Below are 63,269 nucleotides of genomic sequence, written 5' to 3'. Positions count from 1 at the left end.
AAGTTTTACTATGCAGAAGAAAGATGTACCGGATTGTTAGGAGTTTGCATATAGTGGTTCTCTGTGTATTTTGCTACAGTCATTACTCCATTACAACTATCACTGGATTTCCCTGACACAGAGTCACCACTGTTTTAAAGTTGGAAGTGAAAGACTGTCGGGTCATCAGAGGTGATTCATTTCACTATACTTGAGACAAATGAGTCAAAATATATTGACTTTTAAGGAGTCTTATTGACATTAAGTTTAACCATTTGATTATATTCGAACATTTGTTGCTCATTTTATATATTTTAGGTAAATGACTGTTGATTTTAGTTTGTTTGTTGTTTGAAAAGCTGGAATGCTCTTGGAGCCAGTCCGACAACTCTGTACAACTCTGTGTCATCATAGTAGGAAGCTTTGTGAGACACACCTCTGTGTCTACTCTGTTACATGAGAGTGGGAGAGGGGGGGGGGGGCTGTGTGAGAGACAAAAGCTGCTTTCACACATTCAATGCAACCCTGAACTTTTTTTTGTCTTTACCAAGAGGAGCTGTATGTCTACATATCCCCAAAATATGGCACAGCTTTATTTGCCTTCACGTGAGAACTTTTAAATATAACAAACCAATGCTTTTTTATGCAAATAATCAATTCATTTCGCACTACATCTGCCCTCCCTTGAACTTACTTAGAGCAAAGTTTTACTATGCAGAAGAAAGATGTGCCGGATTGTTAGGAGTTTGCATATAATGGTTCTCTGTGTATTTTGCTACAGTCATTACTCCATTACAACTATCACTGGATTTCACTGGCACAGAGTCACCACTGTTTTAAAGTTTCCCTCTTGCCGTACTTCTCAGCTGTGGGCACACAGGGGAAGCTGCAGACCAGTGCCATGGGAGCACCAATCAGCGTGAAGCACACAGGCCACTGTTTACATGGGAGAGTGGTGATTATGCAGATGGGCCCCACGACGTTTCCCAGAGAGCTACTCGACTCCAGCGTCACCCGGAAACAGGCTGACACTCCGGTCCGACGTCACCGGAGCTAACAGGCTAGCTCCTCAGTGAACACCACCCGGGTCTGTGGAGAGAGGTTCACTCACATCGGATGAATAATACGTTTTGAAGTTCAGCTTGGGATCCTGGCAGAGAGGCTGAAGACGTGTGAGCTCCCGTTTCTGAGGTTAGTCAAGTTTAGTATTGTATTAATCTGTAATCGCACACACATGTGTTTAATGTCAATACACCTGAGACAAATGTTTGGTCACTTGTTTGCACAGGTATAGAAGATAAAGAAAAAGAGGAACACTCTCTTCGGGACTTTCCATGTGGCTCACAGCTCCTCCCTGGATGACGTGGACCACAAGATACTGTCAGCAAAGTGAGTCTGTGCAAACACTGACCTGACTGAGCAACTTAGAAGCTGCTCACTTTTGTCCCATTTTGATTTAACATCTCTTGATGCAGGTATATTGAAAAAGTTAGTTCTCCTCCTCACTTATTTTAACCTGCACCACTTTCTCCTCTTGTTTCTCAGACAAGCCCTGGGTGAGGTGACGTCTGCGTTGCGGGAGCGGCTTCATCGCTGGCAGCAGATAGAGATGCTCACCGGCTTCACCATCGTCAACAACCCAGGCCTCCCTTCCCTGGCCTCCGCCCTCAACCTCCTCTCCTTATCGAGCAGCACTTCATCATGTCCGACGACATGGTGCCCGGAACTCTGCAATGTAAGGGTTCATCCGAATCTCTCGTGCTACAATTACACAAATTTATTCTCATGTTCGTCCTGGTGATGGAGGTAGTGGGGTCACTTGTGTCCATTATTTTCCTTCACACTTCAAAACTTCTCTCTCGACAACACCCCCTTCAAAACATATAAATGTATCTAAAATATAAAATAAAGCTTTAAATTAACTTTTAGTTTATTCTGCAATTAATTCACCTTGTATACGTGAAACATGTGTGGGACGGGGACTTGCAGGAATAATTTCTCTGCACAAGAGAGCACCCTATTACTACGACTGCAGAAGACATTTTCAGCTCCGTGGACTTGTATTTTAGTTCAGTGGGACATGTGCGTCAGTATCACAACTGAAAGCACTGCCTGCTCGACAGAAAAAAACCCTCAGGGGTTGTGAGGATAATACTTGAGAAGTCGCAGAATGCAACTTGTAACCATTGTTTTTTTGCATGAAATTAAATCAAAACACAATAACTCAAAGAAACAAACTGATAATAAAATCAAAAACGGAAAACATGTGACGTGTCACGACGTTTCAACCCTCTTGGGTCTTCCTCAGGTCTTATTAGGCATGTTAAAAAGCTAAATATTTCTATCTTGAGCTGCGAGGTCTTTCCACTTCAACGTTCGGAGCAAGAGTGAGTGAGGAGACTGAGGGCTCCTCTATTTATAGGCTGCCTCTCACAGACTCCTCCCCCTTGTTTATTCCACTGTGATCCTTTAATTCTATAACTGAATTAAAATAAACTTATTTATATATATTAACATTCATGATACCGTGTTTCTATGAATATATTATATTTTATTGGATGTAGTGATATATTTATGTATTTATATTCTATTTAAAATAAAATTGTGACTTTGAAGAATTTCGTATATCGATAAACTGTGATTGTTTTAACCCACATATCAAATGACATGTTTTTAATTTGAGTTTTCTATATCCATGTATTGTTTTTGTAATAAATCATGTTATTACTACTTAACATCCACAAATTGTCTTTTTTTCAATAGTCTTTGTGATTTGTGGGTTTCTTTCTTTAACTTTCTTTCTTAAACTCCTTTATGATGCACCCCCCCCCCCCCGAGAAAAAAACGTTTGTTTCTGCCAGTTTAACATTTTATTAAAACGAAAAAGGAAAATCTACTTTGTAAACACAGTACAGCCAAAACATACATACACACAAGTATTGGGATGTGCAAAATCTTCGTAGAAATTAAATAGTCATCCATAAATACAAACTTAAAAGCAGAAGTATACAAGTTAGCAATCTTCTTCAATAAAGAAAAGATTTAGAAGCAGAAAATTCACACAATTTTACTTAACTTTGTAAACACACTATGTAGAACAACTCAAACACACACATTCAAGTAAAGTCCAAAATCTAAATATTCAAACAAAGAATCTTATCCCGAAAAAAATAATAAACATTTAATACTGTAAGCATGCAGCCAAGGTGCTCTCCCCCTTTGTTTATCAACTGTTTGATGAATCTAATCTAATATAAAAGCATAATAGAATGTAAAGTAAAGGAACATCTAGCTGGCGTCAGTTAGGCCTACTTGTAAAATGCATAATGTTTAACAGTAAAATCTCAATTTAGCTTGCACCTAAGTTATAACATATTTGAGTGTGCTAACATTAGCAATAACGTCAGCTAGTTCGAGGTGTATGCATAGGCTAACCATTAACGAACCATCGTAACTTTTTATGAGCAATTAAATATACCTCTTGTTCTGCCTGTTTTGTGATATACATGCCTGAAAGGTGCCTGATATTTCTATACTGAAATAATATCAGCATTATAATTGTAAGCTATTTTATTTAATGACTTTATTGTCGAGGGTTGATTTGTATTTCCTGTTCTAAGCAGGTTGTTGGTAGTGACTCTTATGTTGAAAGTAGTTTTTTAAAAGGAAGTGGGTTCTGTGATGAGTGAAGTTGCAAAGTGAGCAGAGAATAACGTGTGTGCTGTGCCGAGCGCATGACCTGCTCTCGTGTCCTTTGTCGGCTGAGGCCGGACCTATGATACAACTAAACGCTCGGCTACATAATTATTATAACTATGATGTTTTTTCATTTGCCTATTTTTTGGTGCCCCAGTCATGCATGTGGTTTTTTAGGGAGGATTTAAAGGTTTTTCTCAAACCAAATCCCGCGATTGTGCCTAAAGTTTTTAACTCGGCATTAGCATATCGCCCTATTGAACTGTCGGCGTTCCATCCTCCACCGTTCTCCACGCTGGAGCAGGGACGGCTGAATGCGCTCTGCCCGGTGCGCGCATTGCGCACTTATGTGAACCGGACATCTGGCTTCAGGAAGTCAGACCAGCTGTTCGTGTCTTGGGCTACGCCGCACTTGGGGAAGCCTCTTACGAAGCAGCGTTTGTCATGCTGGATCGTGGAGGCAATTGCCACAGCCTATCATTGCAGGGGATTACAAGCCCCCATAGGCCTGCGCGCTCATTCCACTCGGGGGATCGCGGCGTCATGGGCACTGTTCCAGGGCGTGCCTGTGGAAGAGATATGTGATGCAGCCAGCTGGGCAACGCCTCATACCTTCACCAGATTTTATAATCTGGATGTCACTGTACCCCCATGGTCTCATACAGTTCTGAGCGTGGGGTCAGTCACAAATGTCCCTGTCTGACTGACGGATTTAATCGTTCCTCAGTGGTCTTTGGATAAGCTTATCTGGCAATACGGGAGTCGCTATATCCCATAGTGAGATACCGAACGAATGTTGAAAGAGAACTTAAGGTTAAGGAGTTAACCCCAGTTCTTTGAAACATGAGTGAGGTATCTCACCAGATCACCCTCCTTGCCTGGAGCGAGGAAGAGGTGTGCTTATTTTTTAGACCAGTGGTGTCCAAACTTTTTGTCCCGAGGGCCACATACAGAAAAAAATACCAAGGACTGGGCCACTTGCGCCGCCACGCCCCCCTGCCCTGGAGTGGACTGTTGACAGTCGCGTCGCTCAGGGCGGGGGGGCGTGGCGTGGTGGCGTTCTGAGGGACAGCTAGCAAGTCAGCAAAGCAATTCACCGCCAGACCACTAGGTGGAGTAACGTTTTTTGTCAAAGACAACCTTAGAGACACCTTCTTTGTGTGTGGCAGTCTTTGTCGACTTTTTATTACTTTTTCTGGAGGACAAATTTGTCCCTGATCTTTCTACACAGCTTCGTACACTCCGCGACCCGCAAACCGACGTCAGCCGAGATCTCCTTCCAGGAATTGCAGGTCATCTGCGTGTCCGTGTATTTAGTCAGTGACGGGTTATACAAGTGGTCATACTTTCAGATCTCTTCTGCCAAGTGCTCTTCTATTTGGTCCATATCCGTTCTTCTAAATCTTCCTTGGTTTCTGCCAGTATTATGGGGCATGAAACCGGAAATATGACTCTGGAAAGGATGTATTTAGTGGACCAATCACAGCCTTGCGGGCTGCGTGAGGCTTGCGTAGCTTTGTCGTATAGTTACAAACATTGGTGAATGCACGCAAGCACGAAAGAAGGGGCACGCAAGGGCTCTTGCGTGCCCCTTCTTGCGTGTCTCTGAAAACGCAGAAGCATGCACTGACCTCTCCCCTGTCGAAAAAGCCTGGCCCCATAAAGCAAAACAAAGTGCTTTAAGTAAGTGCCATTTGAGCGCTACTACATTTTTTTTTTTTTTATAAATTATATTTTTGGACATTGATGCGGGCCAATTAAAAATGGATGGCGGGCCGCAGTTGGCCCGCGGGCCGTAGTTTGGACACCCCTGAATTAAATCAACTGATAAATAATCCAAAATAAATGTATTGATCTGCTGTCAGGCTGTTTATATTGAGACATATTGATCAGATGTAGAATTTCATTATGAGCACAAACTTTTCCTTATAAGTAAGTTAGTATGAAACGTCCTCGGGTCAGTTTTCTATTAAATATGGTAAAATGTTTATGAAACAGTTTCCTCAGAGACTTAAAGATGCTCTGCTCTTCATCGACTCTTCTTCATACTGTAAATGTCTCATTCACTTTTCTTCTGCTTGTTTCCATTATGTCAAACTGGTGATTTTGTTCTTTTACCTGCACCAAGGACGAGCTGTTTCCACCTGTTTGTTTGAAGAGGAAAGAAAAACTGAGTCATGATTCCAGTGAAGTCGGTGGAAGGATGTTTATTGAGCATTAAAGCAGAGACAAGTAGAAACAGAACTTTTCTCTCTGAGATGTTTTTCTTCTCGTTACATCTGGTTTGTCAAAGAGGAAATGATCCATGTGTTTGACTCATAGACTGAATATAAAGGCTTTGACCCATTTTTAAGTCCAGAGTTTTGATCTTTTGTGTCAAAGACAAAACTCTGATTTTAAACTCAAAGTGATTTGATTGTGTTTAACTTTGTGTTGAACTAAATCAATTTGTGACGTGAATCCAGGAACTGTAAGATCATAAACAAACATATACACAGAATGTGGTTCTACACACATGGAGACATACTGAGGGACAAAGGTGGAAAATAATAAAGACAAACTTAAACACACTGTATGTGACTCTTTATAGAGGGTTTATATATTCTGCTTGTGTTGTGTCATTTCAATAAACACATTCTTCATGTGAATAAACACAATCTGGGCAGGAAGGTTGCTGGTATGAATCCGGTTCAGATGGGTCTTCCTGTGTGGAGTCTGCATGTTCTCCACGTGTTTTCTCCAGGTGCTCCGGCTTCATCTCACAAACACATGCAGATTAGGGGTTGTGTAGATTGGAGACTACACACAAGCTGCTGCTGCTTCAGCCTCTGGATCTTCAGGACACAGCTCAGCCTCCGTCCACACACATTGTCCTCTTCAAACTCCCCTCCACAAAGGTGTCCCCCCCCACCTGTTGAGAGAAGAAGACATCAGTGTCACAGAGACTCACTTCCTCAGCTGTGAGTCAGTGATGCAGCACATCCAGTAGAAAGAGCAGCAGGGACTTCAGTCCTGTTCAGAGGTGGAGCAGCTTCCTCTCTGCTTCATGTTCACGTGTTGGAATGAACACACTAAGAGCTCAGTGTGTGTCCTCTGCATGTCAAAGTGCAGAGTGGACACCTGAGAGGTGGATTTACTGCTGTTACAGGTGAAGACATGTTTCACTGTGTGTTGATGAACATCTGCTTCTGACAAACTGGGACCAGATGAGACAGATGGACCTCAGCAGAGGTTCTGATCTGTATAAAGAGTTCCTGGTTACCATGGTGATGAGAAGAGGCTTCAGTCCCACTGATCTCAGAGCTGTGACAAAGATCCACCTGATCAGTTCTTCACTGATGAAGTGAGAGGACAAACTGTCTCAGATCAGATGAAGACGACACCGTCTCTGTCCCTCGTGTGAGGCTGTCAGCTGTGGTCCAGCTTGTGTAAGTTACTGCACCCCCTGGTGGCATCTGGTCAAAATACATGTGACCACTGTTGGGACTGAGGCCCCAGTGATCTGAGTTTTCAACAAAGAGCCATAAAGGAGGCCTTCACGCAATGCTGAGACCAGCCTAGAGTTTCCCCTCTAATAAAATTCCAGCATGGAGATCTTATCTCCATGTGGGACCAAATCACTTCCTGGGTCTGTGAAGGACCCTGCCACTCCCTGAGATGTGACTTCTGACCGTCAATTGGCTGATAGCCAGCTGACCCCTGACCCCCCCTCTCGAGGAGGCAGGAACTCCTCACATGAGATAAAAGGGATGAGCCCCCACAGAACTTGCTCTTTGTCCTCTTTTACTCCAGCGCTGACGTTGCCACTAGACCTCCCGAGGTCTTACTAGATAACCCAGTAAGCTAATGGAGGCGATAAGACGTTTGTTTTATTCATTTCATTTCATTTCCTTTATTCTGTTATCTCAGTCGACGTTTTATTTTGATAGGACTTTTTGCTGTTTTAACTTAAAGGACCGAAACAGGAAATTGCTCGCGGGATGAGCTCAGACATTTCCCACACAGACTTTCTTTTATTCTTTTTCCACACGATCTACAACGGCTACAAGCAGCCGCACGTTCCTGTAAGGCAGCATGATCTCCGCTGCTATCGAAGAAGACGAAGCTTCATCCCGTCACGGAGCACGACGGATCCGCTCCTGTTCGGTCCTGCGGAGCTCACGTTTCGCCACTTCCGGGTTCCGGTTTAACGGGAGTGTTTGTGTTACAGTATTGCGTGCCGTGAGAAGCGCCTCCGGCCGTGCTGTTAACGTCCGTGTAAGTCTGCAGTGATTTTACCAATCAAAACCTCAGCCCACAACGTTCGCTTGAGGGCTGAGTGGTGAAACCACTGTTAACTTATCTCTGACGGTGTTTTAAGAGTTCTGTTCTCTCCTTGCATGCTCTCGCTCTCGCTCCCTCTTATCCTAAACCTACGTATATACACGTTCCGATCTGTATTTATAATACAGTTGAGGTCACATAGTTAAATCTATATTTAGAGGGCCTGAACGCATCTTGCTGCCATTTTGACTCCAAAGCTAAGCTAGAACAAAGAATCCTTTTGTTCTGCCTCCTCCTTTGTGTCCCACACGTGGTCTGGCGGCCATAGGAGATTATTCATCACTAGACCCGCCCTCTATTCTGGCTCTAAAAATTCATAAACGAATACGCCATTTTGTTTTGTAGTCAGACCACCATTTTGAGAGTTTTTAGACCTAATGATTCCTTGAATCATTGTCTGCCTCCATCTTAGATGTGACGTCACCACGTGACTGCGTCATCGCCACGCCCCCCTTCTCTCTGTCTCTCTCTCTCTCACACACACACACACACACCTACACACACAGACACAATGATAGACACATACACAGATACACACATGCACAGATACACATAGATGAATACATGTGTGTTCTAAATTGTGATAAGCTGCTGCTGTTGTTATCTTTGAAATATTGGAGTTTGTTAAAATGATGAATCATTAAATAACATTAACTATATTTCACACATATACACACACACACACACATACACATAGAGAGACACATTGACACACACACACACACAGACAGACATACATAGGTAGAACGCAGGTTTTACATCTTTGTTGAAATGATGAATCATTGAATAACATTAACTATATTTCCCCTTTCTTTAATAAATGCTTTTGTAATTAAAGTATCTGTAGTCTGTGATTATTTGTGCATATGTATGTGAATGCAGCTGGATTATAATAGCCTGTGCTTGAACTCGAAAACCCTTCATTGTTTAATAAATAATCATTAATATTAACTATTGAGATTATTAATTTAACATTTATCATATGAGACTGATATTTATAGTTTGATTCGTTGGTCCCTGTAACCAGGGTGGTGCCCCTCTACGATAAGCAGGTATTACAGATTGTATCATTCTTAATTGATAATTTTATTGTTTTCATTAATTATTTAACTATTCTTAATGGATAACCTTTTCATTTCTAATTGATTATTTTACTATTCTTAAGTGATAGCCTTATCATTCTTAATTATTTTTAATAAATAATTTTTATTATTTTAATAATCATATTTCATGAATATTAATAATTAGCCAACGTCAAGTCTACTCCTATTGCACAACACCACGGCATAATAACGTTTGAACGAGACAAATAACTCGAGGCCACGAGATCTGAAACTGTTTTTTTCTTGCACACTGACTATGAGGACACACACACTGCTTCTGAGGACACACACTGTCTCACTGACTATGAGGACACACACACTGCTTCTGAGGACACAAATTGTCTCACTGTCTCTGAGGACACACACTGTCTCACTGACGCTGAGGACACACACTGTCTCTGAGGACACACACTGTCTCACTAACTCTGAGGACACACACTGTCTCGCTGACGCTGAGGACACACACTGTCTCTCTGTCTCTGAGGACACAAACTAACTCAATGTCTCTAAGGATGCACACTGTCTCACTGTCTCTGAGGACACACACATGGACCTGTCTCCAGGAAGCTGACTGAGGTAATCTGGTGTTTTGGGGACAGGATGAGTCTGGAGACATTGAGATGTTCTGGGTGAGTTAGAGATCAACTGAACCAACCAGACGTTGATTTAAACTTCCCTTATCCGTCCCTTTAAGGAGAGTGTGTACCACACAACAGCGTAGAGTCAATGTGGTCAGTGGGCGCAGCTTTTATACGGGTCGATCTCAAACTTAACCTGGAGCAGGTTAGCCGTTCATCAGAAGTTACCATGGTGATTTACCTCGTTAAGAAGTGGACAAGCTTCGTAGGACTGAAAAAACTAAACCTGAAGTTAACCTGATAACCACAAATCCTGCTGGTAGCACAGACCCTGGATCTGTGATACTGACTGTGTTTAGTAAAATACTGATGAAAGCAGCGTAGACTGACTCCAACCATCTACTGACCTCAGAGTCTCCAGTCGACAGGTTGGACTCTGCTGTAGATCAAGCAGCTCTTTCACTCCTGAGTCCTGCAGGCCGTTGTCTCTCAGATCCAGTTCTCTCAGATGAGAGGGGTTTGACCTCAGAGCTGAAGCCAGAGAAGAACAACTGATCTCTGTCAGTCTGCAGTGATGCAACCTGAATAAAGAATAAAACTTAACTGTAAATTAAACTGAGTTCATGTCTGAAAATAACAGACAAATATTCATGTCAGCAGAGACTCATAACATGGCAGATAAATATGAAATCAGACATGTTGGACTAAAAACGAGTCCTGATTCAGTACAAATAGATTCTTTGGACCCGGCCTCTGTCCTGCAGATCAGTTTAGCAAATCCAGAACTAAAGTGTTTTAACAAGTAGATAAATATTTAAAATGTCACAAATTAATTTATGAATGGATTCAAGTTATGTATGAAGAGGAATTATGTTAAATTATAATTAAATGAGATCAATTGTGAATAAATGCTGTTCATAGATATGAGATCTACAAAAGTCAGTCAGTGAACTGACCCCAGAGTCTCCAGTCGACAGGTTTTACTCTGTAGAAAATCACACAGCTCCTTCACTCCTGTGTCCAGCAGGATGTTACTACTCAGATCCAGTTCTCTCAGATGAGAGGGGTTTGACCTCAGAGCTGAAGCCAGAGAAGAACAGCTGATCTCTGACAGACTGCAGTACCACAACCTGGATAAAGAAATATGAATATTAGAATGTGTCCTCCTGTTGTTGTGGATCGTCATCATGTCAACACAGACTCTCAACATGCTGCTGACATCAGTCCAGTCTGTTACCTGAAGATAAATATCAGATCAGACATGTTGGACCATTGTTTCATTCATCAGTATCTTCTCTGTGTGTTGGTCACTGAGCAGGTTTGCGTAATTAAACACTGTTTAAAGTAGGGATGGCTCCTGATGTCACTTCCTGTTTGTTTCTACACTTATCAACTGTCCAACGTGTTTCAACAAGAATGTGTCTTATTTTGAAAACCTGAGGAGGACGAGTGGTCGGCCTCAGTCCACATGTTATTTACTGACACTTTCTTAGTGATCAGGAGCAGGTGAGTGCAGGTGAATGGAGTTGATGAGGTGGACGTGACTGACAGGCTGGGTGAGGGACAGATGACTGAGGGACAGTGAGCAGAGCAGAACTGAGACACTTCAAATGTCATGTAATGTAATGACCCAATAAGAAAGAAAGTCTGAAAAGTGAAGAAGGATTTAAGGACCTCAGAGTCTCCAGTCGACAGTTTGGACTCTCCAGTCCAGAACACAGCAGCTTCACTCCTGAGTCCTGCAGGTCGTTTCTACTCAGATCCAGTTCTCTCAGATGTGAGGGGTCTGACTTCAGAGCTGAGGCCACGACTTCCCAGTGAGTCTCTGAGAGTCCACAACCACCTAGTCTGTAATTAGAGAAAATATCAAATCTGTGAGAAGTAAATCAGAAAACAAAACAATCATACAAAACGTGATCATGTGACCCTCACCCTGGTAAATCCCCTTTTTGTTAAAAACTCCTCAAGAGAATCCTTTCAGATTTGGTTCAAACTTTCATTCAGACTAACAGAGGAACTCATTAGATTCAGATGGTCAGAGGTCAAAGGTCAAGGTCACAGAACATGTTCATGGCCTCTTGAACATGATATCTCAAGCCTGTCTTTAGGGGATTTCTTCACATTTTGAATAAAAGACAAACAGATAGATTTCTGTGGTCAAAGGTCAAAGGTCACAGTGACCTCATGTTATTGTGAAGTCAACATGTCAGGAACCTGGAGGGACGGACACTGCACTGGTTGGTGGTGGAGGACAAACGCAGGGTGGGAACTCTAGTTTGACAAGAAAGAAGAAGAAACTATATTTCCTGCTTCTTCAGTTTCAAGGAACCGTCAGTGATTCAGTGATCGTCTCCTCACACTGTGCTAGCTGTTTGAACAGATATATATTGATATATATATATAGATATCGATATCGATATCGATATCTATATCTATATCTATATCTATATCTATATACACAGTATATACAATAATCTCCCTTGGACCCCACATAGTCGTATATCTGAACCCTCAAATTCCAGCACAGTGATCACATTGGATTTCACTCTCCACATCTGATCTAGTTGTTCTCATATGTACATGAGAACAATGAGAATGTATATGTACATAATAATAATAACTTTATCACAAGCACACACACACACACACACACACACACTGAGTGTATTTGAAGAACGACTCATCTCCACTGATTGAATTGATCATGTCTGGACTCACAGAGCCTTCCTGCAGTTTCTCACAGCTGGGATCAGTCTCCGTCGACCCTGGTATGACGTGTTGAACTTCTCTAGGTCCAACTCATCCAGAACCTCCTCTGACATCTGCAGCATGTAGGCCAGAGCTGAGCAGTGGATCTCAGAGAGTTTCTCCATCGATCTGTTCTCTGACGTCAGGAACTGTTTCATCTGCTGATGGACTGAGTGGTCGTTCATCTCAGTCAGACAGTGGAAGATGTTGATGCTTCTGTCAGGAGAAATGTTATCACTCTGCATCTCCTTCAGGTTGTTGATGACTCTCTGGATGATATCTGGATTGTTCTCTGGATTGTTCTCTGGATTGTTCACTGTCCGACCCAGCAGCCATCCTGAGACTCTCTTGATGATCTTTGGATAGTTCCCTGTCCGACTCAGCAGGCCTCCTGAGACTCTCTGGATGATATCTGGATTGTTCTCTGTCCGACCGGGCAGGCCTCCTAAGAATCTCTGGTTGGACTCCAGACTGAGGCCGTGAAGGAAGCGAACAAACAGGTCCAGATGACCATTTGTACTGGTGAGGGATTTCTCCATGGTTCTCTTCAGGAGGTCATCCAGGGAGAAGGTACTGTCTGTGTTCACACCTGTTCCCAAGAAGTTGTTGAGTTCTTCTGTGTTCCTCTCGGTGTAACAGTGGAACATGTAGACTGCAGCCAGAAACTCCTGAACGCGCAGATGAACAAAGCAGTAGACTGATTTCTGGAAGATCACACACTCTCTTCTGAAGATCTCAGTACAAACTCCTGAGTACACCGAGGCCTCTGTGACATTAAGACCACACCACTCCAGGTCTTCTTGGTAGAACATGATGTTTCCTTCCTCCAGATGTTTAAGTGCCAGCCTCCCCAGCTTCAGGAGAACGTCCCTGTCAGCCTCCGTCAGCTGCTGTGGACTCGTCTTACGTCCCTCACCGTACTTGTTGTTCTTCCTCTTTGTCTGAACCAGCAGGAAGTGTGAGTACAGGTCAGTCAGTGTCTTGGGCAGCTCTCCTCTCTGGTCTGTGGTCAACATGTGCCCCAGAACTGTAGCACTGATCCAGCAGAAGACTGGGATTTGACACATGATGTGGAGGCTCCTGGACGTCTTGATGTGTGAGAGGATTCTGCTGCACAGCTCTTCCTCACTGAATCTCTTCCTGAAGTACTCCTCCTTCTGGGCGTCAGTGAAGCCTCGTACTTCTGTGACCCTGTCGACACATGCAGGAGGGATCTGATTGGCCGCCGCAGGTCTGGAGGTTATCCAGACGAGAGCCGAGGGAAGCAGATTCCCCCGGATGAGGTTTGTCAGCAGCACGTTGACTGGTGACCTCTGTGTGACCTCAGACACAAGCTCCCTGTGGTTGAAGTCCAGAGAAGGTCTGCTTTCATCCAGGCCGTCAAAGATGAACAAAGGTTTACAGACAGCAAGCGTCGCTGCCGTGAGCTTCTGTAACGCTGGATGGAAAACACGGAGCAGCGTGAGGAGACTGTGCTGCTGGTCCTTCACCAGGTTCAGCTCCCTGAACGAAAGCACAGTCAGCAGACCCACATCCTGGTTTTCTAAACCCTCTGCCCAGTCCAGAGTGAACTTCTGCACCGAGAAGGTTTTTCCAACGCCAGCGACGCCGTTGGTCAGGACGACTCTGATGCTGCTCTGCTGGTCAGTGGAGGCTTTAAAGATGTCGTGGCACTTGATGGGAGTGTCGTGGAGGATCTTCATCTTGGAAGCCGTCTCAAGCTGCATCACCTCATGTTGAGTATTAACCTCTTCACTCTGTCCCTCTGTGATGTAGATCTCAGTGTAGATCCTGTTGAGGAGGGTTCTAGTTCCTGTTTCATCAGTTCCTTCAGTCACATGTTCACATCTCCTCCTCACACTGAGCTTATGTTCATCTAGAACCTCCTGCAGACCACGATCTGCTGAAAGTCAAGAAACAATGTCAGAGACAGAGAATCTGAGAATCTGCTGATTGTTTTCATCAGATACGGAAAAACTACAGAAAATAAAAGCTTTTTAACTTTCTGCTTTCCTAATGATGTTAAATGTTGATGCTGTATGAAGGAACAAAATAAAACCATTTGTGCTGTTGTCAGAAGTGAAGACATCAGCAGACACATGTACAGTGCTGCTCTGACCGGCTGTCTGAGCTCCAGCTCCTCTTCTGGATCTTTTTCCACACTGGGGACAGGAGGAGTCTCCTGAAGAACCAGACTGGTCCCAGTATGAGGTGATGCACTGTCTGCAGAACCAGTGTCCACAGCTGGTGGAGACTGGATCCTTCAGAACGTCCTGACACAAAGCACAGCAGGACGACTGCTCCTCCTCAGAAACATGACTCCTCTTCCTCTCCCTGTGAAGACATTTCCTGATAACTCACATGTCACAGGTTGTCATTACTTCTGTCAAGGAGGTTTTGTTTTCACCCAGTATGTTTGTGTGTTGGTTGGTTCGTTAGTGGGATTATAAAACACAACAGATTACCAGTAAACTTGGTGGAAGGTTGTGGTCTGTGAACCAGATCGGGGGGGGGGGGGGGGGTCCTCTTTCACAGACATGTTCAGAGGACTGATGTTTGCCAGTGTGTGGAATTTGGTGCAGCTCCAAATCAAAATTAGTCTCTAGTGGATTTCAAAGTGGTTTCATAAGGAGCGTGTTGGTTCTTGGTGGAGGTCTGAGCTCTTTGAGTGATTCTGAGAGATTAGTCACCAACTTCAATGAAGCTGTGTCCTAACACTAGAGGAAACTAGATCCTCTTCAGAGCAGGTCACAGTAGAAACAGTCTCTTACTCTGTGTGTGAGGGTCCAGGTTCATTACTGAAGTTTAGACGTTCTCCCATGGACCAGTCACTCTTCAGAGACACACAGCTGAACCCTGGAGACTCTGCTCTGTCCTCTTCCTCCTCATAACCACTCATCTTTTGTCTGAGAGGAAAAACACTGTGAGCTCAAAGGAATCAGGACAAACCAGTCTGTTCAAGAACAAACCCAAAAATGCCAAGCAAGGACACACACCAACAAACACACTCAGTTGACTGTACCATATGATTGTGAAAACATGTTCTGTTATTAAACACTTGATGAAATATATAAAATATAATATATTTCTTCAAATATAACTGAGTCAACCCTCCTACACTGTGTCCCTGTTGTCACGGTAACCTGAGACAGTTGTAGTTTTAATGTGTTGGACTCAGCCAATCACAGCGTTGAGTCAAACTTTTGATAGACTGACAGAAGTTCATCCTGAATCTTCTTCTCTCTAAAGTCCACGAGTAGAAAACTGACCCAGAGTCAGTGACAGTGAAATAATATGAATAAATAATATAAATGTTGATGATAACTCACCAGCCTCAGACTTCACGTCTCCTCCGTCTGCTCCTTGAAGTTAAAAGTGGAGGCTCCTCCCCCTCCGCTCTGCAGGTACTGGAAATCACATGACTCTGGGTGTGACTGTGTGTGTGACTGTGTGTGTGTGTGTGTGTGTGTGTGTGTGCGTGTGTTGTGTTGTGTTCACACTCACCTGCTCACTTTCCTTCCTTCTGCTCATCCCCGTTCTCAGGCTCCTCCTCCCTGTTGAACCAGTTTACTCTTGAAAAATAAATGAATGCACATGAAGCTAACCCTAACCCATGTTTCCTCCTGTGATTTGAAGGTTGTTATATTTCCTGTTGGAGCTGAATGTGTGACTCCATCTGCAGAACTCTGCCACGTCAGGTCACATAAATACATCGTCGTGAATAATAATTATTAGTTACATGGCAGAACTGATAAGATGCACATACCAGATATTTTCAAGCAAGATCCATTTCATGTGTGCGTCTCCACTCAGGCCTTTAATCCACCCACTGTAATAAGAATGAGGTCTACATCTCATCAGTGTAGATCAGCAATACATAAATACATGTAGAACAACTACAAGTTTACATGAGGCAGAGAGAGAGAGAGAGAGAGAGATTTTTTTGATTTTTGAAACCTTTATTTTCAAAAATTATACAAAACTACTGTCCACGTTTCAATGGATATGTACAGTACGCTTCAGAACAATACTAAAACCTACCTAGAAAGTCATATTAAATATTAAAAACATCTCCTATTATTATCCTACTCTATGTGTCACCAAACTGTTTAAAAACATTCTGCAGTGTATTAAAAAAGGAAACGGAGTCTTTTACATTCATAAAAAGCGTTAAAAACCGACTCTGCTTCTCCACAAAAAGGGCAAATTCACTTGACTTTTGTGATGATGATGGATCATCATGTGATCATGTGAACCGCGATGGCTGCGTATAAAATCACCGCAGTAAAGTGAGCCGTCATCTGGGAATCCAGCCGCCCCCGCGGTTTTTTTTGCGCGTCTACTTGTGGCTTTACGGTAAAACAGCATGGTTGGGTGAAACGGCCCAAAATTAAGAAAAACACAACTTTATTTTATTGGATTTTTTTTTTCAATCTTCATGGCGTACCTACTCATGTCAATTATCATGTATTTTTAATGCAAATTAAAGGGCAAGTCTGTAATGAATACGAATGTATTCATAATGTCACCATATTTGGAAGCTGATTAAAAATATTTCTTGAGGGGTTATAAGTTACTTCGAGTGGATTCCTGTTCTTGGTGTCTCTGAAAATGCTGATACAAATTATTGTGTATTTTTACTCTAGAATAACTGAGAAAATTAAAAGGGGAAATCTGTGAAAGTGGCCCAATGCATTCCTAATGTAGCCATATTTGGAAGCTTATTAAAAATATTCCTTGAGAGGTTATAAATTATTTCGAGTGGATTCTTGTTCATGGTGTCTCTGACTATACTGAGATACATTTTTGTGTATTTTTACTGTAGAATAACTGAGAAAATTAAAGGGGAAATCTGTGAAAGGACGAATGTATTCATAATGTTACCAAATTTGGAAGCTTATTAAAAATATTCCTTAAGAGGTTATAAGTTACTTCGAGTGGATTCCTGTTCATGGTGTCTCTGACTATGCTCATACAGATTTTTGTGTATTTTTACTGTAGAATAACTGAGAAAATTAAAGGGGAAATCTGTGAAAGTGACCTAATGCATTCCTAAATATGTAGCCATATTTGGAAGCTTATTTAAAATATTCCTTGAGAGGTTATAAGTTACTTTAAAAGAATGATACAATCTGTAATTATTACTTATCGTACTAATCTATAAAGATCAGTCTCATTTGATAAAAGTTAAATTAATAATCTCAATAGTTAATATTAATGATTATATAATAAACAATGAAGGGTTTTAAGTTCGAGCACAGGCTATCATAATCCAGCTGCATTCACATACATATGCACAAATAATCACAGAATACAGATACGTTAATTACAAAAGGATTTATTAAAAAGGGGAAATAATGTTAATGTTATTCAATGATTCTTCATTTTAACAAACTCCAATATTTCAAAGATAACAACAGCAGCACTTATCACAATTCAGAACACACATGTAAAACCTATGTGCTATGTACACCGCGTTCCACATTATTATGCAAATTGAATATAAGGGTCAAAAACATACATTTTTTAGTTTTTGAATTAAACTCATGGATGGTATTGTGTCTCAGGGCTATTTGGATGATTGAAATCAATCTCAGACATCTGTGATAATTAGTTTGCCAGGTGAGCCCAATCAAAGGAAAACTACTTAAGAAGGATGTTCCACATTATTGAGCAAGCTACATGTTTCAGGCAAAATGGGGAAGAAAAAGGATCTCTCTGCTGCTGAAAAGCAGCAAATAGTGCAATTCCTTGGTCAAGGTATCACAACATTGGATATTTCCAAAAGAATTGCGCGTGATCATCGGACGGTGAAGAAATTTGTCACTGATTCACAGCACAAGCGGGTTCGTTCAGACAAAGGCAAAATAAGGAAGATTTCTGCCAAACAAATGTGTAGGGTTAAGAGAGCAGCCACTAAAATGCCATTGAATAGCAGCAAACAGGTGTTTGAAGCCGCTGGTGCCTCTGGAGTCTCACGAACTTCAAGATGAAGGATGCTCAAGAGGTTTGCAAGTGTCCTTAAACCTGTTATTCGTTCCTCTAAACCAGGGGTGTCCAAACTTTTTGTCTCGAGGGCCACATACAGAAAAAAATACCAAGGACTGGGCCACTTGCGCCGCCACGCCCCCCTGCACTGGAGTGGACTGTTGACAGTCGCGTCGCTCAGGGCGGGGGGGCGTGGCGTGGTGGCGTTCTGAGGGACAGCTAGCAAGTCAGCAAAGCAATTCACCGCCAGACCACTAGGTGGAGTAACGTTTTTTGTCAAAGACAACCTTAGAGACACCTTCTTTGTGTGTGGCAGTCTTTGTCGACTTTTTATTACTTTTTCTGGAGGACAAATTTGTCCCTGATCTTTCTACACAGCTTCGTACACTCCGCGACCTGCAAACCGACGTCAGCCGAGATCTCCTTCCAGGAATTGCAGGTCATCTGCGTGTCCGTGTATTTAGTCAGTGACGGGTTATACAAGTGGTCATATTTTCAGATCTCTTCTGCCAAGTGCTCTTCTATTTGGTCCATATCCATTCTTCTAAATCTTCCTTGGTTTCTGCCAGTATTATGGGGCATGAAACCGGAAATATGACTCTGGAAAGGATGTATTTAGTGGACCAATCACAGCGTTGCGGGCTGCGTGAGGCTTGCGTAGCTTTGTCGTATAGTTACAAAAATTGGTGAATGCACGCAAGCACGAAAGAAGGGGCACGCAAGGGCTTTTGCGTGCCCCTTCTTGCGTGTCTCTGAAAACGCAGAAGCATGCACTGGCCTCTCCCCTGTCGAAGAAGCCTGGCCCCATAAAGCAAAACAAAGTGCTTTAAGTAAATGCCATTTGAGCGCTACTAAATTTTGAGTATCAAAAAAAAAAAAATTTTTTTTTTTTATAAATTATATTTTTGGACATTGATGCGGGCCAATTAAAAATGGATGGCGGGCCGCAGTTGGCCCGCGGGCCGTAGTTTGGACACCCCTGTTTTAGACTAAAGGCGATGACGTGACATCCGGTCTTATATAGAGTAGGAGGTCCCTCCTCTATTGACAGACGTCACGTCTGCCTGCCAGTCAGGGCTGGCTAGTGTAAAATTGCTTCTGGGGGACAGCGCGAGGGCGTGTCCCATAGTGAGATACCTCACTCATGTTTCAAAGAACTGGGGTTAACTCCTTAACCTTAAGTTCTGTTGTATGTCTTCAAACACGATTCCCTGAAACATCACACGCACACACATGTGTTATGCACATGTGTTTAATGTCAATACAGCTGAGACAAATGTTTGGTCACTTGTTTGCACAGGTATAGAAGATAAAGAAACAGAGGAACACTCTCTTCGGGACTTTCCATGTGGCTCTCAGCTCCTCCCTGGATGACGTGGACCACAAGATACTGTCAGCAAAGTGGGTCTGTGCAAACACTGACCTGACTGAGCAACTTAGAAGCTGCTCACTTTTGTCCCATTTTGATTTAACATCTCTTGATGCAGGTATATTGAAAAAGTTAGTTCTCCTCCTCACTTATTTTAACCTGCACCACTTTCTCCTCTTGTTTCTCAGACAAGCCCTGGGTGAGGTGACGTCTGCGTTGCGGGAGCGGCTTCATCGCTGGCAGCAGATAGAGATGCTCACTGGCTTCACCATCGTCAACAACCCAGGCCTCCCTTCCCTGGCCTCCTCCCTCCACCTCGACTCCCTATCGGGCAGCAGAGCCACACCTCAGCACTTCATCATGTCCGACGACATGGACGACATGGACGAGGACATGGTGCCCGGAACCCTGCAATGTAAGGGTTCATCCGAATCTCTCGGCCATTCAATGGGGATTAGCCATCCAACACAATCCAAGGCCACGTCTTTGAAATCCAAATATCAGCCCACATGAGAATTTGGACCTTAAGTGCTACAATTTGTTCTTCCCGGTGATAGAGGTAGTGGGGTCACTTGTGTCCATCAATGAGTGTTGTTCTACATTTGTATATTTTGTATAATGTAAAGTCACATGTCTGTCCAGTTGAATATCATTTGTTAACTGTTCTCATTTTTTTGGATAAAAGTGTTAACTGGACTCGATTCTGGAGACTGAAGACTTTTTACTGTCATGACAAATACACAGTGGTGGAATGTAACGAAGTATTTTTTACTTCGTTACTGTACTTAAGTAAATTTTTACGTATCTGTACTTTACTTAAGTAAAAATAATAGTGCCTACTTTTTACTTTTACTCCGTTACATTTTGCAGCTATTATCTATACTTTTACTCCGCTACATTTCTAAAATAAGTGTCGTTACTCGTTACATTTTATGAACACAGTTTCGCCAAAATGTTGCTGTGACGGAGCGGCTCCGCCAGCGCTCCACACACGCACACAGTCACACATGCCCACACGCAGCCACAAACATGTCCACTCTTCCTGTTAAAGTTCGTAGTTGATCACTATCTAACCATCAGCTACTCTGTTTAGCGCTGGGCCGACGGAGGACGCCCACTCGTCAGCTCCGCATCTGCGTGACACACACAGACGCATTTGGGTGACACACACACATACGCACATACACACACAGTGGCCGGTCAGCAGCCGTCCGGACCACTGCGTGAAGAAGGAGGAGGAGATGTTTCTTTAGTTTTAACGCCGCCACTTTATTTATTGACTGTCCACCGGAGCAACACTGTCATCACCTCTAGGTGCTCGTTCACTTCTCGTATTCACACACTTCTTGCGCAAGTTACCCAGGTGCACTACGTCACTCTCTGGGCCCGTTCCTTAAAGGGGCAGGTCATACCTGCAAATGTTGTTGCTTATAATTATTACTAGTAGTGACATCTGTAGAGGCATGAGTATTACCAGTAGCTATATCTGCATTCTTTATCAAAATGGCACAGCCTAGACATTGAGAGACAACCCATTACGTGAGTACTTTTACTTTTAATACTTAAAGTACATTTAAAAGTAAGTACTTTTTACTTAAGTAGGATTGTTGATGTAGTACTTTTACTTTTACTTAAGTATATATTTTCCTGGGTACTTGTACTTTTACTTAAGTACTAAACTTCAGTACTTCCTCCACCACTGCAAATACACTTCATCTTGAGTTAGGGCTGCTCAATTAATCGAAATATAATCGTGATTACGATTATTGGGTCAAACGATCTCCAATCTACTATAATCGAGTTGAAACGATTATTAGGCATTTTTTTCTAAAGCGACGCGCATGCGCAATTCAGCCCCCCCCCCCCGGAGCATTCACAGGGTATCCGCGGGGTCTTGAAAAGTATTAAAAGTTGATATATAAATTTAGGGAAAATCAAGACCCTTAAAAAGTCTTGAATCTTTTTCAAATTCAAAACTCTGTGTAGCCGATGGTTTTTTCCCCTTTTACTGTCAGGCCTCAGCCGAAAAATGACACGAGAGACCCTATTTTTTTTTTACACTTCAAAACTTCTCTCTCGACAACACCCCTTCAAAACAAGAGTGCCGACCAACACCTTGCTTATAGCAGGAACTACACATACAACGTCTGTCAGAGTGCGAGACCGTAGCGCTTGTCGCTGTTGAATCTTCCATGTAGAGGACGGCTAGCTGCAAATAGTGCGCTTTTTTGAAGTTGTGCTATTTTATACTAAAACCAGTGTTCATCTGAGAATAAACCTCTGTTTTCAGCTGTCTTTTAGTCCGTTTTTTTTGAGAAGTCATGGAAATTTGTTTTAAATGCACATCCAAACTATTCCATCTGTCAGACATGAGCATTATTATTATTGTAGGTTACATATACATTTATCTAAAATATAAAATAAAGCTTTAAATTAACTTTTAGTTTATTCTGCAATTAATTCACCTTGTATACGTGAAACATGTATGGGACGGGGAATAATTTCTCTGCACAAGAGAGCACCCTACTACTACGACTGCAGAAGACATTTTCAGCTCCGTGGACTTGCATTTTAGTTCAGTGGGACATGTGCATCAGTATCACAACTGAAAGCGCTGCCTGCTCGACAGAAAAAAACCCTCAGGGGTTATGAGGATAATACTTGAGAAGTCGCAGAATGCAACTTGGAACCATTGTTTTTTGCATGAAATTAAATCAAAACACAATAACTCAAAGAAACAAACTGATAATAAAATCAAAAAAGGAAAACATGTGACGTGTCACGACGTTTCGACCTTCTTGGGTCTTCTTCAGGTCTTATTAGGGCATGTTAAAAAAGTTTTTAAGAGAGAGGCTGAAAAAAGAGGAGCTGCAGCAATGGACAGTTTGAGGAAAGAGATGATTTCTGAACATTACAGCATGTAAACCTTTTCATGTAGTAACACAAATTACAATTAGGAACTCTGAATATATAATTTGTCTCCTTTAAATAAAGATTTATTCTCTTCTCTTTCTCTTCTTGTCTCGTTAGATAACATTTTTCAAACATGTCATGTATTATAAACAGGAAATATAAAATGTACGTGTGGATCAGGTGCGTTCAGTCAGTTTACCTTGTGTGGAGCCTAACTATGTGTATGAAGACACTGGGTGGAGTGATAAGCAGGTAAATATTTACCCAAGCTGCAGCAGCGCTGAGGTGGAGCAGGATGAGGTCCGGCTCTGAGCTTTCTTGTTCCTCCTTAGCTTGAAAATCTTTAATGGAGAGATTAATGAACTCTCTGTGTGGACCATGGATTTCCTGAAGCTGTGCTCGTGTGTCTGTCATCTGTTTTTCCTCGGTGTGCAGGTAGGTAGCCGGTTTCACTTCTTTTAACACTCTTAGCAGCTTTGTGGGAGTGTCGGTGCGACTGCATGTGTGACTGCATGTGTGACTTCTGTCCAAAGGTCGTCTGGGCTGTAGACGAGGTGACTCTCCTGAATCCTCCAGAGGAGCCGGTACCAGACCACGCTCTGGACATCCTTTACTCCTGTGATGAACCTGGCACAGTGCAGCTGGACTGCATCGTCTCCTTTGACACCGGCATCACTTCCACACACCTGCTCAGACAGTGGCGCTGCTTCCCCGGTGACCCCAGAACGAGGAGCCTGGAGCTGAACCTGCCGGACTGGCTGGTGTACCAAGCTGATGGGACTGTGACAGACTCCCAGTGGGTGCTGAGCTGCTTCCTCCGAGCCTCGCTCAGACACGATGGGTTTGACGACACCGAGGACGAGTCCGTTGCAGCCGAGGATTTTGCGATGCTGCAGCCTAAGGCCTATTTCAGGCGACCCTTCAAACGGCATCGGCTCTGTTTCCCCTGGAGCTCAGAAATATTGAAATTGACGCACCAGTTTTTAAATAAACAATGTCCCATAGAGGAAGGTAAGCTGGAATCTGCTCAGGCTGAATCGATGAATGTATTTTGAATAAGAAATAGTTCTAGAGGAGCTTTAAAAAAAACATATATATACATTTCTTCTTCAAGATCCATGAAACAAAACAAAACAAAAACCCTCACCATTTCTGGGTACAACAGATACACCCATTTGTCAATTTGCCAAACTGTAATGGCTTCTTTCTTGGCACCTGACAAGCCAGTAGCCTTCTGCATACTCCTCCTGAAAATGAACCCTTATGTACAGGGGCAAAAACATGACGTCATTGTGGAAGGCTATCGTCAATACGCAGATTAATGGCCCGGTCACAGATAAGCAAAGTTAATATAGGTCGAACCTTCACCTACGGTTAACTTCCAATCGGGAAGGGGTGATTAAAACACTTGTCTTGTAAGGAGTTCAACTTCAGTGAACTTTGACCCACGATATTTGCTTTTAATTTGCATACATACTTATTATATAACATAAACATCGTATTTGTCTGTTTTTAGAGACTAGCTATGGAATGAATCATCTTTACCTGTAGTTATTCCTAAACTTAATCAACTTCTCTCCATGTCTGTGCAGAAACGGTGACATTGCTGTCCTCAATTTTTTCGTCAACTGGAGAAAACTTTGGTATCACCAAGACTCTGGAGCCGTACGGCAGCGAGGTCCTGGAGCATTTCCGTGTCAAAGCTGTCTCCAAACCCTGGTGAGACGGTCCCGCCAAGAGCTGATGGGCCTGCAGACAATGTCCAGACTTTAAAAACTTTTATTTGATGTCTTTTCTTCCAGGTGTTCATTCTCCGTCTGGTTATTTGTGAGCACACGCTGCCAGGGACGGCTGTGCAGCGTCTTCCATCACATTAACTCTGAGGATAACTACATCTCTCCTTCACTGTTCCTCAAACAGTCAGGTCCATCTTTTTTATATCCTATCAACTTTCAGATCTTCTCACTGTGCAAACGCCCCCAGTGCTTAAAAGGGATAGTTCACAGAAAAATTAAATTCACTCATTATCTACTCACCACTATGCCGATGTAGGGGAAGTGTTTTGGGGGAGTTTCAGGGGTAAACAGCTGTTTAAGTCAAACCCAATACAATTGTGGCTTCAGATGTAATAAAACAACAGAAAAAAACACAAGTTGCATCCACACTGCTCCTGTGGTGTCATCCAAGTGTCCGGAAGACCCAACATTCAAATTCGACTTGAAATGGCATCATTTACACCAAGTTGTTAGCCTAAAAATTCTCCAGAGGCTAACAGAGGACTTTTAAGTGGTTATTTTAAATATGGTATAAATAACCTTGTTTCAAGTCGAATTTGGATGTCAGGGATCCCAGAAACTTGGATGACAGCACAGGAGCAGTATAGAGGCAAGTCGTGTTTTTTCTGTTTTTTTATTACATCTAATGCTTTGGTCCCCAGTTACTTCAATTCCATTGGATTCTGCTGCAACCCTGTTTACCTCTGAGACTCCAAAAGTGTATTTTTTGGTGAACCATCCCTTTAACACCGTCTCTCCCCTGTGCAGGCCAGCTTCACATGCAGATGAACGGAGAGTCCGGTGACTCCTCTGCCTTCCTCTCCACATTCAAAGTGCCTTTACATCAGTGGTGCCGAATCAGTGTGAGGTTTCAGGGTAGAAGAGTGAGTCGCCTTTAATTGACAAATTATATAAATAAAGCATTTAAATAGGTAATGATTGGGAATAAAGGGATGTCCCTGTCTGTCAGGTGATCCTCTCCATGGTTTGCGTGGAGAAGGAGCAGAGAACAGTTCGATCTGCAGAAGATGTGTGAGTCTACTTGTAACTAAGTGATTGTGCTTTGTTAAAAACAAGAATAAAACATGTTCCCCATGTGTCCTAAAGGCTGAGTCATGATGTCAGGCTGGATGACACCGAGGGATACTTTGTGATCGGAGGAGGGAAACATGTCGAAGGTGTGGAAGGGTATTTCGGACCGATGGTTTACTACCGCAACCGATTCCCACCTCACAGCCTGGTAATGCTCCACAGCCCCCCCACAGGTATTACCTACTGTTGCCTGCTTCTGGGTCTGATGAGTTCTCTCCTCTGCAGAGGGATGCTGTGGTTCCAGATGTTCTCCAGGCCCTGGATCTCACAGGGTGGCTGCAGACGTGTGAGGAGTTTCGTTTGGAGGTGAACGTGAAAATCAGTGGCTATGCTCTGAAGGCCCAACAGATAGAATCAGGTAGTGAGCTTAAATATCCACTAGATGGTGCTAACATATCTGCAGCTGAGCCCTGCATGAAAACAAAGGGAACTGACTGTGCTGGTTTTTGCAGAGGCCTGTTTTGATGCTTTCCATAAGTGGCTGATAAAGGACAAACTGCCACTGAATCCCCAGTGTGAGCCGTGGGAGAAAAGTGTCCCTCGCAGGAGACAAGCTGCAAAACTGTCCAAGTTGTTTGCTCTCAAACACGGTGAGAGAATGAATGTTACTGCCAAATATCCAGATGTGGAAGCACCAGAGAACAAAACACGCTACAGCAACACATTTGTCTTACAGCTACAGTTAGTTATCGCATTACTAGCGTGATAAATCTGCATCAACATTAACACTGAAATACAAAAATGATAACTTTGACACTTGTGTATTTTTCCATTTTTAATCATTTGTATTTTCTCATCACCTAAATATCCAGTTTTTCCATAATTGTCCCTTAAGTAGCTTTAAGAATATTTCTGTAAATACTCAATATTCTCCTTCAGCTTGATTAAGCTCTAAGTTGGAAGTTGTTTGATGTTTACACTAAATTAAAAGGTCAATCCGATAAAACTGAAAAATTGTTTCAGGCATCATTTTATTCAGCTTTTCACATATTCACTCTTTGGCAACTTTGCATTCTCCTGTAAAATTTCAAAAAAATCTGTGGATGAAAGCAGAGTTTGTCTCCACAGCCTGATCTAGTAATAGCTGACTCACTCTTGCAGGGTTACTCTGCTCATCCTTCACTGATGCTATCCTCTGTGGTATTTATCATGCAACCACTGAAATCTGTTCCATCGCTGACCCGCAGGAGGAAGGAGGGTGAGCTCGGCAGCTGTGGGCCGAGCCCTGTTCTCCTTATCACTTCGGAAGCTGGACCGAGCCAGCAGCAGCTCAGTGGTCAGCACAGTCCTGCCCCTGCTGCTCCAGGCCGGCTGCCTGGCTGATAACAGAGCTCTGCGCATGTCGTCCGTGCTCTACAGCAGCGGCCTGGGCGTCGAGAAGCAGCTCTCCAAGGTGTGTGTGTGTGTCTCTGGATGAGCTGTAGGTAAAACCAAGCCTGTGGTGAAAGTGTCCAGGGTTTGTCTCAATGTTCTCTCCTGTGTTTTGGTGCAGGCTTGGCTTCTCGCCCTTGTGGCCGCTCAGAGGGATGATCGATTAGCACACCTGCATCTGGGCCACCGGCACCACGGGGGGCTCCACGGCCTCCCCACAGACCCCGACCTGGCCTATGCATATTATGCCAACATCGCGAAGCAGACGACTTTAGATAAACTGAGTCCCACACCAGAGCAGGTCCCTTTGTGCATTTATAACAAGACTGATTTAGCATATAATAGACAAATGTACTCCTTTATTATTAGGAGTCAGAATTAACCTTTACTTGCACAATAAGCACTACAATGAATGAAATATAGCTCTTTGGAGTATATTCCTTTATTTTAGACACGTACACCTGTAATTATACTGCAGAGGCAAAGAGGAAAAGCTCATACACCTACACATCCACATATATTTGTTTTTTCATTTTATGTACCTGTGGGTTTATTACTGCATCTGAGCTAATATGTGATATGGTAATGCTGCCCTTATTGTATAGTTTGCAGATTTCTATCATGAATAATTTTACTTTTGCTCTCCATATAAAAAAATATAGCAGAAAGATAAGTGTGGTGTTATTACAGTTTTCAAACGTGGCCCCTGTTTCATTCAAAGCTCAGAGCAACATTTCTGGACTTTTTGTGTAATGAGGGACAGGAACAAGAGGAAATGAAAGTTCAATTTACAAGTTCTCTCTCTTTCTTTCTCTTCAGACGTTTGTTGAGGCTGTTTACTTGAACAACGATGAGGTGATGAGTCTCCAGACAAACGAAAACCATCACACCTTCCAGTGGCTGAAACTGCAGGCACGCAGGGGAGCATCTGAAGCCGAGGTGCCCAGAGACAAAATTGTTCCAAATGAAAACAAATGAAGTGGCTATTCTATCATGCAACTTTTCAAAAACTAATTCAGCACCTGTCTTGCAGCAAGCTCTTGCCCGCATGCTGTTCTGGGGTCAGCGGGGAGTGACTCCGGACATCCAGCAGGCTGTGAGACACTACCAAAGAGGAGCTGTGAGGGGGGGGGACCCGGAGGCAATGTATGACTATGGCATCGTCCTGCTGCAGGTCAGACTCACAGCTCTCTGGTCCTTCTGACAGAGTATTTCATCTCCTCTGGTGTTAGGTTTGTGTTTTATCTCACATTAGCTGGTGTGGATGTTTCTCTGCAGGGTCACGGGGTTGAACAGGATGTTCCCAAAGCTGTCACGTTCCTCAAGAAAGCAATGGACAAGGTTCTGTTTGGTTAATTATCAGAATCACAGCTCTCGTCGATACTGCTTTCGTCTGCAAAAAGAACATTCATGACTTGCCCTTCGCCCAACAGGGTTTTGTCCCTGCGATCAACGCTCTGGCCTGGTACCACGAGCAGTTTGAACACGACTACACTCGAGCTGTGCAGCTGTGGGAACAAGCCGACCTCCTGGAGTGTCCAGACGCTGCTTTGAATCTGGGTGTTATGCACTCGCAGGGTCTTTACCCGGGAAAACCTGCAAACCAGGTGAGACCAACTGTAAAAACACAAACCTCATATACTGAAACATTCAAGTTGAAAATAATCAAAGCATTGTTTCTCCCACAGTTCATGGCGTATAAGTACTACCTGAAGTCTGCGGAGAGAGGACACATCAGGGGAGCCCTTCTCCTTGCTGACGCCTGGACCACCGGGCTGCCCGGCTTCGTCAGCAGACGTCCAGCAGACGCCGTCTTGTTAGCTCCTCATCCTCTTACTTCTCTCACCTCACATGTTTTGATGTTTCTTTTGGTGAAGACTGACGTGTCTTTTCAACCTTCCTGCAGGTGGGTGAAGTGGGCAGCTGAGAAAAACGGACACCTGGGCAGTGTCTTGAGGAAAGCCTTGGATTCGTATCTCAGAGGCGACATGTAAATGGTTTCTCTCTTCACACCCTACTGAGATCCTCCACGTGTTCGCAGTCACAGCAAATTCATATTGTCTTTTTCAACAGGTTCAGCTCACTGTTACATTACATGATGGCTGCTGAGTGTGGCTACGCGGCTGCACAATTCAACGTGGCGTATCTCTGCGAACAAAATGCAGTGAGTTATCGTCTTAGCTCGAGTGTCACAGCCTTATTATTGTTTTATTGCTTCTACAGAAACTGTTTGTCTGCTCCGTGCGTCAATAGGGACGTTTTCTGGATCCGGCCTTTGCATTGCAGTGCATGTGGAGATATTACAACCTCACAATCCAAAGTCAAAATCCTGACTCTTACGGTAAATCCCGTAGCTTTTGAATCTTACACATTTGCAGCCTCGTGTACTAACCTACAGGGATTTATTTGACCCTGCGTCTCTCCAGCTCTGATCAGGATGGGCGACCTGTTGTACGATGGGCAGCTCGACAGGCAGAAAGATTTGTTTTCGGCGGCGGAGATGTACAAACGGGCTGCACTCAGGAACGAGCCACAGGTCAGCCTCATCCAAATCAATGCTCCTGCAGTGTTTATATGTATTTTCTTTTTTAAGCCACGTATGTGTACATCTTACTGTTCTTCTGCAGGGATGGCACAACCTTGGCCTTCTTGCTGAGGAGGGTCACAGGCTGCCGCTGTCAGTATTGACTGAGCTGGGCCTTTCAGAGCTGTACCTGGCAGATCGCAGTCTGCTTCTGAGTGCTTTATATAAAAGGTGAGTTGAATTGGTGAGTGCACTTGCTTTGAGAAAAGTGCTGTTAACTTGAATCTTTGAAAGTCTAAAACGATTTATTCTTCCCCAAAGATGCAGAGACTCGGAGGATACACATTCCTACTTGCCTTGCAGTCTCGCCCTCTTCAATGTTCATCTTCAAATGTTTCAGAGGGATTATAGTGCTGCTATTAAGGTCAGTGTGATGTGTTTAATTTACATTTATAGCCACTGTGGATAGAAATCCCAGGTATTCATGCTTTAATGTAAAAATACTCTTAGTTCCTGTCTTCAGAGTTTTGCCTGAGTAAAAGTAGAAGTACTGACAGCTGAAAAATGCCTAAATGTACTTAATAATTTCCCATCACTGGCCAAAATACGAATTTGACATTGTGGTCATGTTGTCTCCCACAGTTCTCCGCTGCTGTTGCCGTGGTTGCAGCTCCAACGATATTTTTCCTCACCCTCGGTGTGTTCCGGAGACGTGTCCTGTCTCAGCAAGAGGCGTGACTCTCACCACGTTCAACAACAAAGTCAAACCAACAGCGCAGCAATATTTATAGTTTACATACTGAAGGTTAACCGGGGGATAACCACAAAACTGAACTGTGATTATTATCTCAATGAATTCTGCTTGTTTTTATAAAATGTCTGATGTGTGTTTGTGTTGTTAAAAGAAAGTAGAGACTGTAAATTGATGTGAGTGAACAATAAAGAGCCTGATGAGGAGCCAGTAGGTCACAGATGTTGTTCTTGGACGTCCTGGTGTCTCTCAGTGTAATGATTCCCTCACCCTGTGGCTGTCTGTGGATCACTTACAGATTGTCAGCTAATGAATATACAGCTGCAGCCTCAGTGACACCAATCTTCACCTAGTCACTCAGGCCGGGGTTAAACAGGTCATCTGAACAAAGTGTTCCAAAGTGACTCCTTAATTAAAAATGTATGTTTTGGGGTTTTTCATAAACTTAAACCTGGTTATTTTTGTCATCCACTGTTTAAAAATCACTCATCCAAAAACTGAGCTGCCAGCACTTTGACTTTCTTTGATCCGATTGTTGTGCAATAGGAGTAGACTTGACGTTGGCTAATTATTAATAATCATGAAATATGATTATTAAAATAATAAAAATTATCTATCAAAAATAATTAAATTATTAATTGAAGATGATCAGTAATCAAATAACAATAAAACCACTAATGAGAAAATAGGAATTATCAATAAGAAAGTACAAGCTATCAATTAACAATGATAAGGTTATCAACCAAGAATAATGAAAATAATTAGTCAAAAACAATAAAATTATCAATTTAAGAATAATACTATCTATATTAATAATTGAGAAAGGGGGGCACCACCCTGGTTTCCAGGGACCAACGATGTCAAGCTATAATTATCAGTCTCATAATGATAAATGTCAAATTAATAATGTCAATATTTTAATATTAACGATTACTTAATAAACAGTGAAGGCTTCTAAGTTCGAGCACAGGCAATCATAATCCAGCTGCAATCACACACTTATGCACAAATAATCACAGACTACAGATACTTTAATTACAAAAGTATTTATTAAAAAGGGGAAATAAAGTTATAATGTTATTCAATGATTTATCATTTTAACAAGCTCCAATATTTCAAAGATAAACACAGCAGCAGCACTTTTCAGAAAATACATGTAAAACCTGCGGTCTACCTATGTATGTCTGTCTCTGTGTGTGTGTGTCTGTGTCAAAGTGTCTCTCTGTGTATGTGTGTCTATGTGTGTGTATGTGAAATAAAGTTAGTGTTATTTAATGATTTATCATTTTAACAAACTCCCATATTTCAAAGATAACAACAGCAGCTTATCACAATTTAGAACACGCATGTAACCTCTGGTCCATCTATGTGTCTCTGTGTGTGTGTATCTGTCTGTGTCTATCAAAGTGTCTGTGTGTGTGTGTGTGTGTGTGTGCGTGGGTGTGTGTGTGTGTGTGAGAGAGAGAGCGAGAGGGCGAGAGAAAAGAAAGGGGGCGTGGCGATGACGCAGTCACATCTAAGATGGCGGCCGATCATGATTCGTGGAATCAAGGCCTAAAAACTCTCAAAATGGCGGATTGACTACAAAACAAGATGGCGGAGCCGTTATGAATTTAGAGCCAGGATGGGAGGAAAGAGAGTGCGGAGGCGTGGCAATAATAGACTCAAAATGGTGGGTTAACTTGCGTTATTCAAGATGGAGTCTATGTTAATGACACCATGTGGCTGGAGCGCACACTGGTGGTCGTCACATGAATTACACAAAGGAAATTTTAGACAAAGAGAATTCTTATCTCTGCTTGGCTTTGGGGGCCGAATGGTTTCCAGATGTGTTCAGCCTCTCTAAGCATAGATTTAACTATGTGACATGAACTGTATTATAAATACAGATCGGAAGTGTGTATAGGTCGGTTTAGAAGGAGAGAGAGAGAGAGAGAGAGAGAGAGAGAGAGAGAGAGAGATAGAGAGAGAGAGAGAAAACATGTAAGGAGAGTTCAAAGAAGCTCTTAAAAACACGCCAGAGATAGATTAACAGTGATTCACCCCTCAGCCCTCAAGCGAACGTTGTGGGCCGAGGTTCTGATCGGTGAAATCATTGCAGACTCACACAGACGTTAACAGTGCGGGCGGAGGCTTTCCTCGCGGCGCTCAAGCACTAACACAAAACCCGGAAATGAACCGGAAGTAGCGGCTCGTCGTAGCCGGCTAAAACAATGAGACTCAGCGGTCTCGCAACAAATACAATCAAATATTAAACAATATGCTACGTATCTGCCCAGATAATCAAGTCTCTTACTGTACAACCCTCGCGATGTGCCTGCGCGAATGCGCGAATGTGTCGGGGGCCAGTGAATCACGTGGTCTCTCTCACGAGCGGAGCTCCGGGCTCGGCCGCTGGACCGGACAAGGAGCGGATTTTCTCGTGCTCCGTGACGGGATGAACGTCGTCCTTCTTCTTCAGGAATGTGGAGCTTGTGCTCCTCAAAGGAACGTGCGGCTGCTTGTAGCCGTTGTAGATCGTGTGGAGAAAGCATAAAAGTAAAGTCCGTGGGGAAAAATGAAACAGTCTGAGATCGTCCAGCGAGCAATTTCCTGTTTGGTCTTTCAAAGTTAAAACAGGAAAAGTCCTTTTCAAAATAAAAACGTCGACTAAGATAAAAGAATAAATGAATGAAATTAATTGAAACAAACATCTTATTGCCTCCTTAAGCAACGGGAACCTCTGGGCAGACCTGAGGAGGCCTAACTGGAACGTCAGTGCTGGAGTGAAAAAGAGCAGTTAAGAGAAAAGTAGTTCCCTCCTTAAGTTTGCTGGAACCTCTGGGCAGACCCGAAAGGGCCTGGTGGGAACGTCAGCATCGGAGGAAAGAAGAGAGGTTTCTGGGAGCTCAGCCTTTTTAAGTCATGTTCCAGGTGACTCCCCCCTGGGAGGAGGGGTCAGGGGTCAGTGTGGCCCTCCAGCCAATTGAGTTGTCAGGATTTGGCCCCCAGGGGCGGGCTTACAGTGGGGGACCCAGGAAGTGACCTGCTGCCACATGGAGATAAGGGCCCCATGCTGGATTTTTAAATGTAAGGGGTCTCCTGAAGTTATTCCCCAAGTTTTAAGACTCTTTGTTATAAGTCAGATCACTGGGACCTCAGTCCCAACACGATGATTAAACTCAAATGTTCAGAGAATGGTCTTAGGCGTTTTAACCCCATTTTACTGATTTATCAATACATCAATATCAGATTTCTTTTTACTCCCTAAAATCCACATCTGTATCGTTGGGACTTTAAAAGACACAAACTCTGATATTCATTTCTGAGACAAACCAAGCAGAGGAAACATTGTCTTTAAATGATCTTAAAAATATCATATCCTCTGTAGTATCTTGTTACTTATTGGCCGACACATCTCAACATATTATATCACTGAGGCCAACACGCTGACCCTCTTTGATCCGTGTTCCCATCACTTTATTTAGCTCCTGTTTGTGTTGTTGTGTTTAGCATCGTCCTCGCTGCACAACAAACTGCATACGTTGTGATTTAAAATGTGCGCTGCTGCCAGGTTTGTGATTCCGACCTCAAAAGCTGAAACGTGAACAAATGAATGGGAAAAGGAAACATCAGCACCGAGGGAATGTGAAATCAAATTAGTTGAACTCTGAGATTCTTCCTCTGTGCAGCTCCTGACAATCTGCATTATCGAAGCAATCTATCTCTTTTTCCCTTTTTCTTCTCATTTCCATCCATTGGTTTTTCTCTCCTTTTCTCCCCCCCTTTCGCCCCTCTTCTCCCTCCCTCCGTCTTTGCAGATGGGCCATTTGGCCGCTGAAAGGGAGGAGAGCTGTGCCAGTTGTGAACGTGCAGCGGAGAAGAAAGTCACCCAGGCTGCTGTGGGAGCCGGACTCGTTCATGGGATATACGAGAGAAACACAAGACGGAGGTGCAGACAAAGTTCAGGTACTTTGTGTGTATGTGTGTGTGTGTGTGTGTGTGTGTTCTGGGGTGGGGGTGTAAAGTTTACATTGGTATCACTTATTTATGAGCTGTTCATGATTTTCTGCCGTTCACTGCAGCTCTGAAGACTTCCAATGTATTTGAAATTGTCTTTCACTCAAAGCCACTTTAATTTTTACAGCATTTTTTGAAAAGTTCATTACAAACTCTGAAGAAATGATCTGTTCTGAGTTGTAAGTGTTGTGTTACATAAATGGTGCACTAATGGTTAAAGATGTTCTGTGACTAGTGTTTTTCCTCTTCACTATTCATTTGTATTTGCTGAATGACTGAATGGTTTTCAGCTCTGGTTCATTTCAGAGTGTACGACTAATAAAAGATCTTCATATTTTGGATGTTGTTGATTAACCATGAAGCCAAAGGTTATGCAATTTCCCCCTGAAAAATTAATAAAACAAAAACATAATCAATAGCTCCACAGCTCTTAAGCCTCAATCAACAACCTTGGGCTGCTTGGGTAAGAGATACTTGGGAGAACTTTAAAAATACAAGCTTTCTGTTCCTGTCACCGGGTCAATGAAAGATTGAAATCTGAAAAACAAAAATCCATATATTATGAATAATACAGAGCAAAAAACACTTTTTCTAAAAATCCTTTCTCAGCCACTAATCCAAAATAATTTGATGCAGAAGAAATAACAACGGATGCTAAATCAATTTCTCAGAACCAAGTGTGCCAATTTGTGAACTCTGAACCCTCAACCCAACAGTAAAATCTTTCAACTTCTACCACTAATGGTTCACTATGTACAATACACATAACCAACAAATATGTTGTACTTCCAAATGTAGTATTTTGAGGGTTTTTTTACGTAGTATTTCTATTTTACAAGGGCCATTGGAACAGGATTTTAGACCACAATGCCAAAATCTGGGCTGGGGACTTGAGGTCATGGATTACATTGTATTATATAATATGATATAATATAAAATAATATAGAGTTTCCATGCTAGAGTGTATTTTTTATTTTAAAAACCAGACTGAGCATGAATATATAAAACATAAACAGACAACAAGAACAATATAGGACAATTTACTACCTAATTGAGATAATTAAATAATAAAGTCACAAACACAGCCTCAGGTAAATAAGTGAGACTCACTTTCGCATCACGCAGGTAATTGGCCAATGATTGGAGCCACAGGGTCATTATTAGGTAAACACTCCAGTATAACCAGTAGGGGGCACTGTCCTCTGCATGCTCTATAAGGTAAACTTACAGTTAACAGTCTCCTGTCGGTAGCGATGGATAAACACCTGTATGTACGTGACAGAGCAGGACACCGGAAAGTAAGATACTGACATATAAGATACTGACGAGCTGCTTTAAATTTGATATTCTGGTGAAGCTAAAGTTCAACCTGTTGCTGCTCAGGATTAGCAAACAAGCTCTTTGAGTGTAGCGCCATCTTCCGGTGGAGGGCAGTGCTTGTATCACACATATCAGAGATGATTAAAAACTATATCTAGTGATTAGATGATACATGTTCTATGATTATTAATTTCATCATTTACAGTCAAAGCTGTGGGAAACTTAACTCCATTATTTGTCCTAGATACGAAACCATGGCAACAGTTGTCATGGAATTGAAGAGCAGAATTTACATCCTGTTTGATCAACTAATAAAAATTATGCTGTTCACTACTTTCCTGATTATGTTCATTGTAAAAAAATACACATCAATTCCCAGAAAAAAAAATGTCATTAAGATAAGGTAACGTAAAACGTTATTGATTCATCCAGGGTTAATTCAGTTGTTACAGCAGCACACAGGTCAGAAGGAGGCAGACAAGAGAATAAAACAATTAAATTCTATAAAAAATGCTTATTACGTACATTATATACCTTTCACTGTGGTGGTTTGTTTAGAAATGTTATAAAGTAAAGTTCAGTGTCTCAGGATGACTGTAAGAGTAGCGAGTAGAATAACCATTTGTTATAAGGACATATTATGTTAGAAATAGTGCAAATATTATGAGTAGAGTGACATAACATTGCATATATGTTAAAAACCCACATGTGAGTGAGGAATTTGAATTCTCCATCACACAGTACTTATCGATTGTTAAAATTTTAAATAACTTTTTCTAGGTTTATAATTGTAATGTATTGTTAGAAATATTTTATTTATTTATGTTCTGCGCAAATGACAATAAGACTTAGTGAACTCTGCCACACTGTGTGCATCATTCATCAACAACTGAAGATGGAGCTTTGTCCACATTTGCAGCGGTTGTTTACTTCCCGACTACAACAGTATTTTTTTGTGCTAAACTGTTTTGATTAAAACCAAGAAATAGAAATCAAAGGTAGTTTTATAAGTACTTGTAGTAGTATTGCTATTAATAGTTACTCTTCTGAAGAGATTGTCCATTATGTGTCATTTTAGAAAAATACAAGAAACCCCTCTGTCCCTGGCAGCCAGTGAAATAACATTACATTAAATATAATGGCAGAATACATTTTCTTTTGCTGTGCATATCAACAATCATGAGACACTGACAAATTGTTGTTTAGTGAATTCTTATTTCTCCTAATGGCTGTGGTGCTTTGGCCACAGACTAATATTTAGTGCTGATCATTTGCTGAATTCCCCGCTTGATGATGCATCTTTTCTGTATGGCCTCATGAACTCTGTGGTCTCGCATGTTTTTCCTATCATGTTCTTAATGGGTCTTTTCAACGAACAAGTAAGTAAAATGGAAATGTTTGTCTGTATATTAATAGCTCGTACCTCACTATATAATTCTGTTCTTTCCTCCCCAGTGTCCATGGTGCGATGCCTGCGGGGAGCTGGAGCACTGTGGGGAGCAGAGCTGTCCCAGTGGGGGTGCCCTCCTCCACCTCCCGGCTCCTTCTGATCCTCTTCGGTCTCCTGCTGGATGCCCGAGGTCAAGGTAAGATCCACAGGTTTTCTATTGCTCCTCTATTTGTTTGCTGATGTGAGACAAAGAGCCTGTGTTTGGCCATTGTGGTTGTTCTTGACCACAGTGACACAACTGGTCCCAGCCTCTCAAATATCAGGAATATGCATATTTATTATTGTTGATGATTGTATATTGAATATATTTTTGGTTTTGGACAATTTAACCAACAAACTATGAACTCTGAAAACTTCTCTGTGGGCTGTGGGGATTTGGGATGGACTACTTTGACTATTTTCTGACATTTTAAGACTGATAAAGTGATAATAAAAATGATAACTTTTTCACTGCTCTGGTGTCTGGACTGGTTCAACACCAGGAGATCCACACTATAAGACGTGGTTAATACTGGACCAAGTAATGTTCTTAGTTCCGGCCATGTGTCTAATTTGTGAAACAGGAAAATCCAGTGAAGCAACAACAGTCTGACACAGAATGAGAGAATTGAATATAAACATTTCATAAATTGGATTAAGGTGTATAAAGTGCAAAGGTACAGTGTTACAGTTTAGAAAGCTCTTAGTTTGTAGACCACATTTAATCCTGGTATCTTACAGAGACAAGGCCAATGTGCCCTTTGCTGTCAAAGCGCTCCACTGGCTTCCATCCCTCCCTGTGACTTGTTTTATTTATAGCATGGCAGGAATTGCTACACTAACAAGTGACAAGTTCTCAGAATATGCACACACACACACATACACACACACACACACACACACGCAGCTCACACACAGCACACAAGTGCCAGTTTTCAGGGGTGGTAAGGGGCAGCAACAAGGTTAATGCACAGGAATTGGGAGTAGTGTACTCAGCACTTATAAAATGAGCTCTGATTAATGGGCCTCAGCTGTGGCATACGCAGGGTGAATCGTGTGGGAGGAGCCTGACCAGGAGGAGACCAGAGCCGAAAATATCAAACACTCACTTGACATTCAGAGGAATAAGTCCACAGTTTCTATTTTCTTATTTTGAAAATGTTCAGTCAGCTGCTGTCTCTTTAATGAGTACAGAGAACTTCCCCCATAAGTTACTTACTTTTATTTAGCAAACATCCCTTAACTCCTAACTTGTTAATTGTTACTGGTTAATTTTCAGTAGTTAATTATATGATCGTGTGAACTGCTCGGTGTCAGAGATACATGGGGCCAGTTAAAAGTAAGATTGTGTGAAAATGGAGAAATTGTAAGCATACACAATGAGCAGTGTGAGTTTCCTGAGCTTCAGTTTACCACTGGCTCTATGTCGGGTGACATCTGGCTTCTCTGCCCCCCCACACTTCTTTACCTTCTGCTGTGAACACGATATCGTGGTCAAGGTGAACTATCTGCTGCAGAGAACCAGTCAGGAGAGCGAGCTCGTCCAACAGGCTCCCAGTTCACCGTGCCAGATGTGAATATGACAAAGAGACAAATAACTTTAAAAACTAACTGTCATGTGAGTGTTTAGATTAAATAGAAACTCTTTATATTTCCCTATTTAAAAATGTTATGCAAGACTTTTATTTTGCCATAAACAACAAGAGTAATGGATGCTGTGTTGTTGTTAAGCAGATACTTGATTCTTTTTGCTGGATTAGTGGGTGTGTGAACAAGATTTCTATCAGAGCACTAACTCATCTTATAAATTTCGCCATAATTCATCATGAAAATTGCACAGGTACGGCCATTAGACACCCCCCCCCCCTCCTCTGATGTTTTTACATAAATTTCCGTCGGGTTAGAATTACCGGGTTAAAGTGCTGAGTAAACACCGGGGAAAATGCAATACCCATCACGCAGCAGATATTAAGAATCTGGCTTTTGAGGGATTAATGTTGGACGTTTTTTTCAAAGGGTGCGTCCCACAGGGGTTTGGATTACTTTATAGGATCCTTCATTTTCTGCTGAATAAAGACGAGCCCGTCGTGTTTATGCATCTTTTACTGTTAACTGCGGGAGAGTATAAGGATAATTGCAACACAAATTATTTGTTTTTGCAGCAACTGACTGTATTAATTATGTCCTAAATCAAAACAGAGACAGAGGCATATTCATTTTGTGTCTGTGTGCTCCACAGTTAAGTTGTGTGTGTATGAGCATCGCACAACTCTTATGTGTTTGTAATGCCGGTTACATTAGACACAGTGGGAGGATATTAATGTGGTTAGGTGTTATTTGTGTTTTGCAGTCCACTGATTTGTTGTGATGATTGTAGTTTCATATTAGTTCTGACATAGCATTTTGAAATTAATTATCTGTGGTGTTGTTTTCTTTGCCCCTGTCGGTCTCTTTTCTTTCTATCATGGCTTTTCTTGTCTGATCACTTCCACCCTCTGGAGTATAGAATCAAATCACGTGATGTGTCTTTAGGTCCAACATTATTCTGTGAAAAAATAATTATCTGATCATATGTTGCCCTGAAAAAAAGATAGCGAACATTGGCCAGATAAAGATCTTTAACGTGGTATAAAAAGGTTACAATTTGAATCTTACAAAATAGCCCAGGAGTCCTGAGGGTTAATTAATGTCAATTATTCTTTCACACTTTCCTCAGCGTCTACTTTGTTTGATTTCTGGATCAAGACATCATTTCGTTGAGCCAAATTATTGCCAAAACATTACAGCAATTTGCTTTGCCCTTCATACTTTGTTTTGATGTAAATCTTTGTGATATGAGCTCATCATACTTGTGCACTCGTCGTTAATTGGTTCCGGGAAGGGGAGCATCTAAAATGCTTCAACTCCAAAGTGTGCTGTTCATGCTGTTCTTGTGCCATCGCATTAAACTGTCATACAGCTCAATTACATCTGTTGACGGTAACTCTGCCAAGTCACGATCCCTGATTAAACAATCAATGTGAATGATATGCAAGTAATTTCCCAGATACACTGGACAACTCTGGGAACATCACGAGAGGCACTTCAGCCGCCGGTAATGTGCCAAGAGCCGACTCTGCCTCATCAGCAGCAGCGGAAGTCTGCCAACCACCTTGCAGATTGATTTTTTTATTACCAGGAATAAATGGATATTGAATCTGTGAGTAAGGGAGTGACCTCGCAATGAAGACACTAATGTATTTAGGTCTAGTGTTGGAAAGAACAGTTTGACAGCCTGGCCTGACTCCATTAGGTTGTAGTGTTTTACATTTACACAATGAAAAGTGAAAAATCCTGAGACTCTGAGAGAATCATTACACTGACAACAGACGTATTTTTAAAAGCTTTTTTTAAAGTAAAGTTTTTAATTGTCAGGCTCTGTCTTTGTAAACTGTCACTTTATATGAAACTTGTATTTCTAATCCCTACACTTTATTTTTACGAAGCAACATAAGCGCTTCATATGTGATGCAATTTAAAAACAGTCAGAAGTACAAGTCTTGCTCACGCTCACAGTACAGGGTTTCTTTCTATAATAGAATAATAGAACAGGTCTGATTGTCTGATGAGAACCTCTTTAATAACAAAATGTAAAACTACGCATATGAAATAATTTCCAAATATTCATTCCAATGGAAATCAAATATTGTCTTTGTGTGGATCAGTGCATCAGCCACACAGGCCTGTTACAAAACATGAGTCAAGCTCACTGTTGTTACCAGGGCAACTTTTGAAGCGATGTCCCTTTTAAAGATCTTTGCAAGTGTTCTGGGTATCATGTTTCCTCCTCTAACTCTAATGTGATGATGAATCAGGTAAAGATGTGCTGATATCGTTGAAAAGCCTTGAGAGAGCGAGGCAGACATTCAAAGTGGAGGCGTAGCGAAACAGAGAAAACAAAAGTGTGGCCTTGCTGAAACAACATTGCATATCTCCACCAAGGCCCCACAGCCCCTTAAGTTCAATCAAACTGCACCAAATTGCACACACTCTAATATATTAGTCCCTTGAAAACAAGATGGCAGAAAGATAATCTAGTAAAGTTTAATTTATGTGGAGCTCAAGGGGGTTGATAAGCACTTTACTGCATTTTTAACCTGTGTTACCTCTCCAGGATTCAGCCAAGTGGAACTAACTTACTGATTTAATATTGAGAGACAGCGGCACCATCACATTGATCGTATGACCTTGGACGGATGACATCTTTTGAAGAAGTTGCTCTCAGCATAAATATTGTTGGTGCAAACCAGTATTAGCAAAAGCTGCTGCCACACAAACCCATTAATACTTAATTTACTGAACGCCTGTCACCATGAAACTATTTTTCAAAGAGATTGTTTTTGAAGCTGCTGTTAAAAGTCAGTGTCTCATCTTTAGTTTTCTGAAGGACCCTCTGTTAGTCTTAATGCCACAGTTGTGTGTATTTGTTCTTTGTGTTGTTTTATATTGCATCTTTTTGGGGGATATGCTGAGCCACTGAGAATATGATCATTCTGTTTTCTCACACTAGATGGCAGTATTGCTTTTGTTGAAAAGCTGTTATTCTATTCTACTCCTACTTCTCTAATGTGAACCGTGAAGTGGCAAAAGGACATATAGGGTTTGATGCTTTTATAAGTGTTATAACGTGATGTGGCTGATTTTATTCATTGATTATATTTTTTGCGTTTGCATTATTTGATTTTATTTGTGTCATGAAGCGCCTTGATACACACATTACAAAGAAGCGTGTAATCTCTGAAAGTGTGTTGATTCTGAGAGGCTCTGCAATCTCCCTTTTAATTAAAGTGTGGAGTCAAAGTCATCTTTCAGATTCATTAGCCCAAACATGGTTCCTGTAGTCAATTGGAAAAACCCGGCAACACAACAGGGTGCAACTCCATTACAACACAAATGACTTCGACGCCATCTTGTGAAAATCACCATTTAGGGAGTTCCTATCAGATGTTCGTGCTTATTTTCATGACCCTGATGTCAAAGAGCTGTAAGGGTTTGTTTTAGACTGTGCTGTTCATCTGCTTCACTCTGATTTACCAATGTCTGGGGTCATGAAATATTAGCGGGTCATAAAAAGCCCCAGCACATCCAGTGCCAGTGCAGAACAATGGGAGTCGGGTCCCAGTGGACTGTGTCACAGTCTCCACCTCTGACTCCCTCCACACACCAAGGCCCATTAAGTCTAAATATCTGGTTTCCCCCCCGTCCCACCAGCAGCACCTCTTCTCCAACAAAAGCTGCTCTGATAATAATGTTTATTGCATTTTTCAGTGTAAATTGTGACACACAATAAGTTTATATTATGAGGTTGTGCCCTTTACATTGTCTCCCTGGAGAAGTAAAAGAAGAGTAACAAAGAAATTGCATTTGAATTAATTTGAGTCACTTTTACCCAAGACACCTTCTAACCGACAAAATCCTCAATTACAATTCTAATATTTTTGCCTTTCATAGATCGTATACTGCGGAGATAATAAATTATATGACAAAAAATCTCACTGCAACGTCCATTTTTACTTGATGCTCTGGAGCTTTTGATTGTGTCACACAATCTCAAGATGGAGTTTCCCCAGTTATGGCGGAGGTTGAATATTTCTGAGCACTTTCAATGGGGCACGGCATGAATACATGAACGCCTGTTCCCTTTGAGTCTGTGATTCTTCTCTGGCTCATAGGTCCTGTCCTGTCCCATGAACACCTCTGAAGATTATTATTTTCCACATGGATAAAGTGTAGCACATTTTGTTGGTTTGTTGAGTTGCATTAAATAGAATCCTGCATTTTTGGATCTTGACTTATTCTGGGGAGTAAAAGTTAAATGTTTCCCTTGCAAACCTATAATTTGTGGCAGCTCAGCATTAAATCGCTGCAGTACTCTAGATCTTGTACAGACTTCTTGTCCATGTTGCCTTAAATTCACCCTGAGAAACAGTACTTTACTAATCCAGTCTAAAAATCAAGTTCAGTTATTCTCTTCACTTGATCTTCTTCAGCAAATAAGTTTAATTATATTGACCTAATGCCTTCATGGACTAGATGTTTTGGATGTTTGTAGATCCACTGTCATGGGATCCAGTTAAAGGTCAACCACCTTCTCCCAGCAAGGACCTATAGGATAACCCTTTACAGCCGAGGTTTAGTTGGATTAACAGAAGCAAACGGTTAATGGAGCGTGTTACTGTGGACTGACCTGCCTTGAGGGGAGAGCTGAAGCTGCAGAGGAAGAGGTCCAGTTAACCTTGTCATCCTACACAGTGGCTCCTGCATTGTGTTGGCTTGTGTAATGCCCCTTTCTCCCCTGAGAGGAGCTCGGATCACATTCTCTCATTGTGATCCTCGGGCTTTAATGGCTGTGTACTCAGGATTTAGGCTCCACCACTGTATGCCCTTGGAGAGACGATCATTAAGCAGATATGTTTGATTTTGGAAATGAGACCCGCTGACTATGCATGGGAGTTTTATTATTTTTTTTTATCTCATTGCTCGCCAGTGTGATTATGAATTTAGGAGGACTGCCGGAGTTGGAAGACACCCAATGTCCTCGGAGTGTTCTGACTGTTTGTCCTCTGAGCCTGGTGAGGGGCGTGGCCGGGGCTCCTGCGTTTGGCGGCCGCGCTGCCACTGTTCTTCAAAACGACATCTGAGGGAGGGACCTTTCACCAAGTGCATCACAGTCTCATCAAGTGTTGCAGTCTCCTCAGATTAATGGGGCTGCGAGCTGATTATGCAGAGCTGTACATCATGTCTGGCTAACTGCCTGCTGCTCTCGCTGCCTGTCAATGATCCACCGTCCTGGATCCTTTTTCTTTCCCTCGGAAACTGGCAGGGCTCAGAACTCCTATGGTTTACCCCCCCTCGACTTCTGCAATATAAAGTGGTTGAGCCACAAAGTGAATTTTAAAGATGGATGACAGGGACAGCTCCCCAAAAGTGAAGCCAAACGGTCATTATCGCTCCCTGGTCGGTGACTGTAGTAAAGGTCATAAACCTACTTTATGTAAGCAGATGGGACATGGACCAAACCAAAAGGTCCAAAGTACATATTAAATACATTTCTCTTGAAGATTGGTTTGTCATTTTCGATACTTCCTCTTACACTGATGTATGTCCAAGTGATCATTGGTAAATTGATGTCATAAATACGGGACGAAAGGTCACCAGCTCCAAATCCAAGTTGCATATTGCAACTTGACACTGTTCTACTGTTTTGCATTTTGCATTTCACTTTTTACTTCACTTTTTATGTCTTTTATCTTTTATATATTTTTATATAGATATGTTTATGTCTAAGTAAATGTTACTTTGTATGAATATTAGAAAAAGTGAGTAAATAAGAAGTAAATAGTGAGTAAATATAGATTGTTTTTCATTGATTTTCTTATGTGTGTTGTATTTACTGTGTTTTTTTCTTTCTGTGTACGTTGTATGCACCAACAACTAGATGAAATTCCAGGTAGGTGTAAACCTACTTGGCAATAAATACCTTCTGATTCTGATTCTGATTCTGATCATGTTAAAAATGCAAGATGGCGGCACATGGATATTTTAGCTTCAATTTTTTTACAAGGAAGTGGAGACGTGTTCAGGTTCTAATTTGTAAAGTTATTCAGCTTGTGTGCAGAAGGAGAATATTACAGTCATGTATGTACAAATATTAACCAGTCACATAATGTAAAGTGTGTGTGTGGTGGGCTAGTAGTTTTAATTTATGATGGTGTCCGACTGGAAAGATTAAAGTGTAATTAAATGGATTGGAACTGCTAATACACCGATACTTTACAACTGCAAAGGCCTAACTGCTGTGTTTGGTTACCTGCACGTGTAAATTACCTCTGTTGCCACATCCTATGAACCCAGCCCCGTGAGCTGAATGGATTAATCTTCCCAGCACATTATTGAATGTGTTCCCTTGCTTGGAAGCAGCCAATAAATTCTGCTTGTCACAATGGCTGTGCACCTGCTCTCCGTAGCCTTGGAATTTTCTAACAAAGCATCACATTTCTGAACACAGCTCTCTGGGCTATAAAAAAATCACAACGTGGTTGGAAAATGCTTTGAGGGGGGGGGGGACTGGTATGCGGAGGAAGGAGAGGTAGAGATAGAAAAACGTAGAAAAGGGAGGTGTCTCACCCTAGTTGGTGCTTTGCATTTATACCGTGCATCGTGCAAACAGATGCTATACAGAGAAGGAATTTGGAGGAGCAGTGTGGAGGATTTCAGGCTCTCTATTAACAATCCTTTATATTTGAGATAATAAAAGTGAGAGTTTGGGTGTTTGTGTCCCCTTAGGACGACCTTCTATTCGTCCATCTGCACAGCTGTGTGTCTCCAGAAGTCCGGCATAAACAAACACTGGCTCCTGACAGGACCTTTCATGTATTCTTTCCAACTCAAGGCCACCGTTCTCCTGCAAGCTTTGAAAAGAAGGGGTGAGGGGAGGAGTGAGTGGAGGAGGGGCGTGCAGTCGGTTTCATTCTGCAACCTCAACTTCTTTGGTGTGACTAAATCCTACACGCTGACCCTCTGAGCTCAGAAGAATCGTGCAATTATAATTATTCCCCATCATAGCCTGGCCAACTTCAGATATTTTAAACATCAGATATTGTTTTTGCCTTCAATTTTCATACAGCTGCTACATATATGTGCACTGTAATTGTAGTGGCCCGATCCTGAGTCAGTTACAGCTGTACACTGTCCACTGAGCAGAATTAAACAGCCATCTCAACCTGACGCACTAAAATACATGTCCACTCTGAATATTTTACATTTGAAGACAAACACAGAATAATCAATGGGCTCCTTTACACCCTGACCGCTGCGTAACGATTAACTCCCACCACCTTATTTTTTTTTCCGAGCCAGTCCTCCCCCCTTGCACCTTTTCTATCCAATTATTGTCATCCAAATCAATATCCTCCACACTCCATTTCATTCACTGAAGACTATTGAGTTCATGAGAATGTTTCTGTTTGGCTCCTGCTTCCCTGCTCGATCCAGAAACATTCTTCATGCATAAAGCCTAATATATAATTGAACTGAATGATTGGCGAGCCTGGAATGCTCCATCTAGGTAGGATGTTGCACTGAGGTCTGTTGGCTGAAAATGCTTTTTTCCATCAATAGGGGGCGCTTTCTCACTTATCATCACCCATGTTCTCTTCACAGGCTCTTTTCATTCTTTCCTGGTGCATCTTTATTCACGCCCCATCTTATAGCGTGTTATTTTTTACAGCTTTTGTTTTACTCCCCCCCCCTTAAAAGGTCACCTGCTGTATATCTTCACTGCTTTTGTTTGCTCACACTGGTTGTAACTGGTTTGCAGGGCTCACACAGCAGTGATTAGTGGAGTCAATAAAAATATTGTGTATCCTAAGCAAGACCATTGACACCAGTTAAACGAATTTCACTACACGTCATCCCTTGTCGTTCACGTCTCTTTGTTTTCACTCACTCACTTCTCACTGTGTCTTTCAGCCCGTCCCCCCCACACACTCCCCACTCCCCACCCTGGCTGCGCTCATGCAGTTTCATCCCCAGAGGTGAAGAGCCGACTCCTATAATTACCCAAGTGTCTGTGAAATGAATCATTGGGCGGCTGATTGAGCTGCATGATGGGAAACATCCATCCTGAGTAGTACGACTGAGTGTTCTCAGCCCTCTACCCCTTCTCTCTCTCTGCTGATGCCCAGGGCTCATGTGCATACTGAGCTGGGAGAGAGAGAGAAAGAGAGAGGCAGGGTGTGGTCTGTAGCAGGAGCCACGACAGCTCTCAGGGAAATGTAGTGATCATCAACAGTGTAACATGAACAACGCCTTGATTACTACTCTTGAATAAGTCATGATTGGAATATTAGATTCTTAGTTTGTATGAATTAAAATGAGCAAAGTAAATACACGAGCCACATCATGATTAATTGGTTATTATTCAGTTTAGGTAATTATTCTAATCAGTTTGAAAAAGTTTATATTTAAGGGCTGACACAAGGTCAAATTGAGCTGAACTGGCATATTATTCATACATTTTTTTTTTTTTTTTTTTTTTTTTTTATGTTTACAGTGCGATTTGTTGTTGTTGTTGATTTCTACAATGTCATTACTAGGGCTGTAGTCAACCAAAGAAAATTTTGGTAGACTGAAATTGTATCTTATCCTCACCAAGTTGATTCGTAGATAATATTTACAGCAAAATTAACCATTTTATCCAAAAATATTGAAATATGCCAATTCAGACATGTTCAGCCTCATGTGTTAAACACAAAGTTGACGGTTAGCCTACAGTTTATTTATAATATGCCAAGTTCAACAAGGGGCCAAACTAAATGGATATTTATCTTAAGAGATCAGATTAGTGTAAAATTAAACAGAAAATGGAATATGACCAATTATTTAATTCATATACTGAATAAATTAAGGAGTCCAGCACATAACCCTCAAAGTCTGACTGTACTTCATTCACTGTCACAGCCTCCCTGTGTTCGTAGATGATCTCATACACACAGAGTGTTTCTCTGTACTATCAGTAAATGCAGTATTTTATTTTCCCTAGCCTGTTTCTTGATATCTTGAACAACAATGAACATTTGTGCTTTGTAAATCCCAGACTATTACAATTGGCTTCTCACCACAACGTAGAAATCCTTCAGGATATGTACAGACTTGGAGTCTGGATATCTCAAAATCTTATCTAATGTGGTGCAGTCAACACAGATGTCAGTATATTTATGTAGATTTCTATCACCAGAGCACAGCTGAATAAATATGTCTTATATCTACGCTTAAATCTTTGACTTTATAAAAAGACATTTGCAAACTGAGCGCCCATCTTTCTTGTTTTTTTATCAGTGAACATAATTGTCCCGCAAAGTTACAAACTCCTGACTTTATCGACTCCTTGTACATCATTGAATGAATGTGTCACCAGTGACCTTATTTAAACATCGACGAATCCCCAAGAGACAAAACCTCTACGGTCCTTAAAAAAACACGAGATCGTTTACCTGCGGCAGGTGACTTGTCCTGTTTTTAGGACTCGACAAACAAATCAACCTTTACAGCAACGACTCTGCTTTCTGAGCCACTGGAAGTTGCTTGGTGATTTCCCATGAGAAATAAATGCCACGACTGTTTATGTGGCTGACAGCTTTTAGGTTCCTGGAGACCGTGATCCGACGTGATAACACCCTCTTCTTTAAAAAGTAACAACAGACTCCATGTACAAATATGAAACCTTTTAATACTCGTTTGCCACTTTCTCCATTTAAAATAGCAACTTAACTGTCGGTGAGGAATAGCAGTATTGTGGATTGTGGATATTGTGCACATTATTGTATGTAATCCACCTAAGAGTGTGGTTCAGATTAAGTTAAGGTTGGTTCTTGTGTCTCTGTGAGTGTGGTGGTCTCCATGAGAGGACAGAGCACAGCACAGCTGCTAGATGGCAGTATCAGCAGGATGTTCAGCCTGTGTGTAGTTGAGCTGAAGACACGCCCACTGAAGTGCTTATTGGCTGCTTGAACAGAGCTGGAGCCTCATTCCGCCAACGCCCTCTGGTTTGGGGGGATTGCAGGGTTTTAAGATGCCTGTTTATGAGAAATACCATCAGTAGTGCCTTCCAAGACTTATCAGATTCTATCTTTACCTTTTTAGATTAACTGACAACCCAATGTGCCCACTGGTGCTTAGAGACATAATGCCATGTGAAAGACTGGAGCTTGCAATTTGTGAGTCTGTGCAATTAATTCTTTGCTCATCATACAGGGTTTTATGGTTTTAATTTCACTGGTCACAACCAGTTCTATAGCTTATCATGTGGACACTGCAATGCTATGAAGGTTTTCTAAGAAAGACTGTTTGAAAGTGTGCACCATTATCTCAATTTGAGCGATCATTACTTACAGTCATACATTTCTGACAACAGGCTTTTAACTACTTCTTGAAGCGTGTCACTTTAATACTTTAGTAACTTAACTTTACTGCAGATTTGTCTGTTGCAAGTTACACGTAACATTTCAATTCAAATTAAAAGGATAAACTGCTTTCTTTACATTATATAAATGTATCGATGGTGATTAAAACTTCTAGCTTGAATAATTAGCCTGGATTATTATACTTACTTTAAATATATTTTTTGTTGAGAATGATATATACTTTGGGTGACATTATTAAATGGTTGGATGGAGGCAATTTCTTCTCTCTGTGCACGCTCCTTTTTAACCTCACACCTTCTTATGATTAAGTGCTGTGTCCAATGGTTAATTTCCTGCATCCACGCCATAAAGAGAAAGTTGTGAGGCACTTCTACAGATGCAACTCTTCAGCCCAACTTCAGTCGTGTTTGTGCTCAGCAGTTTAGCTTCAACTCAACACTCAAAGCTGTAGTTTGCTCTCAGAGCTCAGCGGCTGCCGCTTTGATGCTGACTCTGCTCACAGAGACGAGGAGAGATAGGGGAACAAACAGTGTGAGACAACAGTCCTTCTCCCCGGCTGGCATTAGACATGGGACTTTATAGTGGGAAGAGGATGAGGGCTGTGACAAAGTCAATAGGACAGAGGAGGAATGGGACTGCATGGGTTTGATTGTTTAATTAGACTTCACTTCATGGCATGCCAAGCCAAGTGAAAAAAGAGGAAACCGACTGACTGAGGGGGGGAAAATAACCAGACATTCTCGGCCAAAAGTCATTGTCGCAGACTGCGATGGGCTCTGGAGATTCTGGTGAGCTGCTGATAGTGTTGTCATTGTACAGTTAATAATGACAACTTTGGATTCAGTTTATTTTTGAAAGTGTCAGCAGAGTGGTGCAGCTCGACAGTGGGGGTGTGAACGTCCTTGTGCATCTCGTCCACTTCAGAGATGTCACTCGTTGGTTTCACCGCTTTTTAAAGCCGGGATTAGACCTGATGTCATCTTTTCCATCGCTTCATAAACTCATCTAAAGTTTGCTGTCGCTGAGCACTGCCTCTGTTATAGTGAGAACCTGGTGACATAGACCCTGCTCACCTGTAAAAACCTGAGGCTTGACTGGAAGCTCTGACACGAGGGGGCACTTCTACGCTGACAACTTCCAGACAGAGGCCATGGAAAATACGAGTCCTCCTCCTGAAACTGTGACTCAATGCAGGGGCTGCATCCTTCAGCAGCTGCATTCGTAGATGGAGACACAGGTTATGAAGATGATGTGCATGGTTTTTATGCTGATTAGCTGGGTCCCAATTCAGGGACGGGAGTGACTTGGCTGAAAGCTCCTTCAAATGCGGCTGTCAAATTCGTCCTTCCATTCCTGAGCAACGACAAGGATCCAACAGGTGGATCCAGGATTCGTTGTGGGCCAGTGATGAAGGCATAACGCGCTAGGTACTGTATGTGGATTGCTGAGCTGCAGTAAGTCAAGTAGCTAAAGATGCTTTGGTGAGACAAGCTGGTGACCTTTGTAGACCAGTCTGTCTCATTTTGGCAGGACCATGAAGGACGTGGCCCCTCATCCGGAGTTAAAATCGAATGCTGAAGGATAATGCTGTGCTGTTCTTCTGCTTAGAAGTATGAATCGGCAGTCACTGAGTGTGTGTTAAGCTTTTGCTACACACCTTTGTGCAGTCATGTTGAGATGTACTGGCTGAAGGTGAGATAAGCAGATAACCTCTCTGCATCACTGTTTTATTTATTTTCTCATTTGGGAGGAAGACTAGTTGATCCGAGGAAGAGTTTGTTGATGTGCTGATTTGAAATCTTGAAGTGAAATTCCCCCGTGTGTATGCTTCACCACTTGTTCTTTACCAGTAACACGTCTTTTTGTCCCTGCTCTTAACACTACAGCATGAAAACACAGAAGATATTTCCCACAGGCTTGTCTCAATATACCGTGATTCACCTCTACATCTGATTTTACACTAACACCGATTGAACAGCGATTCCCACCTGCCTGGAGAGATTGACAGCATGCTGTTCTGTAACATCTGTTTGCCGTTGCCGGGGACTCTGGGTAATCCAGTGTGTTTGTGTGGAGCAGCACCCTGATAACTGCAGTGGCTCCCCAGCAGTCTGAGAGGGATTAGGACTGCGTTGTGGATTTACCTGACTATTGTCAGAGCCGGCACCAACGCAATTTCACCCAGACATCACAGGAGGAAGAATGATTGAACTTTCAAAAATATTAAAGTCCTTGTGTCCTTCCTTTTTTTCAGTATTTATCATTGACAGTCTTTCTCAGTCTGCATTCAATGCACATCTATCCTGATTTTCCAACGTGAGAAAAATAGTAAACAGAAATGTTGACATCAACTCTTATTTTAATTATTGTTTTGTTGACTGGCGTACACAGTATTTCTTTCCTCAAGAAGAACCACATATTGCGTTTTTCATATGGTTTTCCGCTCAGAAAACAAACAAAAGATATTACCTTTTTAAAAAAAACTGTATTTCTATGTTTAATGCATTACTTCTTGAATACAAGTGCCTATAAGGCCTCATGCGGTCTGTGATATGTGACAAAGTGTAATATCGCCACTGTAGCCACTGCTTGTGTAGCCACTGTCTGAGATTGGAACAAAATGCCTGCAAGGGTAAGCTGCATAAGGCGGCGAGTTAGATGGTGTGAGTGAATTTATATGTATTTATTGAATTTTCAATTGGAAAAGGGGGAAAAAAACTATCAAACTAATAAAACACACCAGGACATTTTCCTATAGGGCAATATTTATACCTTCAATAAGCACCTTCAGTGCATTTGTCTGTGGGCTATGTTGTAATTATGAATCCCCATCGCTCTGCTAAAAAGAGCCAGTCACACAGCTTTCAAAATGACTTTGGTGCTGCCTTTTATTCTCTTGTCACGCTGACACAGTTATATTCAGACTTTCTTTTCATTTGCTTCTCTTTATTTGAAGCGTGATTTACATATGCTGCACTTTGGAAATAAAAATGCTGAAGTGAAACAAAGGAATGAAGTTCTTGTACATAATGTTAGTTGTACACAAAGAGAAATTAGCAAATGGAAAATAAGATGTGTACAATGACTTACTGGAACCAGTTACACAAAAATACTTACTGTAGAATAAAGGCTTGACTGTGGCTTGTTGTAACTCATTTTACCTTTCAGATGTATAACTGTGCTAAATTACATGCGTTAATATAGATGCTTCTTATCCAGATCCAGTGCACTGTTTAAAACATTGCTCCCTTCAGAGTTCTCAATCAACAGATGGATTCCATAGTCATATAACTGTGTTTTTCTTTCACACCACAAAACTAACTGCACACCTAAAAATGACAGAAACCATTAAAGAGAGTCCCATTCCGGTCAAGATAGCTTCACTTTTGTGGAGCTGTCATTTCGTCCGTCTCTGCATATGGTCGACGTAGTGTCAGATAAAGGTTTTAAAGTTGTTGTGACTCACAGCCTTCACACATGCCTATAAACAAATCAAACCAATTCACAATAGTCTGAGTGAAAAGCACTTAGGGGAAATGTTTAAATTACCTTATACAATGAACACTTTTAATTGCTGTTTTATTCAGTTTTCCCCCCGATGGCTTGGCTCCTACTCAATGTCATACATTAACAAATTGTTTCAGAAAGGCTCAATTATCCTCATCGAGACCTTATAGAGCAAGACATTTCAATCGAATAGCTCAGCCCACCCCCACCTCCATATCTCCTCTTTTTACCAATGACAACTCTCATCACCGGAAATTGATATTTTAAATGCCAAGTCTGGAGCTTCATTAAAGTGCTGACAGGGGCAATAATAAATATCTCCTCAAGTAGGAGGAAACGTGTTAAATAATTACTTTAATGTAATTCATATTGTCGTGTTCTTTTGGAAGCAATGCAATCCGTGCGATTGGCGAATACCTTTTTTGTCTGGAGGCTGAAGTGAGCAACGACCCATATTTTTGTTAAGCATGATATGAAAGCATTAATTCTCCCTGGCCAAGCTGACAGAACAGGGCTCCTCGGGGCGAGTTAATACGAAATGATCACATTTTCAGTCATAATCAATATTGGTCAGTGACAGTGGTCCCCTATTTTTCATTCCGCCAGTTGTCTGGAGAGAATGATATGTGGCTCTTTCCCGGTAAAGGGCCCTCTCAGCGTCTTGGAGATGGAAATGGCATTTTTAACAAGTGGCTTGGGAAGCTATTGATTATAGTGCCATTTCTTGTGCTGCAGTTTCTGTGCCCTGAGAGCCTCCTCAACTGTGGACGCCTGTTGGTTCTCAACGCAGTGAAAGCAGGAATATTGAAATTGTGTCCACTGTTACGTGTCATTTGTTTTGTTTTTCTTGAATTGGACTTATAGGTTTAAACTTAGTTTGCCTGCCTGGGCTGTTTGTAACCAAAGTTGTCGTAGTGTTGTGTTTTCTCTGCTTTTACATTTGTTTAGAGATTTAAAAAAACCAATGCAGGCCATCCATCTGTATCGGACGTTTGTATTAACACAGATAAGAACAGCTTTAACAGTTTTCTGTCAGGGAAATAACAAGACCTAGAATCTTTGTGGCTAAACACGGATTTATGTACGGCTCCTTGTTAAGTCGACTTCAGGCATAGCTCACTTTTGCAGCTTATTTCCCATATGACACCTTTTCCCTCATTGCTCCCAAGCCTTCTATATAATCTTGCAGCACTGAGAGCAAAAGCAGTCTAGTAACACAGCAGCATAGCAACACAGATGGTTTTGTGTTTTTGAAACCAATCTGAGCGAAGTATTAAAAACCATTGATGTCCATGGTTTTTCCAGAGGGACAGGATCTGGGGCTAATCCAGGGTTAGTTGGCACAAACTGTCAATACATGGAATTACATTAAAATATAAAGCTGATTTTTATTCCGTCAACAAACCCCAAAACCACTGACCTACACAAAACTAAAAAATTGAGATGTTCTGACTTGAAACACTTACTCATCTCTCATGTTCGATCGTATAATGCAAAGCAGAAGTGAACGAGTGAGCAGAACCTACCTGCTGGCACACATCTATTCGCCAGATGGTGGATTCACCTGGGTAAACAGATTTGCTGAGTGTGATTGTGTTATCCTGGTGCGAGAGTCCACAGAGACACAGCTGGCAGGAAAGAAAATTGTGTATTTGATCTGTGGCACGAGTCTTAACCTGCTTTTGAGGAGGTGGGAATGTGTCACGATACTAAACCTAAGAACGATTATGTGGGGGACAAGGTGTGTAATCTGTCACAGTTATATCTTAAATGTCCATAAGATGTCACTGTGTTTGGTATTGGACTAAAGTAAATAAAAATGTCTACTCTGTAGGTGTAGCGTGACGAGCCAGTTAGCATGAGCCTCAGTGCTCATCTATATTTGATCTCCACAGCTTATTACTGTTTTATAAACTTGAATGGCTTCTTTCAGTCTGGTTTTCATAAACCACATTTAACAGATGATGGGAAATGCTCATTATTTGTGGTAACTTCAGGTCTGCTTTTTAATACAGTTGGTCCAAACTAGTTGTAGGTGTTCCAGGTTCTGCCTTGGACTACTTCTCATCCCATTATAGTCTCTATGGGCCAGTTCATGTTCACACAGTGCCTGGTATTCTGCCTTTTGGACGGGTCATTGGTTGTTAAAGCGGCATCACTTAAATGTATCACACTGATGATATTTGCTTGGATTTCTCATATAAACCCGGTGAGAGTAACCAATAGTGCATTTTAAATGAATGTTTGTATGCCATCAAAAAGGTTATCAGGCCAACCAGGCTCTTATGTCTCTAAAAATACTCACTGCTTATCTATTTGCTTCTTACCGGCTCTTCTTTGTCTGTGTTAGGAAATGCATCCTCATTTGTTCTGAAGTTTTGCTATTTTTAACGTGTGTTTTTCTTATTCATGCAAAGTACTTTGTGATGCATGCAATAACGCGTAAACCTCAGCTGGAGTATATTTCTACTTTCCACATTTTTGTCATATTTCACATCGATTATCTATAATGCATGGGCAGTGTTTTGCCTGACAGTGAGTGGAGTTAGTAATTATCCCAGTGTTTTGGACGGATTCTTGGTATTTTCACATTGTCTGCAATGGCTGAGTGTGTGAAGCGCTTTCGGAGAAACAGGAATGTGAAAAGAAAGTGTGCACAATATGACAGGAAGCAATAGAAAACCCTTTTATATGGATTTACTTTACATTCTGAAGGATGAATTCATGATTTATAGAAAGACTGCAACATTTCCACATTGGGTAAATGATGGGGATTTTCAAAAGTTGACCAATTGGCCAAACTTGGGCCGATTGCTCCTTTGGGGACATACACGGAGACTCCATTCTCAAAGTCAACGTGTTGTCATTGTGTGCTTGTGATAATTTTAATTTAAACAAAAGTTAACTTCAAGTTATTGTTGCATAAGACAGCTTTACTCCGCCTGTCAAGATAAATTGCACATTTTGCCAGTCAGTGCTTTTAGCTGGATTCTTTGTGACCTCACTGCCCCTTAACTTTGTGTAAATGCTTAGAGAAGCATCCATTTTCATTGTTCATTAATTGCCTAATGACTTCCCAACTGTCGTTGTTCCAAATGATGGCTTACTGACCGAGAGGGCAAGTCTCCCAGATGGTGTTCAAAAACATCCCATTAATCCTTTATCACAGCGATGTTACCAACTTGCTGGCATTAGCAGTCTATTTCACTCTTATCATAACTTCAGTGTCGGTTTCCAAAATGCAAATTGTGGAGAGTATACAGACAAGTCAAGTGAGCCTCGAGTTATTATTGAAGGCAAATAACAAACGGCAGCCAACAAAACAATAAGAACATTATCATCTGTATGAAGGAAGGAATTTATTTGCTCGGCTGTTCTGTGAGTCTGTGTTAGTTTTAGCTTGTAGCAGTCACCTGTGATGAGTGGACATCAACTCAGTTGTCACTTGTACAGTCAAACAGACGACTGGAAGCTCAAGTCTTAACAATAATCTTATTCTACACAGACCAACACATGAATGAGTTGTTTCACACCATTGCAGATGAATGGCATTCAAAGATAGCGCTCATCGTTAATCTAAACACTTTCCTGTTATCCAGCTTTTAATGCTGTTAATAATAATGTTTAAATTATGTTAAGTTCATTTAGTCTATTTTTGTATGATTCACTCTGTCTTTTTGTAAAGCCTATAAGGTGCATTTCTTATGAATGGGTTCAAAATCAATTCGCAAAATTATACTGTTTATTGAAAGCTCTGTCATCACTTTCAAAGCATCTGCACTCACACAGACTGTTGCTGGGCAAACATTGTTGAGGTCTTAAAAATGTTAATGTGCAAATTGTATAGACAGTAGTGAGACGAAATCACTATTATTTTCAAATACCTTCGAGATATCTTATATCCTTACTACGCCCAAACCTATATTTTCATAGTACACATGTTAAAGGAATGCTTTATGTTCTTGTGACAAGGCTGAACAGGCAGCTAAATGGAAATATACAAGTCTCGAAACATGTCAGATCAGTTGTGTTAGTACACATGACTTGGAAATAATTTACAGTTTTAGAGACAGATTCCTCATTTCCCCTTGACGTCAAGTATCCATAGTTCCAAAAATTAGAATTATTACATTATTATTATTACTATATTTTTGATCACAAACATGTCAAATTTCTAACGGTATTTCAAATTTGAGTCCCAGTGAATTGATTCCAAGTGAAGCTTATTCTGAAAAAGGATTTAATGTGGTGGCATAGCAACCACTTGCACACCACCATGTGTGAGATGATAATCACTCTTCTGTCCTTGTGTCCTCTGTTGTTGTTACATGTTGCTCATTAAAGCTGCTTAGTGTGGGGCCGGGCCACAGCTTTACATGTGCGGCCATATGCAGGGCTCCTCCTGTCCTTTCTCCTGTTTGACACATAAGCTCTGCTGGTGCCAGATGAGCTCTCGCTGACAGCTGGATGTTGGCTGGTCAATCCTCACGGGTTCACCTGTCAGCCTGTGTTTCTCTTTGCCTTCCAAAGCAACGCTGACACTTCCTCGGTTCCCTCTCCTCCTCTCCTCCGCTGTCACTCTCTCTCGGCTCCTTCACCTTCTCGCTTACTCGCTGACTCCTATCACCAGCGCAGGGTTAATCATGGAGCTGCTTGGCTGGGCCATGTGTCTTTCCAGCTTTCAAGATCATCCTCCAGAATGTGTCCGTCTCATAGTCTCCAGTCTCCTGGACACTCGCCCTGTCCCACTCCTCTGTGTACAGTCAGTTTGTTTTCTAATGACAAAGGATGTTTTCAGTCTAAATTCCTTCATTTATTTTTCCCCTATCTCATCAGCATTTAGTAGAGTGATTGCTTTCCACACAACATGACATATTTTTATAAAAATACAAATTTTACAAAACGTTTCACTGGTATCATAAGGTCAAGGCGTGATCGAATAGGCCACACCCAGTCTAACTCGTTCGCTCATGGTTGGATATCAATGCAGAATTTGATAATACATTTTTGAAAAGCAAAAACTGACCAAGGTCAAGCAAATAAGTTCCCGATGACCCTGAGATGTGGAAACCACACAATGGGAGTAAAAAGGTTCATGGCCTATTTTATTATGTTTAAAACCATTACTTTAAAAATAGCTGCTGGTTAGAATACCTGTTTTGTTTTGTTTTGTTAAGTTTCTCTTTCAATCTGTTCTCACTGAACCTTGATGTCATGGTTGTAAACCTTTCTTTTTGTGTTTTATATTATTTTTTCAGTTTTATAGTCATCCATGCCAAATGATAATATTTTTCACAACACTCTGACAGAAAGTTTGTTGTTTTGTTTGTTAGTAGAATATGTGCACACTATAGCTAAATTGAACAAATATTATTTCGGTGTAGGTTTGAGGGCTTTTCGCTGATTGTAAATTTGTATTACTGGTCCTAAATTCTCAATGTTTACAATTACATACATAACTATAAATAAAAGAGCAGTCAAATAAAGATGGTTTGTGTTTGCTAATGAAAATCAAACGTTGAGTCTACTGGAAGTACTGCCTGTATATGTGCGCTAACATGTTAGCCACAGTCACTTGAACACGCAGAATTCTGGGCTTCATTTCTTTGGGGTTGTTTTGGTACCTTCATGCCCCCTAGTGGTGTAATATATTTTTTTCACAAGTGTAAATAATCTAAAAGTTGAATTCTCATAAATATGCTGTATGTTTTTAAGGGTTTGACATCATCAGTCTCCATTTGATGTCTAGCTCCGGTTGCATTTGTTGCCCCAATTGGCAACCACCTTTATGCCCCCCCCCCCTTCTCTCTCATTATGGAAAGTTGAAGTGCTGCTGTTGCATGTATTTAATCAGGCAGACATGATGAAAGCATTGGGTGTAGTGAGCATCAAAGAATAACACAAAATCAATTAAGGCAGCTTTAATAATATCGAAACAGCTGAACTTGAACAAAACAGACCACTGGCAAGCAATTATATACGTTACTGATGAATGTGTTGTATGGCACTACACAGTAAGGTTATTATACATTTTATAACATAAAAAAAAACTTGCTGAAAAAGCAAATCTGTTTTGTTAGGCATGACCGCATGTAAATAATCGCTTCTACCATATTCAATTTGGTATTGTTTCATGTGATCATTGGAGCATATTTTGCCTTGTTGTTTATTTGCTATTCTTACCCAACGTAATGTCATGATAATTAATCAGCCTCGGCTTTTCCCCTTAATTTGAGTTATTGCTCTTCTACAAACAACATATGGACACGTCATTTATCAGGAATATCTGCTGTTGGTATTAAAGTTTGAGCAAAGTGATTGCAATATACAAACAAATTTCCCAATTACAAAAGAAACTGCTGCTATAGATTACATACACCTTAGCTATTAGGCACGTGCATATATACATGTAGAAATGCTCCAATTCACTGATGTCCTTGGGCAAACTGTGCATGAGCATCTCAGTATGTACAGTATACTAGAGCTTTGCAGTAGCATTTCAATATTCTTCAATAGGTAAAACAATATCTAATATTATTAGATATACATCGTAGAACTCACACTTACATTATAGATTTGAGGAGCACAACAATCAAACCACAGAGGGAATTGATCAGCTTGTATTTACTACAGCAGCACGTCCGTATGAGGGAGAATATTAAGTGACTAGTCTGTCAGTGCACATTGGCTCTGAGATAATTATTTGCACACTTTATAGATCATAGATTTTTATAGTTCATATCGTTGTTGGTTTATTTAATCTCTCTGTCGGGATGCTTTGTTTGTAATTGCTTGAAAACGCTTGAGGTTTTTTCTTTTTATTGATGCTGGCAAAACAAATTGTTCCTGGGAACAAGACATTTCCAAAAAGACTGATGTAAAATAAATTAAAAGAGAAATTTAAAAGAGTATTTCACTCTCTTCCCTATGATGCACTTGTCAGATAAAAATGTTCCACCTCACTCTGACTCAAGCTCAAGTTCGATTTCTCGGCGCACAGCCTGGTTTTAATGCTAATGGCGGGCTGTATCAGTGGGGACAGTAAAGGTGATGGCTAGCCTGAGTGGACCTGTGTCCTGTATAAAACCCTATCTCCAGATGGGCCGAGGAAGATTTAGTGAGAAGCAAAGGGGTCTTTTAAATGAGTGAGTGCTGGAAATGTGGAGACACATCTCCACACCCGGCCATTTGGACTGGAATGGCAGAGGGGTGAGCACGGAGGTCCTGTCCATTTGGAAGAGTGACAGCACAATCAGAGACGTCTTAATCACCTCTGGTTGTCTCGTTAATCAACCAAACTACTGTTGTGAAATGTTCCGCCTCTGACCGTCACTGCACCAGTGCGTTTCTGTTAATAATTTGGCTAACCTTCAAGGAAAGTTCTTTCAGCGAGCACATCAGGAGAGGCTCACAGCCGTTTCACTATCTGCTGAATTTCTGGGTTTTTATAACATCACAAAGCAACATTTTTTAAGTGCTAACAAAGCAATGAAGGTCTGGTTTTGAATATTTGATTTAAATGACATTGGAGATTTGGAAGCATTTTTAAATATTTGAAATAAAGACATACATGTGAATAGCAAAAGCACAACACCGACGACAGCAAACTTGCATGTTACAAAAAATGCCATCAGCTCAGTCAGGAACCTGTGAGTAGAGAAGTAAAATAGTTAATGTACTTGAGTTTATTTCAAAGTGTAAATGCATGAATTCCCATGTAGTGTACTGGTAATAAATATTTGTCAGAAAACCGAAGAAGTCCATTTAACACGCCTCGATATATCATGAGGAAAACATCATGTTCTTTTACACGTACTTCCAGAATCTTTGAGAACAGTTTTCTCATTTTCACCAGATTTCCTTCATCCTCCTAACTGCCGTGACCTCTTGACCCTGGACAAGGCCAGGGTTCTGAACACCGGTCTGTTTCCTCGCTGACTGACCGGAGCTGTAGTAGTCGAACATCCCTCATGAACGTTGGCCCATTGAGCATTTCAATCATTGCAGGAAATAGAAAGACGTCTGTGTCCGTGAGGCTTGATAACACGAGAACATAAATTCTTAATAAAAAATTGATCCACAGAATCAATCATCACCGATCAATACCTGCGGTGCAACGCTGGTCTTTGGGTGTGGATGTGTATTTTATCTCACTCTTTCTTACTCGCTCACACGCTCCTTTTGCCTGATGCATCGATATTATGTTGTAGGACAAAGGTTGTTTTCAACTAGTGGAAACATGTTGACATCTTTCTACAGTAAGGTGCGAGGTTCAGCCGGGGATAAACACACAGCTCGGGCCCGTGATGAGCGTCGGCTGTGACCGGGTGACAAGCAATTTATCTCCAAAACATTCATATTCAGCCTTGCATCATGTAGCCCGTTTGATAAATGCACTGCAGTCAGCTTCCTGTCCGGCAGTTTACTTCTGTGGAACAGGATTTATGGACTAAGTCACATTTGTTTTTTCTCAGAATCTAGTTTACACATTTTTGCTTGTACGTGTTTTTAATTGAAAATCCAGCAATGACAATACAAAAACAAAAAACCCACTCCGGTGTTTTTCAGGTGAGTTTCAACCGCCTCTCTGCAACCTTCAAGTCGGACTCATAAAAGCCGGCTAACTGTCACCGCTGTCAGCACAGTCGGAGAGGTGGACGAGGCTTGTCATCCACGGCAAAATTTAAAATGTGTTTTGAGGCCCGCTAGCTGAGTGGCTGCCACTCTTTCTCATCCCCAGGCAGATTTAATGCCCGGCACTACTCCCGAGAGCGATGGGCCCACCCCGGCACATAGAAGGCTGTATTTCCCTTTTATTTCTCTCCATCTTCCTCTCCGTCGATATGCAGGGACCCAGGTGGGGGGGAGTGGGGAGGGATATTGTGGAGCTGAACCTTGAATTCCCTCCAGCGTGTTTCTATAGGTCAATAGATTGACCTTTCTGCTGCCTGTTGAAGGCATCTGAATAGGAATGATGTGCTGTTTGCCCACACAAGGTCATCATAAACACTGTATGCCTGCAGTTTAGTAATGATACGCCATACCACCGATCAATAGAATAAGTTCATAGACTCAATAAATGTAAAATGTTTTTGTAATCTATGGGAGTCTGGGCTGCTGCCTCGACCATTAACACATACTTATAGATTTGTCTTTATTTTTCATCAGTGTTAAGTGAATATCTTTGTTTTAGACTAAGATATCACTATAATAGCAGGGATAATGTGAATCTTTTGGTATTTTCTAGTATTTGATAGATCAATAATTAATTAATCCTGCCTCATATGTCCTTGAATCATAGGAAATTACTTATTTTAATCCAAAGCATGGTTTTCTTGAAACCCTAATCAAGTAGTCTTTGTGCCTTAACCGAACCAAAGTGTTTGCATCTCAGGCTTAACCTCTTGTGTGCATAGCAGTGATCCGGTATTCCTGGTGCCGCAAGAGCTATTTCAGGAGACACCCGAGCGGGTCGTACCGGAGCACGGTGACAAACGACCAACATGGTAATCCGGGGGTTGGAGCGTTGTGGTCCCCCTTCCCCATATTGTGCTCCTTAATACTGAGATCGTAAACTTTGTGGTGTGCTGTCATTTTTTCCAGCGGCGTTGAGATTATTAAACTGCGGCGAAGATGAAGCTGAGACAGTCGTGTGCAGCTCACAATTTATTTAAAGCAGCTGATGCAACAACCCCAGAAAATGGGGCCAGTTTACTGCTGTATCGGCTTTTATTGTTGACTTAGATACATAGAAACACAAGCATGTTTTGAAATGCACTTGCACCTTATCGGCAGTGTTGTCAGTCTGGACATGCAGGTACGACAGCTGAACAATTTCCCCCTGGTAGAATATGGATCTACAATGTCAACAATTTACTGGTATTTATCAGTCACGCTTAAACATCTCAAACCAGCGTGTTTATAAACCGAGACCTTTTCAATATCCCCCCCCTGTACGTATAAATAAGTGAACGGCTGTAAACTACATTTTGTTCCCTGCATGGAACCTGATGCAGTTTTCTGAGAGCGGGCGAAAGAGCGCCGAGCGAAAATGAACGTCATTAGGAAACACCTGACTTCGGCCTGAGTGCACTTCTCTCCTGCTGTTTCTGCATAGTCAAATTTTGAACTGGATATAGGGGGGGTAAATTTCATATTGACTGGCTTATTATGCTCATTCAATTTGCAGCGATCAGAAGCGTTGCTGAAATGGGAGTACGGTCTGTTGGCCCGGGCGACTGTATGGATGCTGGGTTGGCAGCTCCAATAAAAGCCTGAGGGGGCTCAGGTCCACCTGCAAGTGTCTGGGAGATGATGTGATTGTTGCTGATGATACGGGGTAATGGATGTGTGTAGCTTTCATTCTGCCCAGCAGTCTCTCCTGCTCCTCTGCCTGTATCCTAGGATCTCATTTTTGTAAATACCTCCAGAAAGTTAGTCTCGGTGTCTCCCGCCTCCATCCATCTGACTTTACAGCTTTCCCACAATGCTTTGGGTGCGTGTTTGATAATCAGAGCTTCCTTCGCTGATCCCAGACCACCTTTTGGCATTTCAGCTACAGTTATTTTGTGTTTTGATAATAAATAACTTTGGTGGAGTCTGTTGATATTCCGAGCGCAAACAAGCCTCCAGACTGTATACAGCTGATGATCAATCGCTGAACAGTCTAGTGGTTTGCAAATGTACAGTATTCAAATGAATGAGACTGTGCAACAGCCTGAAGCTTAAGTGAGGCAATGATTTATGTCTCGTGGCAAATCGACTTCAGATAAGCACAGCCTATTCCTCACCTAACTATAACATTACCTGTGATGGTTCTTTTCTACTTGGTGCAGCAGTAT

General features: G+C 41.7%; 2 protein-coding genes across 2 annotated transcripts; one reads left to right on the top strand and one right to left on the bottom strand.

Annotated features, from left to right (window-relative positions):
- Positions 1-6,523: 6,523 nt before the first annotated feature.
- LOC133002986 (NACHT, LRR and PYD domains-containing protein 3-like) lies at positions 6,524-15,326 on the bottom strand. Its single transcript, XM_061072574.1, has 9 exons — positions 15,199-15,326; positions 14,547-14,761; positions 12,826-14,330; positions 12,398-12,696; positions 11,354-11,527; positions 10,636-10,809; positions 10,091-10,260; positions 7,113-7,177; positions 6,524-6,586 (listed from the first exon to the last, which is right to left on the bottom strand). The coding sequence occupies exons 1-9, from the start codon at positions 15,324-15,326 to the stop codon at positions 6,524-6,526; spliced, it is 2,793 nt and encodes a 930-aa protein (XP_060928557.1).
- Positions 15,327-23,075: 7,749 nt separating this feature from the next.
- Positions 23,076-62,040, top strand: si:dkey-24p1.6 (protein sel-1 homolog 3). Its single transcript, XM_061072572.1, has 26 exons — positions 23,076-23,132; positions 23,231-23,708; positions 24,290-24,416; positions 24,500-24,621; positions 25,241-25,356; positions 25,443-25,504; positions 25,580-25,712; positions 25,790-25,925; positions 26,017-26,154; positions 26,752-26,957; positions 27,057-27,236; positions 27,755-27,874; positions 27,969-28,109; positions 28,214-28,276; positions 28,369-28,542; positions 28,624-28,751; positions 28,842-28,925; positions 29,009-29,099; positions 29,189-29,276; positions 29,362-29,471; positions 29,563-29,690; positions 29,781-29,883; positions 30,102-30,193; positions 36,985-37,115; positions 61,845-61,915; positions 62,032-62,040. Exons 1-26 carry the CDS (start codon positions 23,076-23,078, stop codon positions 62,038-62,040), a joined length of 3,288 nt encoding a protein of 1,095 aa, XP_060928555.1.
- Positions 62,041-63,269: the final 1,229 nt, after the last annotated feature.

This window comes from Limanda limanda, chromosome 6, assembly GCF_963576545.1.
Source record: "Limanda limanda chromosome 6, fLimLim1.1, whole genome shotgun sequence".
Taxonomy (NCBI): Eukaryota; Metazoa; Chordata; class Actinopteri; order Pleuronectiformes; family Pleuronectidae; genus Limanda; species Limanda limanda.
Note: the sequence above shows the minus strand (reverse complement) of the source record. Positions and strands in the feature narration are given on the sequence as shown.

Excerpts from the sequence above, each read along its gene's own strand:
- LOC133002986 (XM_061072574.1), bottom strand. The coding sequence starts at position 15,326 with ATGAGTGGTTATGAGGAGGAAGAGGACAGAGCAGAGTCTCCAGGGTTC. Across the intron at positions 11,528-12,397 it reads AGAAACTGCAGGAAGGCTCT|ACTAGGTGGTTGTGGACTCT; the intron begins GTGAGTCCAGAC and ends CTCTAATTACAG. Across the intron at positions 6,587-7,112 it reads AGATGCCACCAGGGGGTGCA|GTGGGGGGGGACACCTTTGT; the intron begins GTAACTTACACA and ends TTCTCTCAACAG.
- si:dkey-24p1.6 (XM_061072572.1), top strand. The coding sequence starts at position 23,076 with ATGGATTTCCTGAAGCTGTGCTCGTGTGTCTGTCATCTGTTTTTCCTC. Across the intron at positions 24,417-24,499 it reads AAAGCTGTCTCCAAACCCTG|GTGTTCATTCTCCGTCTGGT; the intron begins GTGAGACGGTCC and ends CTTTTCTTCCAG. Across the intron at positions 28,277-28,368 it reads TCAAGAAAGCAATGGACAAG|GGTTTTGTCCCTGCGATCAA; the intron begins GTTCTGTTTGGT and ends TTCGCCCAACAG.